This window comes from Neovison vison, chromosome 4, assembly GCF_020171115.1.
Source record: "Neovison vison isolate M4711 chromosome 4, ASM_NN_V1, whole genome shotgun sequence".
Lineage (NCBI taxonomy): Eukaryota > Metazoa > Chordata > Mammalia > Carnivora > Mustelidae > Neogale > Neogale vison.
Window position 1 is genome coordinate 117796555 of NC_058094.1, and position 72089 is coordinate 117868643.

General features: G+C 46.1%; 1 pseudogene; it reads left to right on the forward strand.

Moving 5' to 3' along the window:
- Positions 1-23185: 23185 nt before the first annotated feature.
- On the forward strand, positions 23186-52339 carry LOC122905370 (annotated as a pseudogene).
- The last annotated feature ends 19750 nt before the right edge of the window (positions 52340-72089 follow it).

Below are 72089 nucleotides of genomic sequence, written 5' to 3' on the forward strand. Positions count from 1 at the left end.
GAGACAAAAGCCTGAGCGACCGCCTCCAACTCTTCTTCCTTTCATATCCAGAGGAGCTCCCTCACGGACTGTAGATCACTCCTGCCATAAGCTCGGTCGCAAACCTGAGCCGAGTTTGTGTTTTCGGACATCTGTCCCCACAGCCCTGGCAAACACAACCTCCAGGCTGGAGCCTCTGGAGCCATACCACAGGACTTTGCCTGCTCTCTCCTAGGAAACAGTGCCCATTCCATTGGCCATAACCCTACAGAATAGGAGAAACCTCAAGGTCAGCCAGGACTTCCCACTATTGTAAGCCGCCCTGGACACACAGGGGCATTCTGACAAAAGCTGAGCAACTATCTCCATGCAGGCATGCAGACAGATGTCCACAGAGACATAAGATTCAGCCAGACAGGCCCCTAGGCCCTAATCTGAACTCTTGCTTTGGTTTCCAAGTGTAACTCCTCAGAGGCCTGGGTTCAAAGACCAGCATATGGGGTTTTCGAGAGGCACCGAACAGAATACCTCTCATCTCCACATGGGAAGATTCCTTATTGGAGCTGTGTCAAACCCTTCGGGTTGGAGATTCCTGCAGAGTCTCTGAGCCACCGCCACATTCCAAGGTCTCCATGGCCATCATCCCACATTATGACCCATCCTCTAGAGAGTCCATTTCAACTCAGCCCATTAGGTAGCTCGCCCAAGAGCCTGCAGATTGAGCCTGCCTTGTCCAGACCAAACAGTGGGGATGTGAGGTGGCATTTCCAGGCATCCATGCTTAGACCCCTGCTCTCGAGTCTTTCCATATGGGGCATCCTGGAACCATCCAATAGGACTCGACTGTCCTGCAGAAGGAAGCCTTGAGGTTTGGAGAAGCTCACAACTCCCATCGTAGGAAAACTTCTCTGGCCTCATGAAGCCCCCAACCCCTTCAGGAAGGGGCCATCATGGACACAAACAATAGTCTGAGGTAATGTCTCATACTCACCATGACCTCAGATGCAGGAGATCTCGATTCAGCCTCTGCAGAGTGGGCCTGCCGTGCCCTCGGCCCCAAACCTAATGCTAGCTTCTGTTTTTGACTTCCTTCCACACACTCCTGGCAAACAAACCCTCCAGACTGGGAATTCTGGAACCACAATGCAGCCCTCTGCCTGCCCACCAGAATAAAAATGTTGCCCTATGGGGCTCTCCAGAAACCCTAAATGAGGATCAGCCTGCTCGGGCCTTGAACGCACCCCAGTTGGATAGGCTGCCCTGGGCGCTAATGCTCTGTCGGACACAGCCTGAGACCAGATGTCCCGACAGACAAGGAGACAGATGGATGCACATCCAGCACATCGGACACGCCATGGCCTTAGGCCGACATCTACTCCCAACCTGAGTTCTCAGACATCTGAACCTAGAAATTATATCAAATCCCTGCACAGGTGGGTACCTGAAGCACCAATCAGAACTCCTCCTGTTCCATGGCTGTAAATCTTGCTGTTGGCATGGAGTCACACCTTCAGGGTGAGTCAAACCTTCATAGCTCCTGAACCCACACCCAAACTTGAGTGCCCACTTGGGCACGAAATCACATTGTGACCCTCAGCATGAGCCCCATGTCGAAGCAAGGCCTCTCAGGGCCTGGACCAAGAGTCCGCATATGGGACTTGCCAAGCCCCTATGTTCCCAATCCTCACCAGAGTTAGAGTTTACCAGTTGCCCGTACCTGGGACTCTGCAATGGAATTTCTCTCTTGGAGAGACACCTGAGCCAGACAGAAGGACTCCACCCTTCCCACAAAATGACCCCAAACACTTGGTACTGGGCCAAATCCCCAGAGAGGGAAACTCGTTCATAGTCCCTGAGGCCACCCCTACAATCCATGGCTATTCTGGACACAACATACAGAGACAAAAGCATGAGGGACTGCCTTTCACTCGCCCTTCTTTCATAAGTCGAGGAGCTCTCCTCTCGGTCTGTAGATCCAGCCTGCCATACCCTTGGCACCACACCTAAGCTGAGTTTGTGTTTTCAGACTTCTGTGCCCAAAGCCTGGACCCACACAACCTCCAGGCTAGGGCCTCTGGAGCCACACCTAAAAACTGTGCCTGTTCACTCCTAGGAAACTGTGCCCAATCCATTGACCACAACCCTACAGAACAGAAAAACCTCCAAGGTCCCTGAGGCCATTCTGATAGTGTAGGTTGCCCTGGACTAAGAGGGGCACTCTGACACCAGCTTAGCAACTAACTCCACTTAGATACTCAGTGTCCCCAGAGACAGAAGATTGAAACGGACAGGTCCCTAGGCCCTAATCTGAACACTAGATTTGTTTCCAGGTGTCCCTCCTCAGAGGACTGGTTTCGAAGACCAGCATATGGGGCTTTTCTGAGGCACCAAACTGAAACTCTCTCATCTCCGCATGGGGATCTTTCTTATTGGAGCTATATCAAACCCTTCAGGTAGGTGAATTCCGCAGGGTCCCTGAACCACACATCCTCAGGAGAGTCCATTTCAACTCAGCCCCCGGGTAGCTTGCCCCAGAGCCAGCAGATCAAACATGTCTTGTCGCTAATGGCCAATGGGAATGTGAGGCATGCTGTACAGGGATTCATCCTTCAAACACTGCTCTCCAGTCTTTCCATATGGGACGTCCTGGAACCATCCAGTAGGACTCGACTGTCCTGCAGAAGGAAACATTGTGGTTTGAAGAAACCTCCAAACTCAGCATGGGAAAAATTCCTTGGACTCATGAGGCCCCCACTTCATGAAGGTGTCATCATGGACACAAACTCCAGCCTCAGACAATGTCTGATCTTCATCCTGACTTCATATGTAGGAGATTTCAATTCAGCCTCTGCAGAGTGGGCCTGCCGTGTCCTTGGCTCCAAACCTCACCCTAGCTTGTGTTTTCAGACTTCCGTCCTCACACTCCTGGCCCTCAAGCCCTACATATTGGGGATTCTGGGACCACAACAAAGTGCTCTGACGGCCTCCCCCCAGAAGAAAAATATTGTCTATGGCATTGCCCAGAAACCCCAAATGAAAATCAACCTGCTCTGCCCTCAGCAACACCCAAATTGCATAGGCTACCCTAAGCACTAATGCTCTGTCTTACATAGCGTGAGTCCAAACATTCCGACAGCCACCGAGACAGCTGGCCACACACCCAGCACCTTGGACCCACCATGGTCTTAGGGCATTCATCCATTCCCATTGACCTGCATGTATTCCTGGAGGTATTTCTGAGGCTATATCAGACTGTGCATTTTTTCCAGAGCGGCCTATGAAATTGGGGTGTGCTTTGGGGCCTTGCAGCTCTCTCCTAATCTGGTGGGTTTGGGAGACTGAGATGGGCTGAGATTCCTCGGGAGAGCAGGCCCAGTGATGTGGTGTGGTCCTGGAGGCCCCATCCTGGAGAGAATATGGGTCAGGACTTTGGGTCCAAGGTCTTCAGACACAAACTCGGGTTAAAGTTACGGGCAAGGTAATGGCAGACCCGATCTGCAGACCCTGAGGGCAGATCCTCAGGTTTTGAAATTCGGACAGCTGGGAGGCAGGAGCACAGGTTTTTCTGTCTGATTTTTTTGTCTAAGATGGCCACGAAATGGAGGGGTGGCCTCATGGGTCCATGTGAGACTCTACCTCTCTGGGAATTCTGCCCGACACCCAAGAGTTTGGTTTCTTTCTGGGGGATTGGGGGAGCGCGGTTTTCTTTGTCAGGGGTCCTGTCCAAACAGGCATTCCAGATATGGGTTCTGGGTCCAGGAGCCTGAATCACCCCAACAAGGCTTAGGATTTGGGCCTAGGGGCATGAGAGGCCCCCTCTGTGTTCTCCTGGTATAGCTCCCGAGGTGGCTTGTTGGAAATGGGTCCCAGACTGAGGGTTACATTGCCTGTTTGTATCCAGATGCCCATGTTGAATGGGCATGGTCTTACGGGCCATGCACTTGGATCCCACTCTGAGGGTTGGACAGCCATCTCAAAATTCACTTTTCTTGCCATGGAGAAGGAGGGGTACTTTTTTGTGCTTCAGTGTCCCCCATGGGGAGGAATTTGAGCTAAGTTCTAGGACAGGTACCTGAATACCCAGGTTGCTTCGAGATGAGGTCCTCGGGCCTAGGCAGGACCCACTTGCAGAAAATTGGGCCCGCTGTCTGGGTGACTGACAGGAGGTCGGGCTCGAGCTGTGTCAGACAGAGAATTCGTGCAGAGTGCAGCCTATGATATTGGGGTGCTGTTGAGAGCTGTGCAACTGAATCCTCATGTGGGTTTCTGTGCAGACCCTTAGGGCACTTCTTCTTTCTGGTGAGCAGGCAGATGGCTTTACTGTGGCTCCAGAATACCCAATATGGAGGGCTTGCAGGCAAGGAGTGTGAGGACAGAAGTCTGAAAACACAAGCTATGGTTAAGCTCACTGACGAGCACATGTCCGTTCCAATGTACAGCAGTTGTTTTGAGATCTCCAGCACCTGGGTGAATGTCAGATGTCTGCTAATGCTGGAGTTTGTATCCTTGATGGTCAACGAATTGTGGGGTAGCCTCAAGATTTCTTGGATGTTTTCCCAAGCAGGACCTTGTGAGCTGCTCCAAACAGCAAGGTGTCCTACTGCGGGACAGGGTAAGTCCGCTTAGAGGGTTCCAGGATTCCCCATATGGAAAGATTCGATAGCAGAGCTCTCTGAAAGGAGGCCTCGGAAGCCTTCCTTGCATTACCATTGCAGCCGAGGAACATGGAAGGCTTGATCTGCTGGCTCTGTTTCCAAGTTCCAAGTGATCTAAGTTGACGGATGTTGTCAGTCTAACGAGTCACAATGCTGCTTGGTGTCCAGGGAGACCTTAGAATGTGGTGGTGGGTCTGCAGCCATGCAGGATTCTCCTACCTGAGGGTTAGACCCAGTTCCCAGGAGCCAGGTTTCCTTCTCGGGACAGGAGGGGTTCTCTTGTATGGCTCAAGGACAACATGTCGGATCACATGTTGAATTTCCAGAATAGGCCTCTGGGCACAGAGGCCTGAATACCTAGGCTAGGGTTCTGATGAGGTTGTAGGGGCATGTCAAGTTCAACCTTCGGACTCAGGGACTTTGACCTGCGTGTCTTCCTGGAGGTATATGCTGAGGCTCTGTCAGACTGCATTTTTTCCAGAGCAGCCTATGAAATTGGGGTGGGCTCAGGGGACTTGCAGGTTTCTCCTAATCTGGAGGGTTTTTACAACTCAGAGGGCAGAGTTTCCTCCAGAGAGCAGGCCCAGTGATGTGCTGTGGTTCTCGAGGCCCCATCCTGGAAGGCATGTGTTTAAAGGCTCTGGGACCAAAGTGTTCAGACACAAAACTGGGTAAGAGTTAGGTGCGAGGTGATGGCAGGCCCGATCTGCAGACCCTGAGGGCAGCTCCACGGGATTTGAAATTTGTGCTGCTGGGAGGCAGGAGGAAAGGCTTTTCTGTCTGGATTGTGTCTAGTATAGCCTCGGAATGGTGGGGTGTCCTCATGTGTCCATGGGATATTCTATTTCTCTGGGGATTTTGCCCAGCACCCAAGAGTTTGGTGTCTTACTGGGAGAAGGAGAGAGCGCAGTTTACCGTGTCAGGTTTCCTGTCAAAACAGGGATTCCAGAGATGGGTTCTGGGTTTCTTGTGCCTGGATAACCCCAAAAAGACTTAGGATTTGGGCCTATGGGCATGACAGGCCCGCTCTGTGGGACCCTAGTCCAGCTCCCACGGGTACTTGTTGGAAATGGGTCTCAGGGTGAGGGTCACAATGCCTGTTTGTGCCCAGCTGCCCATCCTGAGTGGGCATTGTCTCTTGTTAACATGCACCTGGATCCCAATCTGAGGGTTGGACCACCATTTCAACATTTTGTTTTCCTGCCATGGGGAAGTAGGAGTGCTCTTTTGTGCTTCAGGTTTCCCCATGTGCAGGAATTTGAGCTATGTTCTGGGACAGGTACGTGAATACCCAGGTTGGTTCGAGATGAAGGACTCAGGTCAAAGCAGGTCACACCTGCCGAATATGGGGCCCGCTATCTGGGTGGCTGCCAGGAGATTGGGGCTCGGGCTTTGTCAGACAAAGCATTAGTGCACAGGGTGGCCTATGATATTTGGGTGCCATAGAGGGCCGTGCAGGTGGATCCTCATGTGGGGTTTCATGCAGATCCATAGAGCGCTTCTAATTTCTGGTAGGCAGAAGGCTGCATTATGGCTCCCAAATTCCATATATGGAGGGCTTGAAGGCGAGGAGTGTGAGAACAGAGGGCTGAAAACACAAGCTACGGTTAATCTCAGTGCCAAGCACATGGTCGTTCCAATGTGCAGCAGTTGTTTCGAGATCTCCAGCGCCTAAGTACGGGGGAGGGTCAGATGTCTGCTCACGATGGAGTTTGTATCTAAGATGGCCATCAAACGAAATGTCCACCACCTGAGTAAGGTGGATGTCAGATGTTTGCTCACACTGGAGTTTGTGTCTATGATGACTGAGAAATGGAAGAGTGGCATCAAGAGGCCATGGAGGGTTCCTCATGCTGATGCATGTGAGATGCTCCAAACAGCAAGGTTGCTTTTTCTACTGGACAGGTGGAGTCTGATTTGTTTGCTCCAGGGTCCCCCATGTGAAAAGTATGGGTAGCAGAGCTCTTCTGCTTGGATGCCTGGAAAGCACACCTCCATTTACCAATGCAGCTGAGGAACATGGCAAGTTCTTTAGGGTGGCTCTGGGGTGAAGTACCAAAGGTCTTGAGTTTACATGGAATCTCTTGCAGATGGGCCACAATGCTGGTTTGTTACCTGGTAGATCTTAGAATGCATTGGTGGCTAAGGTGCCATGCAGGATTCTCCTACCCTAAAGGTTTAACACAGGTCGAAGAGCACGGTTTCCTTCTAGGGACAGGAGATGTAGTGTTGTGTGGCTCAGGGACCACATGTTGTATCACAAGTTCGTAATCCAGAACAGGTTTCTGAAGACTGATGCCTGACAACCTAATCTAGAGTTTCAATGAGGTCCCAGGGACATGAGAGATTTAATCTTCTGACTCAGGACAGTTGACTTCGGTGTCTGCCTGGATGTAGGTGATCAGGGTGTTTCAGACTGTGCACATGTGTCCAGAGTAGCCTCCAATATTGGGGTAGCCTCAGGGGCATTGCATGTTTCAACCTACTCTGGAGGGTTAGGGTAACTGTGACAGGCACAATTTTGATGAGGATGGCAGGCACAGTCCTGTGGTGTGGCTCCAGAGACCCCATCCTGCGGGGCATGTGAGCCATGGTCTTGGGAGAGAAGTCTGTAAGCACAAACTTGGGTCAGGGTTAGTGGCGAGGTTATCGCAGGGCAATGTGCAGACCTAGAGGGCTACTCGTCAGGAACAGTAATTTGAGTGACTTGATGGCGGAAGCACATGCTTTTATATCTGGACTGTGTGTCCAGGATGGCCTCAGAATGCAGCTGTGGTCTCATGGGTCCATGGGAGATTTTTTCTCTCTAAGGATACTGGCGGCTCCCAATAGTTTGATGGCTTATCGGGATGGGAAGAGTGCTATTATCTATCTAAGGGATGCCCAAAAACAGGGATTCCAGAGATGGGCTCTGGGTCTGGGCACCTGGAAAATCCCACCAAGGGTTAGGATTTAGGCCTATGGGTATACCAGGCCTACAATGCAGGACCCTGGTGGTGCAACTGAGAGGACTTGTTTGAAAGCATGCTCAGGCTGAGCGTCACAATGACCGTTTGTGCCCAGGGTGGCCCTCAGAATTGGACGTGGTCTCATTATCCATGTGCTGGCTCCCAACCTGAGGGATGGACACCCATTCCAATAGCCAGGTTTCCAGCCATGGGGAAGTAGGAATTCTCTATTGTGATTCAGGTTCCCCCATTGGCGGGGATTCCAGCAAAGGTCTGGAGACAGATGCCTGAATACCAAGGATTCATAGAGATGACAGATTTGTGCCATGGCCGTCCTCACATGCTGGATACAGTTGGAGTCTGGTTTGTTTGCTCCAGGGTCTCCCATGTGGAAAGTATGGGTAGCAAAGCTCTCCCACTTGGACGCCTGGAAAGCACAAATCCATTGACATTTGAAGTTAAGGAACATGACAGGTTCGTCCTGCTGGCTCTGGGACGAAGTACCCAGGCCTTGAGTTGACAGGAATCTCTTGCAGTTTGGTAACAATGCTGGTTTGTTATGAGGGAGATCATAGAATGTGCTGGTGGCTAATGTGCCATGCAGGAATCTTGTACACGGAGGGTTTGGCACAGGTCAAAGAGCACGGTTTCCTTCCTGGGACAGGAGATGTTCTGTTGTGTGGCCCGGGGACAACGTGATGTATTCTAACTTGGTATTCCAGAACAGGCTCCTGAGAACAGATGCCTAAAATCCTAATCCAGGGTTCCAATTCAGTCCTAGGGGCATGTTAGGTTCAATCTTCTGACTCAGGATCATTGACTTAGCTGTCTGCCTGGATGTAGGTGATCAGGTCGTTTCAGACTGTGCATTTGCATCCAGAGTGGGCACCAATATTGGGGTTGGCTCAAGGGCATTGCAGGTTTCTCCTAATCTGGAAGGTTTAGGCAACTGTGACGGGCACAGTTTCCTTGGTGATAGCAGCACAGTCCTATAGTGTGGCTCCAGAGACCCAATCCTGTTGGGAATGTGATCCATTATTTTTGGAGAGAAATCTGCAAACACAAATTCAGGTTAGGGTTAGTGGCGTAGTGGTCGCAGGCCTAATGCATAGACCAGGAAGGCAGCTCGTCAGGAGCTGTAATTGAGGTGACGGGAAGGCGGTAGCACAGACTTTTCTATCAGGATTGTGTGTCCAGGATGGCCTCAGAATGCAGGTGTGTTCTCATGGGACCATGGACACTTTTCCTCTCTAAGTATCCTGGCGGCTCCCCATAGTTTGATGGCATTTTCGGGGAAGGGAAGAATGCACTTTTCCATATTAGGGGTGCCCCAAGACAGGGATTCCAGAGATGGTCTCTGGGTCTGTGAGCCTGGAAAATCCACCAAGTGTTAGGATTTGAGCCTAGGGGTGTAACAGAACGGCAATGCAGGATGCTGGTGGTGTAACTGAGAGGGCTTGTTTCAAAGCATGAAGGAGGGCCTGGTGAGTCTGCCCAGAAACTTCCCATGAAGATCAATCTACTCGGCCCTCGAGGAAACCCGGATTTATACTTTGCCCTGGCTACTAGTGCTGTGTCTGACAGTGCCTGAGCCCTGACTTCGTGTCTTCGACCCAGAGTGCGGGATCCATATCCAGCATGTGAGACCAGCCATGGCCCAAGGCCATCATCTCTACCCATCCTTGGTATTCATGCAACTGCCCCAGACCTTTGCTGAAATCCCTACCAATGCGGGAACCTGAAGCACAACAGAGAACTCCTCGTTCCATATGACAGGAATCCTGACTGTTGGGATAGGTGTCAAACCATCAGAAAGGGACCAGCTGCATGGTCAAGGAGATCACACCTAATCCTGAGGGCCGCCCTGAACACAAACAGGTATTGTGACCCTACTCTGAGCACGTTTTCAAACAGACACTCTCAGTTGCGACTCCAGGATCCGGCACTGCATGACTGGTATTCACCTTGGCCCAAATACTAATTCTTGCTGGGATTTTTCATGCGCCCATCCCAGAGTCCGTCACTGGAATCCCTGTTTTGGGGCACCCCTAAGATGGAAAACAGCACTCTTTGCTTCCCTTAGAAAGCAACCAAACTATTGAGAGCCACCAGGATCCTTCAGAGAAAAAATCTCCCATGGATGCATGAAACAACATCTGAATTCTGAGGCCATCATGGATACAAAATCCAGGTACGATACCCTGTGCTACTGCCTTCGAGTCACCTGATTTACCGTTCCTGACGTGCTGCACTCCAGGTCTATGCATTGGGCCTGCGATCACCTCACCTCTAACCCTAACCCGAGTTTATATTTGCACACTTCTCTCCCAAAACCATGGCTCCCATGCCTTTCAGGATGGGGTCTCTGGAGTCACACCACATGACTGTGCCTGTCATCCCCAAGAAAACTGTGCCCGTCACAGTTGCCCAAATCCTCCAGATTAGGATAAACCTACAAGGCCCCTGAGGCTACCCCAATATTGGAGGCCACTCTGAATACAATTGGGCAGTCTAAAACATTTTGATCATCTCCATCCAGGCAGACACCCAAGTCAATGGTCCTTAGTCAGATGATTGTACCTGACATGCAGTTAGGACCTCATTGGAAGCCTAGATTAGCTTTTCAGGCATCTGTCTACAGAGGCCTCTTCTGGAATACCAACTTATGATACAACATATGGTCCCTGAGCCTCACAACAGAATATCTCCTTTCCCCAAATGAAAGCCACGCTCAGGACCTTTGTCAAACCCTCAGGGTATATGAATCCTGCACAGCCCCTTAGCCACCAGAACATTCTAAGATCTCCCTGGTAACAAACCAGCATTGTGACACATCTTCATGAGACTCCATGTCAACTCATGGCCTTGGTACTTCTCCCCAGAGCCACAAGAATGAACCTGCCATGTTCCTCAGAGCAATGATCAATGGATGTGTTTTTTCCACGCATCCATGCTGAAGAGTTCTGCTATCCAGACTTTCCACATGAGGGAACCTGCAGCAAACAAATCAGACTCCACCTGTCCAGTAGAAGGACACCTTACTGTTTGGAGCATCTCACAAGCCTCATCGGAGGAAATCCTTCATGGCCTCTTGACGCCACCCCTCCATTTGTCGGTCATCATAGAAACAAAGCCCAGCATGAGCAAACATCTGATATCCACCCTTACTCAGGTTCTGGATATCTCGAATAAGGCGCTGCACACTGGTACTCCCTTCCGCTTGGTACTGAATTGAACCATAGCTTGTGTTTAAAATGCCATCCTGACCCGACTGGTCTGCAAGCCCTCTTGATCGGGAATTCTGGAGCCAAATGCAGAGTCTGAAACACCCTGATCACCTTCTTCCAGGAAGATGCCGAGTCGATGGTCCTGAGACAGAAGATTCCACCTGACATGCCCCTACAACCTCATTGGAACCCTGTATTATGTTTTCAGGTATCTGGCCTGAGAGGCCTGTTCTGGAATACCAATATGATACAACATATGGTCCCTGAGCCCCACAATGAAACATCTCCTGACACAAATGGAATACGTGCTCTTGGACCTGTGTCAAACCCTCAGGGTAGATGAATCCTGCAGGGCCACTTAGCCACCAGAGTTTCTAAGATCTCCCTGGTAACAAACCAGCATTGTTACCCATGTTCATGAGATTCCATGTCAAAATAAGTCCTTTGTCCTTCGCCCCAGAGCCACCAGAATGAACCTGCCATGTTCCTAAGCTGCAATGGTCAGTGGAGGTGTGGTTTCCAGGCATCCATATGGGAGTGCTCTGCCACACAAACTTTCCACATGGGGGACCCTGGAGACAACAACCAGAATTCCCCTGTCCGGTAGAAGGAAACCTTGCTGTTTGGAGCATCTCACATCCCCAGCATGGGAAATCCTCCATGGCCTCTTGACACCCCTCCATTTGTCAGTCATCATAGACACAAACTCCAGCATGAGCAAAAATCTGACATCTGCCCTTACTTAGGTGCTGAATTTTCGATTCAGTCACTATAGACAGGAACTGCCTTTCAGTTGACTGAGTTTAACCATAGCTTGGGTTTAAAATTCCATCCTCAGCCTCCTGGTCAGCAAGCCCTCTTGAGAGGGAATTCTGGAGCTACAACGCAACATTCTGCCTTCCCCATAGAAAGAAGAAGGGCCTGGTGAGACTTCCCAGACTCCACATGAGGATGGATGTGCTCAGCGCTCGAGGGAACCCCGATTTATAGGCTGCCCTGTACACTAGTGCTGTTTTTGACAGAGCCTGAGCCAAGACCTAGTGGCAGCCACCCAGAGATCGTGGCCCATATCCAGAATGAGAGACCGGCTATGGCCCAAGTCTGTCATCTCTTCCTATCCTTGGTATTCAGGCATCTGTCCCCAGACTTTGCTGGAATCCCTGCCAATGGGGAAACCTGAAGTACAAAGGAGAACTCCTCCTTCCCCATGGCATGAATCCTGGCTGTTGGGATGGGTTTTCAACCCTCAGCATTGGAGCCAGCTGCATGGCCATGGAGATCACGCCCACTCATAAGAGCTGCCCTGGGCACAAGCAGGCATTGTGACCTTCAGCCTGAGCATGCTTTCAAACAAACATTCTCAGTTGCACCACCAGGATCCTGCATTGCAGTCCTGGTACACACCTAGGCCCAAATCCTAACCCTTGGTGGGATTTTCCAGGGGCCCAGACACAGAGCCTGTCTCTGGAATCCCTAATTTGGGGCACCCTTAAGATGGAAAACAGCACTCTTCCCTTCTCCGAGAAAGCCACCAAACTATTGGGAGCCACCAGGATCCTTGAAAGGAAAAATCTGCCATGGACCCATGAGACCACACCTGCAATCCGAGGCCATCCTGGACATACAATCCAGATACAAATCATGTGCTTCCACCTTCAAGTCATCTGATTTACAGTTCCTGATGAGCTGCCTTCCAGGTATATGCATTTGCCTGCAATCACCTCGCCATTAACCTAATCTGAGTATGTGTTTGCAGACCTCCCTCCTAAAACCATGGCTCACATGACCTCCAGGATCTGGTATCTGAAGGCACAACACAGGACTGTGCCTGCAATCCTCAAGGAAACTGTGCCCATTACTTTTGCCCATTACCTCTAGATTAGGAGAAACCTGCAAGGCCCCTGAGCCCAGCACAATAATGGAGGCTGCTCTGGATGCAGTTGCACAGTCTGAAACACCCTGATCAGCTCCATCCAGGTAGACACCCAGGTCAATGGTCCTGAGTCAGTAGATTGAACCTGACATGCCCCGAGGACTTCATTGGCACACTAGATTAGTTTTTCAGTTATCTGTCCTCAGAGGCCTGTTCTGGAAAACCAACTTATGATACAATATACGGTCCCTGAGCCACAGAACAGAACATCTCCTTCCCGAGAAGGAAACCGTGCTCTTGGACCTGTGCCAAACCCTCAGGGTAGTTGAACCCTGCATGGTCCCTTAGCAACCAGCACATTCTATGATCTCCCTGGTAACAAACCAGCATTGTGACCCATCTTCATGAGACTCCATGTCAACTCAAGGCCTCGATACAATACCTCAGAGCCACCAGAACGAACCTTTCACGTTCCTCAGCTGCAATGGTCAATGGAGGGGTGTTTTGAGGCATCCATGCGGGGTGCTCTGCTACACAAACTTTCCACATGGAGAAACCAGAGAAAACAAACCAGACTCCCCCGGTCCGGTAGAAAGAAACTTGGCTATTTGGAGCATCTCACAAGCCCCAGCGTGGGAAATCTTCCATGGTTTCTTGACACCACATCTCCATTTGTGGGTGATCATAGACACAAACTCCAGCTTGAGCAAACATCTGACATCCGCCCTTACTCAGGTGCTGGATATTCGAAACAGCAGCTGCACACTGGAACTGCCTTTCGTTCGCACTGAATTTAATCATAGCTTTGTATTACTATTCCATCCTTACCTACTGGTCTGCAATATCTATTGAAAGGGAATTCTGGAGGCACAAGGCAGTATTCTGCCTTCCACATAGAAGGAAGAAGGACCTGTTAAGTCTTCCCAGAAACTGCACATGAGGATCAATCTACTCGGCCTATGAGGCAACACCGATTAATAGTTTTCCATGGCCACTAGTGCTGTGTCTCATGCTATATATGGTCCCCAGAGGACGGGGCCCATATACAGCATGAGAGATCAGCCATGGCCCTGGGCCACCATGTCTACCCATCCTTGGTATTCAGGCATCTTTCCCCAGAACTTTGCTGGAATCCCTGTTAATGCGGGAACCTGAAGCACAATAGAGAACTCCTGTTTCGCCATGGCAGGATTCTGCCTGTTGAAATGGGTGTACAACCCTCAAGGTGGGAGCCAGCTGCATAGACAAGAAGACCACGCCCACTCATGAGGGTCATCCTGGGCACAAGCAGGCTTTGTGGCCCTCAGCCTGAGCATGATTTCAAACAAGCCCTCTCAGTTGCACCTCCAGGATCCTGCATGCAAGCCTGGTAAGCCACTAGGCCCAAATCCTAACCCTTGGTGGGATTTTCCAGGGGACCAGACCCAGAGCCCTTGTCTGGAATCTCTATTTTGCGGCACCCCTATCATGGAAAACAACACTCTTGCCTTCCCCGAGAAAGCCACCAACTATTGAAAGCCGCCAGGACCCTTAGAGAGGAAAAATATCCCATGGACCCATGAGACCACACCTGCATTCCGAGGGCATCCTGGACACATAAACCAGAGAGAAAAGCCTGTGCTACCGCCTTTGAGTCACCTGATTAACAGTTCCTGACGAACTGCACTCCATGTCTATACATTGGATCTGCGATCACCTTGCCACTAACCCTAACCTGAGTTTGTGTTTGCAGACGTCCCTCCCAAAACCATGGCTCACATCCCCTCCAGGTTGTGCTATCTAGAGCCACACCACGGGAGTGTACCTGTCTTCCCCAAGGATACTGTGCCTGTCACTATTGCACAAACCCTCTAGATTTGGAGAAACCTGCAAGGCCCCAGAGCCCACCCCAATACTGTAGTCTGCTCTGGACGCAAATGCACAGTCTGACACACCCTATCACGTACATCCAGGCTGATAGCCAAGTCAATGGTCCTGAGACAGAAGATTGAACCTGACATGCCCCTAGGATTCATTGGAAAACTAGATTATATTTTCAGGTATCTGTACTCAGAGGGCTGTTGTAAATATAAATTTATGATACAACATGATCCCTGAGCCACAAAACAAAACATCTCCTGACCCCAGAAGGAAGCCTTCCTCTTGGACCTGTGTCAAACACTCTGGGTAGATGAATCCTGCAAGGCCCCCTGGAAACCAGCACATTCTATGATCTCCCTGACAACAAACCAGCATTGTGACCCATCTTCATGAGACTCCATGACAACTCAAGGCCTTGGTACTTTGCCCCAGAGCCCCCAGAAGGAAACTTCCATGTTCCTCAGCTGCCATGACCAATGTAGGTGTACTTTCCAGGTATCCAGCAGGAGTGCTCTGATACCAACTGTCCACATGGGGAACCCTGGAGAAAACAAACCAGACTCCCCTGAATGTTAAAAGGAAGCCTTGCTGTATGGAGTATCTCACAAGCCCGAGAGTGGGTAATCCTCCATGGCCCCTTGAGGCCACCCATCCATTTGTTGGTTATCGTAGACACAAACTCCAGCATGAGCAATCAACTGACATTCACGCTTACTCAAGTGCTGGATATTTGAATAAGCTGCTACACACTGGAATTGCCTTTTCCTTGGGACTGAATTTAAAAGTAGCTTGGGTTCACAATTCCATCCTCACCCTACTGTTCAGCAAGCCCTCTTGATAGGGAATTCTGAAGCCACAACAGAGCATTCTGCCTTCCCCATAGTAATAAATAGGGCCTGGTGAGTCTGCCCATAAACCCTACATGAGGATAAATCTTTTTTTTTTCCAATTTATTTATTTTCAGAAAAACAGTATTCATTTTTTTCACCACACCCAGTACTCCATGCAAGCTGTGCCCTCCATGAGGATAAATCTACTAGACCCTCGAGGGAACCCCAATTTTTAGGTTGCCCTGGCCACTATTGCTGTGTCTGACAGAACCTCATCTCCGACCTCATGTCAGGACCCGGAGGTAGGGTCCCATGTCCACAATGTGAGACTGGCCATGGCCCAGGGCTGTCATCTCTACCCATTCTTGGGTCAGGCATCTGACCCCAGACTTTTGCCGGAATCCCTGCCAATGGGGGAACCTGAAGCACAATAGAGAAATCCTCCTTCCCCATGGCAGGAATCCTGGCTGGTGGGATCGGTGTCCAAACCTCAGTGTGGTAGAGAGATGAATGGCCAAGGAGACCCCGCCCACTCATGAAGCCCGCCCTGGACACAAGCAGGCATTGTGACCCCCATCCTGAGCATGCTTTCAAACAAACGCTCTCAGTTGCATCTCCAGGATTCAGCATTGCAGGCCTGGTATGCTCCTAAGCCCAAATCCTAACACCTGGTGGGACTTTTCAGGTGCACAGAACCACAGGGCATCTCTGGAAACCCTGTTTTGGGCACTCCTAAGATGGAAAATAGCACTCTTCCCTTCACCGAGAAAGCCACAATAGTATAGGGAGCCACCAGGATTCTTGAGAGGAAAAATCTCCCATGCATCCATGAGACCACACCTGCATTCCGTGGCCATCCTGGACACATAAGCCAGATAAAAAAGCCTGTGCTACTGCCTTCGAGGCAACTGATTTACAGGTCCTGACGAGCTGCCCTCCAGGTCTATACATTGTTCCTGCGATCACCATACCGTTAACCTTAACCCAAGTTTGTGTTTGCAGACTTCTCTCCCAAAACCATGGATCATATGTCCTCTAGGATGGGGTCTCTGGAACCACACCACAGGACTGTGCCTGCCATCCCCAAGGAAAATTTGTCCATCACAGCTGCCCAAATTCTTGAGGTAAGGAGAAACCTGCAAGTCCCCTGAGTCGACCCCAATATTGGAGGCCGCTCTGGCCACAAATGTGAAGTCTGAATCATCCTGATCACCTGAACCCAGGCAGACACCCAAGTCAATGGTCCTGAGTCAGAAGAAGAACCTGACATGCCCCTATGACCTCATTGGAACCCTAGATTAGGTTTTCAGGCATCTGTCCTCAGAGTCCTGTTCTGGAGTAACAACTTATGATACAACATATGGTCCCTTAGCCCCACAAAAGAACATCTCCTGGCCCCAGATGGAAGCCATGCTCTTTGACCTGTGTCAAACCCTCAGGGTAGATGAATCCTACTCGGCCCATAGCCACCAGCAGATTCTAAGATCTCACCGGTAACAAGCCAGCATTGTGATCCATCTTCATGAGATTCCATGTCACCTCAAGGCCTTGGTAGTTCGCCCCAGAGCCTCCAGAACGAACCTGCCATGTTCCTCAGCTGCAATGGTCAATGGAGGTGTGCTTTCCAGACATCCATGTGGGAGTGTTCTGCTACCCAATCTTTCCACATGGGGGACTCTCGAGCAAACAAACCAGACTGCCCCTGTCCGGTTGAAGGAAACCTTGCTGTTTGAAGCATCTCACAAGCCCAAGTGTGGGAAATCCTCCATGGAAGCTTGTCATCTCCCCTACATTTGTCAGTCATCATAGACACAAACCACCATGAGCAAACATCTGATGTCTTCCCTTACTCTGGAGCTGGATATTCAAATCAGCCGCTGCACACTGGAAATGCCATTCACTTGCCACTGAATTTATCCATAGCTTGGGTTTACAATTCCATCCTCACCCTACTGGTCTGCAAGCCCTCATGATAGGGAATTCTGCAGCCACAACGCAACATTCTGCCTTCCCCATAGAAAGAAGAAGAGCCTGGTGAGTTTGCCCAAAAACTCCACATGAGGATCAATCCACCCGGCCCTCAAGGGAACCCCGAATTATAGACAGCCCTGGCCCCTAGTGCTGTGTCTGACAGAGTCTGATCCCTGGCCTCGTGTCAGCCACGAGAGATCGGGGCCCATATCCAGCATGTGAGACAGGCCAAGGACCAGGCCCGTCATCTCTACCCATCCTTGGTACTCAGGGAACTGTCCCCAGACCTTTCTTGGAATCCCTACCAATGGGGGAACCTGAATCACGATAGAGAAATCCTCCTCCTTCTCCGTGGCAGGATTCCTGGAAGTTGGGAAGGGTGTCCAACATTCAGAGTGGTAGACTACTGCATGGCCATTGAGACCACGCCCACACCTGAGGGCCGCCCTGAGCAAAATCTGTCATAGTGACCCTCACCTGAGCATGCTTTCAAACAAAGCTCTCAGTTGTACCTCCAGGACTGGCATTGGATGCCTGGTAAGCCCCTAGGCCCAAATAATAACCCTTGGTTGGATTTTCAAGGTGCCAAGACCCAGAGCCTGTCTCTGGAATTGCTGTTTTGGGGCACCCCTAAGATGGAAAACAGCACTCTTCCCTTTCCCGAAAAAGCCACAAGACTATGGGGAGCCCCCAGGATCCATAGAGAGGAAAAGTCCTCCATGGACTGACGAGAACACACCTGCATTCCGCGGCCATCCTGGACACACAATCCAGAGAGAAAAGCCTGTTCTACTGCCTTCCAGTCACCCTAATTTCAGTTACAAACGAGTTGCCCTCCAGGTCTATGCATTGGGCCTGAGATCACCTCACCACTCACTCTAATCCGAATTTGTGTTTGCAGCCTTCTCTAACAAAAATATGGCACACAAGGCCTCCAGGATGGGGTCTCTGGATCCACACCACAGGACTGTCCCTGCCATCACCAAGGAAACTGCCAGTGACAGTTTCCCAAAAACTCTAGATTAGGAGAAACCTGCAAGGGCCCTGAGCCCACCCCTTATTGCTGGCCACTCTGGACGCAAATGCACAATCTGAAACATCCTGATCACCTACATCCAGGGAGATAGCCCAGTCAAAGATCGTGAGATAGAAGATTGAACCTGAAATGCCCCTAGGCTCTCAATGGAACCTCATTAGGTTTTCAGGTATCTGTCCTCAGGGACCTGTTCTGGAATACCAATTTATGACACATCATGTGGTCCCTGAGCCACATGACAGAACATCTCCTGTCCCCAGGAGGATACCGTGCTCTTCGACCTGTGCCAAACCCTCAGAGTAGGAGAATCCTGCATGGCACCTTAGCAACCAGCACATTCTAAGGTCTCCTTGGTAACAAACCAGCATTGTGGCCCATCTGCATGAGATTCCGTGTCAACTCAAGGCCTTGGTACTTCGCCCCAGAGCCACCAGAATGAACCTGCCATGTTCCTAAGCTGCAATGGTCAATGGAGGTGTGCTTTCCCGCATCCATGCCAGAGAGTTCTTCTTCACAATCTTTCCACATGGGGGAACCTAGAGCAAACAAACCAGACTTCACCTGCCCAGTACAAGGAAATGTTACTTTTTGTGGCAGTTCTCAGGTCTCAGCATGTGAACTCCTCCATGGCCTCTTGACTCCACCCCTCTATTGGTTGGTCATCATACACATAAACTCTAGTGTGAGCAAACATGTGACATCCACCCTTATTCCAGTGTTGGATGTATTGAATAAGTCGCTGCACATTGGAACTGCCTTCTGCTTGGCAATGAATTGAACCATAGCTTGTGTTTACAATTCCATCCTCAACCGACTGGTCCCCAAGCCCTCTTGATAGGGAAATCTGGAGCCACAACACAGCATTCTGCCTTCCCCATCGAATGAACAAATGCCTGGGAGTCTGGCCAGAAACCCCACATGAGGATCAATCTGCTTGGCCCTCAAGTCAATCCCTATTTATTCATCTGCAACTTGCCTTTTCCCAGTGTTACTTTGGGGGTTTGCCCTTGATGTGTGTGTAGAGCTAAATTAGCCCTAATGAGACGCTTCTCTCGTGTGCTCCCTGCATGACCCTCACATCTCACAGCATCCCCCACCCCATGTGACTGTCATGTCCCGCAGATTGCCCCCATGTGTGACTGTCACGTTCGTGGATCACACCTGCCCATGTGACTGTCACGTTCGGTGGATCGCCCCTGTGTGACTGTCACCATTGTGTGCAGGCCTGTGGCAGTCTTACTAGTGTACGGTTAGGGTTAGTGTGAGGTTTAGGGTTAGAGTTTTAACAGTTTTATCTTTTAAAAGAACTGGTTTTTTCTTTGACTTTATTTGTTTATCTGATTTCTGTTTTATTGATTTCTGCTTTTATCTTTATTTCTTTCACCCTTTGGGTTTAATTTTCTCTTCATTTTGTCAGGGTGTCCGGGACCCCACAAGGCAGGCCGGATGGGATGGCGGCTGGCGATGAGCCAGTGTGGTCGGGCTTTAGAATGAACAAGCTTCATCCGAATAAGGAAGCAATCCTCATTGGACCGGGCGCCTGCATGCTCTCTGCGTGATCTCTGCATGTCCTATATGCTTTAGTGCAGTGTCCATGCGCCTAACTCATGTAACCTGTTGTGATTGGCTGACCATGATCATATAACTGGGAGGGGCCGGGAGGACCGGTGTGAGTGAGCGGTGGCCGCAGCTGCAGCAGGACAGCTGGCCGGCGGCTGGGGGCCGCGTGCCGGGAACCTCACGGGGCGGGCAGGCGCAGCACCCCCTGCCTTGCCGCCTGCGCCTGGGGGGAAGGTGGCCCACATGCGACGGGACCAGCAGCATGAGCAGCGGCTACAGCAGCCTGGAGAAAGAAAAGCGCGAGGAGCCGCCACCGCCACCGCTGCCAGCGCCACCGTGCCAGAGCCGAGGGGACCCAGGCCGCCGCCCCGCTGCGCCTCCTGCTCGCCGCCGGCTCCCTGTCCTCGGAGAGCACCCCAGGGCAAGCCCCGCGCTGGCCAGCAGGGAAGAAGCATCCTCCGGAGTGTAAGAAGCTAGCATGCAAGAATAAAAGAGCTCTCCTTAACTACATGTCGTGTCTCTCTGCGGGCGGAGTGAACGCGATAAGTGGTGCCGAAACCCGGGAACCTGAAACTACATTAAGGTAAGCAAATCATAAGGTATGCAAATAAAACTAAAGAAAGGCAGCCTTGACGTTCACGGTATTGCGACTATCCGAACACGCAAAACGCGGTTCAGTAACTTTAAAACTAGGCACGTGAAAAGCGGCCATTAAAACTGAAACTAAACTAGGCACGCGAAAAGCGGCCACTAAAACAGAAGCGATACATAAGTGAAGAGAAATTATGGGCTCAGAGATATCCAGAGCCCATATGGAAGGGCCCCTAAAGATTATGTTAAAGGCTAATGGGACACCCCTAAAAGCCTCCTCAGCAAGGAGATTTTTACAAACAGTAGAGGATATCGCCCCTTGGTTTTTAGATGAGGGACTATTAAATATCCCACAATGGGAACATTTGGGGGAAGACTTACAAAAGGATAACAAAAAACTCCTCTGCTTTCTGGTACCATGGCTATATGGACTCTAGTAAAAGGTTGTTTAACTTCACCCAAAGTACCCTTTGATCCTACTACTGTCACTAACAACTATTCAAAAATCCTTTTACCTGGTCCCCTAGCTGGACAGGATGCCAAAGCAAACTCACTCCACACTGTGTCTTCACAAATTGTGATTTCACCTTCTCCCCCAAAATTCCTACTTCCACTAATTCTTCTTTCTCTGGATATAACTTCTCCTTTGAGAACCCCACACAGGGTGTTCTGCCAATCCTTTTGACTCCTGGTTGCTCTGCTCCAAGAGGGGTGCTTGCACTCAACTCAATGGTTTGGCTTTCCTAAACGGAGGCAGTTTTAAAAATTGCAGTTATGTATATAATATGTATATAATACTAGTAACCCTTTTGAAACTGATGTAAATGTCAACTGCTCTAAGGGCCCAACCATTCCGTTTGCTCCTACCCCAGTATGTGTTTGGGTTCCGTTTGTCTTCATTTTATCCAATTATTCTCATGTCAGTAATAATAGCTTGGATTGTACCCAGAATAATGATTCTTGTGTTATATCTAGTTGCTGGAACAGTTCCGTATATGATTTGGCTATACTTGCTCGTATTCCAACCTATATCCCTTTTCCAGTAAAAGTACAGAACAAGGACTTAACAGTAATGCTACGAGTAAAAAGGGACTTTGGAATTACTGCTGCTGTCATTATGGCAATAGCTGTAACGGCCACCTCAGCAGCAGCTGCCGGAACAGCTCTGGCACTGTCTGTGCCCACTGCTGTGTTCAAAGCTATGACTTTTCCTCTCGCCCTCAGTTTTCTTGCCTTACACACTTAACTATGTTGTATTTTTATTTTTGATCAGTTAAAATACTTGGTAATATGTCACAGTGGAAATCAGATAGTTTGTGGGACATTCAGAAGTGTGCTATTTCAGGAGATTTAGGGATTTTTATTTATCTCTTTGTTATTTAATTTTGGTTTGCTTATGTTTGGTCAGAAAATATGCTCTGTACAATTTCAGTCTTTGGAAATTTATTCAGGCCTGCTTTGTGGCCTAGTCAGGTGGCTGTTGTGAGCGCCCCACACGCACCCACAAAGAATCTGTTTTCTGCAGTTGGTGGTTTTCTACAAATGTCCTTAAGGTCAAATGTGTTACTAGTATTGTTCAAACATTTGTGTCCTTTCTGCTTTATTGCCCACTTGTTGTGTAGTTATCGAGCGGGATGAGCTTCAGAAATTCCCACTATGGCTGTGCCAGGTCACTCATGAGTTATGTGTCTGACTCACAGTTTTGGCTCTGGTCATGATCTCAGGGTCGTAGGGTCAATTGCCCCCCTCCCCTTCTGGGTTCTGTTTCTCTCCCTCTGCCGCTCCCTGCAATTGTTTAGACACCTGCTCTCTCTGTCTCTAAAATAAATAAATATAATTTTAAAGAAATTTCCACTATGATTGTGGGTTTGTCTTTTTTTTTAACTTCCTTTTGCATCTGTCACTTTTTGCTTCACTTATTTTGAATCTGTTATTTGACATATACATTCAGGATAGTTTTTACTTTCTAAACTAACTGACTTTTTTATTTTTATGAAATCTCTTTTTACCTAGTACTTTTTTGGTCTTATATCTAGTTTATCTTATATTAATATTGGTGTACCAGCTTGCATGGTGCACATACACCTATATTTTGAATAGAAAATATTTAAAATGTTTCTGTTGTAAAAAGCTGTAGAAATGTCCGTTTCTTTCCTGTCGGTAATCTCTGCTCGTTAATTAGAGTATTTAGTCTATTAACATTGAACATGGTGACTGATGTGGTTGAGTTGGCCATCTTGCTGTTTTCCCTTACTTTTTGGTACCTTTCTACAGTGTTAACTCTGTTTGGATTAAAGGATTATTGCTAATAATGCCACATTGTCTCCTCTGTCGGTTTTGCACCTGTATCTTTTACTAATATTTTAGTGGTTACCAAGAAACTGTGATTCGCATCTTTAACCCACCCCAGTGCTGTTTGTGTCCGACCGCTTCACAGCATAAGACACCTTCACATTAGCTCTACTTACTTGCCACTAGTTTTGTGCTGTTTGTGCTCTTGTAACATCTGTCATAAACCCCACAATAAATAATTAGTGTCTCCTTATACTATTAAAAGTCTTTCTTATGGAGTATAAGAAATAGTCTTGTTTCCCCACATATTTGCTTTTTCTGGTGTCTCTACACCTGTTGCTCCGGCAAAAATTAAAGACCACGATGGCGCTCATTGCCGTGAGTAGTCGCCGGAGGGTGCTGTCCGCTTTGCTGGAGAAGTGTGGGCGCTGCACCCTGTATGAAAGAGTCTTGCAAATGTGTGAGTAAAAAGCTTATGGTCCAACCTCGGTCATCTGTCTCCTAGAAATAAAATGTCACACGAGAGTAAATGTGTATGAATGTTGTGGCCACACCGTGGTAGAGAGCTGGACACCAGGAGAACGTCCATTAGTCAAGGATGACTGAAGAATCAGGAATAATTCCTATTGTGGAATATTGTACAGTTGTTGAAATTTGAAAGTTAGGATTCTAAGAATTGGGAAGTTTCTCACAAGGTATTATGTTGGTAAAAAAGGCAAAAAAGGTGTCACATCCTTCTCAAATAACTTTGTCAAAAGAACAACTGTGCGTGTGTGTGAGTGTGTGCATGCGTGTAAATACATGGCATCTTAATCTGCCATTTCCCACTCCGAAGTTTATCTTGAGAAAATTGTCATGACAGACAAAATGATATTTTTTAGAAAGTTCATCTTAGGGGCGCCTGGGTGTCTCAGTGGTTTAAGCCTCTGTCTTTGACTCAGGTCATGATCTCAGGGTCCTGGGATCGAGTGCCACATTGGGCTCTCTGCTCAGTGGGGATCCTGCTTCCCTCTCTCTCTCTGCCTGCCTCTCTGCCTACTTGTGATCTCCCTCTATCAAATAAGTAAATAAAAATCTTTAAAAATAGTTCATCCTAACATAATTTGTAAAAGTATAAACTGGAAATAGTTTAAGGGTACCAAACTAGGAAATCAGTTAAATTAGTTATGATAATTCACAGAATATTACCAAATGTTAGGAAGAGGTATTTAGAAATAATTTAACAAGGAGGAAAAATGTTAGGAATATAATAAGTGAGTGTTACATGCAACTAATGAATCATTGGATGCTACATAGAAAACTAACGATGTACAGCATGTTGGCAAATAGAACTTAATAAAAATAATTTAATAAGTGGGACACATATCACAAGGCAGAATTTCATAATCCCAGTAAACACTCTGTATGCACATGCTACGTGTACACTTAAAAGGGGGCCTGGGGGTGCCTTGGTGGCTCAGTCAGTTGAACATCCAACTCTTGGTTTTGGCTCAGGTGATGACCTCAGGGTCGTGAGGTCGAGCCCTCTGTCAGGCTTGTGCTCAGCAGGGAATTGGCTTGAAATTCTCTCGCTCCCTCTCAGGCCCCTCTCCCACCCAGGAGTGCTCTTTCTCACCCTCAAAATAAATAAATCTTAAAATTAAAGCCCGAGGGATGCCTGAGTGACTCCATTAAGTGTTTGCCTTTGGCTCAGGTCATGATTCCAGGTCCCTGGGACTGAGTCCTGTGTTGGGCTCCTTGCTCGATGGAGAGGCTGCTTCCTCTCTGCATGCTCTGCCTGCCCCTCCTCCTGCTCGTACTCTCTCTCTCTGACAGTAAATAAAGAAAATCTTGGGGAAAAAAAGCCTGAAAAAATATAAATGTTAACTTGTTAAGCATCATTATTTCTGACCAGTGGGTGAGAATACAGATGGTTTTAATTTTCTTCTGTGTACACTTGTGCTTCACATATTTTCCAAAGAACATGAATTATGTGTATGTTTAGGAAACTTCTTTAAAAATGCACATATTGGGACGGAGTTGCTGCATTGAACTCGACAACGGGCTTGGAGGTTCTGTCACCTCCAGTGGACTTCTTCCAGACAAGCCTCTTCTGACAGAAAGTAGAGACTGGGCAGTGTGTGGTCTCAGGCTCCCCTTTTGGGTCCTGAACAGTCTATATGAGCAGACTTGCTGTCCAAGTCAGACCATGAGGGTTGGGCCTGGCCCCTGGCACCTTCTGGAAGTCTGCCCAGTTCTATCCTCCAGTCTGTAGAGGTCCAGAGAGCATGAGGCCTAGAAGCAGGTCTTCTTTCTCTTGGGGCCAGTCACCACTTTCAGAAGGAGTTGCTGGTGATTAGCATCAGTCACCAAGTAGACACTAAAAGTGCCTTTTTCTTACTTATTTGATGTACTTCTTAGGATGCAAGTAATTTTGTACTAGAGACGAAAAGGAGAAGTGGAGTAAGGGTGAGATCCCTCGATCCTGCTGGTGAAGATGACCCAAATTTTGTGATTAACCATGGTCACGTGGCTCTTCATTTGAAACCTTCCTGATAACCAAAGGTTACAGGTTGTTAGGATGGACACAGAGAGAAGCCCCATATTCATCCTCTGTTCTTCCCTTGGTTTTGAGTGGGAGGGAGAAGATCACGTGGAGTGTGGTGACCGGGAGCAGCTCCAGGAGGGTGTGCAGCCAGAAGAGTTCATGGCCACTGCAGACTATTCTGCGCTGACCAGACGCAGGTAACCCTACACACTTGCTTACAGGCAGGGGCCTCAGACCCTGGGTTCATGTTTTATGGATTTGGCTAAATGGCATGCTATATGACAGAATCAGATAAGAATTTTGAATAAGTCATACCAAAGTTAAGTAAAGAAGTATTCAGATGTTTAGAGCCAAATGAGACCTGTGAGTGATCCTTCTTTTCCCAGCCTAACAGATTCTGATGCCAAGCCTTAGGTGAAAGATATCTGGGTGAGAAATGGGGGAAGGAAGTACCTGTTTCAGTTTCTTTTTAGAAACCTTGATTTAGAACCTATTCTAGTTAATAAACATTAAGGCTATAAAATAAAAATACCGACTTGAAGATGGTGGCTCAGATGGTTAAGCATCTGCCTCTTGATTTAAGCACAGGTCATGATCTCAGGGTTGTGAGGTCAAGTTCAGCACTGGGCTCCATGCTCAGTGCTCAGTGGGGAGTCTGCTGTAGGTCCTCTCTCCCACTCCCTCTGGCCTTCCTCCCACTCCCACTCTCTCTCTATCAAATAAATAAAACTTTAAAAAAGATACTGACTTGAATGTAGTTTTTTCTACTCCAGTAAGTGAATTAGCTGCCACATATCCGAGTTATAGCAAAGAGGCGATAGAGAAATTCTGTCTTAAGTTGATCAAAAATTTTTAATCTTTCCTTTAAAAAATATCAGTTATGCTGTGCTTTCTTTCATGTAGATCTTCCATAAAAGTCTCTCAATGTTGGTATCATTTTCAGAAATTGTGAGTTTGTGTAATTACCCATTGAGTCTTTTTTAAAATAGCTGATTTGGGCCCCAATGATGGGGGGCTTATCACTGAGCCACTATTGAAATACCAACTACAGGTTTTTCTTGAATTTTGACTTCTTTATATGTTTTTATCCAGCTCAGCTTTTTGAGAGGAGAAAAAATTCTCATCCTGAGGCAGACAACTGCTGATTGGTGGTGGGGCGAGCACACGGGCTGCTGTGGGTATGTACCTGCAAACCACCTCAGGAAGCACCTGGAGGATTGTGACCCTGAGGACACGTGGCAGGACGAGGAGTACTTTGGCAGCTATGGAACACTGGTACGGCTGGGGCTATGGATGTGGCGGTTTCCTGCCTCAGCTTTCGAGTTAGCTTCAACTGGGCTGCTCCTCTTCATGGCTTAGCACAGGGTGCACAGACGTTTTCTTTGGCTCAGCCGGGCATGTGGCTCCTCGGCTCTGCCATCGTGGTGCGTGAGTGGCTGTAAGACCATGAGGAAATGAGCAAACCCTTACCTTAACCAATTAAAAAATGTGAAAGCCATTCTTAGCTAGAAGACCCTACAAAAGCATGTGGTGGGCTGGAGTGTCCCATGGTGGTTTAGAGATGTTATCTGAACAATGAGATGATGAAATTTTCTCAATATTTAAAATAAAGTAACACATTTTATTTTAAAAATAAAATACAAAAATGTTATATAAACCGACAATAACTCTAAATAAATAAATAGCTTATTAGTTTTTTTAAAGTGTTTCCCCAGTTAGGACAAAGACCCATAACTGTATGGTCTAGGTAGCCCCTGTTTACATCTTAAAGCTAGACAAAAACTGATGCGTGCTGAATAAACATCACAGACAGGATGTTGGGTGAAAGAAGCAAGACATGAAAGAATAACTTTTGATTCAGTTATGTAAAGTTAAAAAGCAGTGTTGGAAGATGTTTATGAAGGGAAGCGACCAGGGAGCTGGTTCTATGGGAGTCAGGATGGTGGTTCCTGTTGCCAGCGCATCTGGTGGCAGCAGCCTTAAAAATAACGGCCATACCAACAAAGTGGGCTTCTTCGGGAGAAGCGGAGGAACCACAGGGCAGGACAAGTGCCCCGTGGGGAACTGCATGCGGGTCTGGAGAACCAAGGCCAGGAGGCTTTTTGTTAGGAAGGGGGAGTGGGTGGGGCTGTGTGGAAGGAACACCCTCTGGAGGGCGGCGGTGGCTTTTCATTGGCCAAGTGCAGCATTTTCTCATTGGCTGGACTGTTGCTAGGCCAAGAGAAGATTTTCCTCCCGTGGGGGTAGTAAACCTGCTTCCTCTCAGAGTCCGCCGTGGTGGACTGGTAGTGGGTAGCACTGAGCCGGCCCAGCCCTTGTGGTGTCCCTCTCCACGCTCGGTGAGGTTGGCTTTCCTGGCTGCAGGGCCAGGCTGGGAAGGTGTAGGGTGCCGGCAGGCATCTGCTGTCATTGCACGAGTGTTCACTGTGTAACCCACAAGCTGCAGGGCCCTTTCTCATGTACATTTTTGGTAGGTGTGTCCCATTTCATGGTTCAACGTGTTACAGTAAAGGAAAACCCCTTGACGTATGTATACGATTAGCGCTTTCAGACTTATTTTTCTGAAAGATTTTATTACTGATTTGTCAGGAAGAGAGAGCATGCACAAGCAGGGGGAGCAGCGGGCAGAGGAAGAAGCAGACTCCCGCAGGGCAGGGAGCCTGATGTGGGACTCGATCCCAGGACCCTGGGATCATGATCCGAGCTGAAGGCAAATGCCTAACTGAGGCACTCAGGCATCTGTAGAGCTTTCAGACTATCAAGAGTATCTTATTGATTTTAAAAAGGCCCTATTGGTGGTTTGCTTGATTAACAGCTTTTCCCCATGACAAGCAGTGCTCTAATGGGTTTTCTCTTATAGAAATCTTGCTAAACTTCTGCTAGAATTTCTCTTGGGTAAATTTGTAGGGTGTATGTGTTTTTTCACTTTGGCGGGTTTTGCCAGTTTCCCCTCCAGAAAGATTGGCAATTGTATACCACCAGTGTACATGAATCCTCGTTTCCCAACCACACATCGCTAAAGTAAATACAGATCTCTCATCTTAAAGTTGAAACATGGTATTTCTTGATTTTGATTTCCATTTTTAAAGTCAGATTGGTCATCTTCTATATTTTGTTGGCCTTTTCTATTTCTTCTTTTTTTTGGTAAACTTTCATATAATTTGCTCATTTTTCTTTTTATTTTTGTCAACTTATATGTACACCTTAGCAACCTTGTTCTGACTTTCTGTCGAGGTGGACTATTCAGGTGGGATGGCTGAATATTTATTGTGTCTCCTCTGACCCTCAGTCTTTTGTTTCTCAGTGCTGAGTGTCTTTGTGACACTCATGGGATCATGAAGGCCCTGTGCAGACTTCCTATTTGTGCTGACGAGGTCCGGGTAGCTTCAGTGTCTGCCTTGCAGCCAAACTATATCTACACTGGGTGTTCTGCATCTCGAGACCTGAAAAGTTGGGCATGGGGGCCAGTGTTGTGGGTGCAGCCCTTCTGGGCTCTGACTTCCACCCATGGTTTCATGAACCATTTGGAGGACCCTTTCTTTTTTTCTCTGGGGATTGGCATGATTCCCATGGGGTGCTATGTTATCTTGGGTTTCATGTGTTTTCCTCCCTCTGGACATGGCTGGAGACCTTGAGCTCACCCTTGTGGGTTCGTCAGCTTCCTCCAGACCTGTAGTTTCATGAGAGGTCAGTGTGCCTCCTCTGGCATCTCTCTTGGTGGATACTTGCCCAAGTGGTAACTGGTGGGGAATTTGGTGGTTCCTCCTGTGTCCAGTGGGAACAGTGGTCAGGAGAGCAGTGTCTGCTCTACTTTCTGAGTGGTCTACCCGCCTGTGTGCTCATCCGGCTCTTGGGGAGGTATAGGGTGAAGCCGTAGGTAGCATCACACTGAACTGAAAGGATTCCAGAAAATTCCATTTCATTTCTTCACTGTTGTGTTTTTATATGCCAGCATATTTAGGTCTTCGGGATTTGTGTTTTTTTTTTTCTTTGTTGCTTGTATTTTTTAGGCATGTGTAGTGGGCTCAAGGGGATTATTAGCTCAGACTCTGATCTTCCTTCTTAAACCAGAGCTCAGCACTGTTCATATTACAGGCAGTGATTCCTAATGTGTATTTCCTCTAGAAACTTCACTTGGAAATGTTGGCAGACCAGCCACGGACAACTAAATACCACAATTTATCATGCAAAATAAAGAATCCCTGAACAATAAAGTGATTCTGGATGTCGGCTGCAGAATGGGGATCATCAGCCTCTTTTGTGCCCACTATGTGGAGCCTAAAGCCGTGAGTAAGAAACAGCTCTCCTTCAGTAGCTTCAAGCTGAGTCTGGGGACGTGTCGTTCGCATGCAAAGGCATCATGTTGGTGAAATGGGCAATGTGTTCTTGTGAGCTGAGCCTGTCAGCAGTCATGATCTCGGCCTGCTGAGTCACCAGCAGCACAGAATAGAGTAGAATAGAGCAGAGAATATCAGAGTTGCGTGCGGTCGGATGTTTTTTGTAACATGCTTATCAGCTAGAGGAACTCATTTCTGTGTGCTGGGGCTGGGCCGCTTGTGTAGGTCACTGTCCATGTGTTATCCCTGCACCAAGCAAGGACCACCTGGCAGGGACAAGACAGACCTCTCTCCATGATGCATGCTGGGTTCCTTTCTCCTCTTCCCTGCAGAGCATGTGTGAGGCTCCAGAGTTGAAGCCTCTGAAATGTCCCTGACACAGGTGGGTGAAATTCTAGTTTATACGGGAAACTGCAGGACAGTGATCACTGGAATTAAGATGCTATCGGAACAAAGACATAACACTCAGGACCTTCCAGTGACAACCTGGGCTTGAAGCTGTCTCAGCCGCTGGTACCCTTAAAGTCCGACCATTCTCAGGGTGGTGTGGGAAACTCTGGAGTTTGTGGCTGTGTGTATGGGAGCTGGGTCAGTGTCTGGCCCACAGGGCCTCTGCGACGGGTACCCGGTGTGCATGCAGACTCTTCTGTCCTCCGGCAGTCCCCATCTGTTTTAGGCAGAAGGTGGAGTTAAGATGGGAGGTAGCTCCCTTGTCAGCGCTCGTCTGTTGGAGATCTGTCCCTGCTATCCAGCACACCTCTTTCCTTCTGTCGCTGTTTTCTTTGAGGCTGCCTCTGGCTTGGCTGGAGCCTTGGGCCCAGGGAGAGTGGATGCCAGCCTGCTCTGTGGGTGGGACTCTTGCTGATGGTCCTTCTGTGACATGCAGATGTATGCAGTGGAGGCCTGTGAGATGGCCCAGCACACAGGGCAGCTGGTCATGCAGAATGGCTTTGCCGACATCATCACTGTGTTCAAGCAGAAGGTGGAGGATGTGGTGCTGCCAGAGACGGTGGACGTGCTGCTGTCCGAGTGGATGGGGACCTGCATGCTAGTAAGGGGCACCGGGCCATGGGGGATGGCCATGGATGGCCGCTGGGTCATGCAGAATGGCCATGGGTGGGCGCTGGGACATGTGGGATGGCCTGGATTGTGCCAGGGAAGTGCATATTCCATGGAGGGGTGTGGACTGGATCTGGAGGTGCTGTTGTGAGCAGAACATTTTGGGGAGAGCCATGGCTGTCGTGCTGAATGAAGACACCTGGTGGTTGTCAGGGTACTGTCTTCTGTTTTGTGCCAGATGGCCATGAGCCACGACACCCTGCCATCCGTGATTGGACCGACCTTGAAGGAATTATTCTAAGTGAAGTAAGTCAGACAGAGACATATTTTATTTTCTCATTTATACGTGGAATCTAAAACCAGCAACACAAAACTCGCCCACCAGACTCCTAGAAAAAGAGATCAAATTTGTGGTTAGTGGAGGGAGGGAGGGTGAGGGGAGAAAGAATTGGAGGGCTGTGGTTGAAAGGTACAGACTTTCAGGTACCACACAGGTGAGCACTGAGGCCATCACATACAGCGTGGCAACCCTAGTGACACTGCTGTGAGATGCATGAGACAGTCTTACCAGAGGACCGTCGAACCTCGAACAACATGGGTTTGAACTGTGTGGGCTCTGTTATACATGGGATTTTTTTTGGATAAATATAGGAGAGTGCTTTATGATTTTAACATTTTCTTTTCTCTAGCTTACTTTGTCAGAACGCAGTACACAATACAAATAACGTAAAATGCCTGTTGACTGTTTATGCTCCTGTTAAGGCTTCAGGTCAGTGTAGCCTATTAGGAATCTAGTTTTCCGTGAGTCAAAGGTTCTGTGTGGATTTTTGACTGTGTGGGATGTCAGTGCCTTAATCCCTGCTTGTCCCAAGGTCAGCTATAGATCTAAGCGTTGTTTTTTATAACTATTTTTTAAGATTTTATTTATTTATTTGACAGAGATCACAAGTAGGCAGAGAGGGAGGCAGAGAGAGAGGGGGAAGCAGGCTCCCCGCTGAGCAGAGAGCCTGATGCAGGGCTCGATCCCAGGAGATCTAAGAGTTTTTATCACAAGGTGAAGTTTTTCTACATTTTCAATGTGTCAGTAGGAGGTGATAGATAACCCTGTTGTAATCGTTTAACAATGTATGTAAACCAAATCACTAGTCTGTACACCTTCAACTTGTAATAATCTTAGAGAAAAGCCATAGGTTGGTGGAATAAAAAAAAAGCACAAAAAAGCAGCTACAACATGAATCCAGTTTTGTTTTTAAAAAATCATACATACTGGTGCCCTCGGTTAAGTGTCTGACTCGGTTTGGGCTAGTGTTGTGATCTCAGGGTTCCAAGAACGAGCCCTGCACTGGCCTCCCTGCTGAGCATGGAGTCTGCCCGAGACTCTCTCCTCCTCTGCCCCTGTTCCTTGTGCACTCAGGCTCTCTGTCTCTCCAATGCACAAATTAAAAAGAAAATCATATGTGGCCATGACCTTGCTTTAGTTCCTGGTAAGACGGAGTAAAGCACACCCCACCCTGTCTGTCCCATGTAATGCAGCTTTTGGTCCAAGACAGGGCTCAGGGAGACGCTGTTGCAGGACTTGGAATGACATATAGGAGCAGGAAGGCTGTGAAGGAAGACCAGGGTTTGAAGTACACTGAGCTGGTTTTGAGTTCATTGTTATTCTTCCTTTGGCTCTCTCCCCCCAGACACAGCTTCAGAAAATTAGATGAAAATATCCATTCTTCTGAAAACTGCAACCTTCCATACTAACCCACAATGAAGTAGTTAACCTGAATAATGAAATAACTAGTAAAGATATTGAACTTACAGTTGAAGACCTTCTGAAGAGAAATCTGTAGCCCTAAATTATTTCACTGGTGAAATGTATGAACACATTCTAGGAAAGAATAACACCAGATCTGAAGAGTGTCTTTCAGAAAATGGAAGAGGACAGACTTCCCAGCTCTCTTGGTTAGACCTGCATGACCTGAATACCAAACCCTAACCAAAAACCCAACCCAGTAACTCTTGTTCATAAATGCATAGGTCCTCAGGAGTACTAGCAAGTGTAACCCCGCAGTACACAAAAGGAATAACATTCTAACAGAGAAGAGGTTATCTTTTGAATTGAAGGCTGGTTCAGTATTTAAAGATGGATCTGTGGGGGATGCCTGGGTAGTGGCTCAGGTGTTGGGCATCTGGCTTCAGCTCGGGTCATGATCCTAGGGTCCTGGGATGGGGCTCCCTGCCCAGTGGGAGGCCTGCTTCTCTCTCCCACTCCCCTGCTTGTGTCCTCCCTCTCTCTGTCTCTCTATCTCTGTCATATTAAAAAATAATCTGTGTAATCTACATTAACATATGAACAGTTTATAAGATAAAACAGGACTCTATCAGTTAATGCACAAAGAAAGGGTTTGGTGACATTCAAAATATTTTTAAAATTTCTACTGAGATTTCTTCTTTGATCCTGTATTTGTTTTTTTTTTTAGAAATACTTTTTCATTTATCCACTGTTGTTTGATTATCCAGCTATCTTTCTGTTCTTGATTTCAAGTTTAACTCTGTTAAAATTGTGGTCTGAGAGCAGACATTTTATGATTTCTCTTCTTTTACATTTGTGAAGATGTGTTTTATGGCCCAGAAGGTGTGTCTTTTGGAGAGCACTCCGTGGGGACCCAAGAAGGAGAGAACGTGTCTCTTGGAGATGTTCCATGGGTGCCCGGGAAGGAGAGAGCATGTCTCTTGGAGAGCGCTCTGTGGGCGCCTGAGAAGGAGAGAACATGTCTCTCTTGCTTGAGTGCTCTGTGGGAGCCTGAGAAGGACAGAACGTGTCTCTCTTGCTGAGTGCTCTGTGGGAGCCTGAGAAGGACAGAATGTGTCTTACACAGAGTGCTCCTGGAGGCTGGGAAGGTGGTGTATTCTGCCCTTGGATGAAATGGTTTGTAGATGTGCAGCACATCCCGGGGTAGATGGTGGTGGTGAGGTCACCATGTCCTTGCAGAATTTCTGCCTGTTGGATCTGTTCTCTGGGACAGGGCCGCCGGCTTCTTCTCTCTCCTTGCAGCTCTCTTTGTTTTCCCCTCACACATGGTGCTCTGTTGATAGGGTGTATAAAGTCTTGTTGGAGAATTGACCCCTTCGTCATTAGGTTATGCCCCTTTTTATCTCTGATAACTTCCTTCCTCTGAAGTCTGCTCTGTCTGAAATTAACAAGTTACTCCTGCTTTTTTTGGATCAGTGTTAGCATTGTATGTCTGTCCCCTTCATTTACTTTTAAATTCTAAATATCAGTATATCTATTTGTTCATTTTATTATTAACTTAAAAAATATTTCAGTAATCTGTATACCCCATGTGGGACTCGAAATCATGACCCTGAGATCTAGAGTTGCACACTCTTCTGACTGAGCCAGGCGGGTGCCCCGTCAGTGTATTTGGAGTTTCTTAGAGACAGCACCTAGTTCAGTCTTAGATTTTTTTCTTAATTTTTAATTTTTTATTATTTTATAAACATATGAATATTTATCCCCAGGGGTACAGGTCTGTGAATCGCAAGGTTTACACACTTCACAGCACTCACCAGAGCACATACACTCCCAATGTCTTCGGTCTTTGTTTTTGAACCACTCTGATAATCTCTGTCTTTTAATTGGTATATTTAAACCATGGGCATTCAAAGTGTTTGTTAATATAGTCGATTAATTTATACACCATATTGTTATGGTGTTTTATTTGTTGTTCTTTGTTCCTGTTTTTTCTTACACTCTTTTTCTTTTTATGTTTTTTAAGCAAATACATAAAGGGGATAATGAGCATAAATTAAGGGTGAGTAAATTTAATTCCCAGAAGCGTGTTTGTTTAGAACCTGACATGAACATGCCTTGATAATGTAAGCAAGATTCGTATTTTCATAAATTGATGTTATATTCACTTTGTAGACCATTTACAGATTTTAAAAAATATTTCTCAGTTGTAATCTCCCTTGAAGCTCACTTTTTTAAATTTTTAATTTTTAAAATTATTTTCAGTGTACCAGAATTCACTGTTTATGCACCACACCCAGTGCTCCATGCACGATATGCCCTCCTTAATCCCCACCACCAGGCTCACTCAAGCCCACACCCACCTCCCCTCCAAAACCCTCAGATTGATACTCAGAGTCCACAGTCTCTCATGGTTCGTCTCCCCCTCCAATTTTCCTCAACTCCCTTCTCTCCATCTCCCCATGTCCTCTGTGTTATTCCTTATGCTCCACAGTAAGTGAAACCATATGATAATTGACTCTCTCTGTCTGATTGATTTCACTCAGCATAATCTCTTCCAGTCCTGTCCATGTCACTACAAAAGTTGGGTATTCATCCTTTCTGATGGAGGCGTAATACTCCATAGTGTATATGGACCACATCTTCCTTATCCATTCGTCCATTGAAGGGCATCTTGGTTCTTTCCACAGTGTGTTGACCATGTCCATTGCTACTATGGACATTGGGGTACAGATGGCCCTTCTTTTTGCTACTTGTGTATCTTTGGGGTAAATACCCAGGAGTGCAATTGCAGGGTCATAGGGAAACTCTATTTTTAATTTCTTAAGGAATCTCCACACTGTTTTCCAAAGAGGCTGCACCAACTTGCTTTCCCACCAGTAGTGTAAGAGGTTTCTACTTTCTCCATATCCTCTCCAACACACAGTTTCCTGTCTTGCTAATTTTGGCTATTCTAACTGGTGCAAGGTGGTATCTCAGTGTGGTTTTGATTTGAATCTCCCTGATGGCTAATGATGATGAACATTTTTTCATGTGTCTGTTAATCATTTGTAGGTCTTCATTGGAGAAGTGTCTGTTCATGTCTTCTGCCCCTTTTCTGACATGATTATCTGTTTTGTGTGTGTTGAGTTTGAGGAGTTCTTTATAGATCCTGGATATCAACCTTTTTCTGTACTGTCATTTGCAAATATCTTCTCCCATTCCGTGGGTGGCTTCTTTGTTTTCATGACTGTTTCGTTTGTTGTGCAGAAGCTTTTGATATTGATGAAGTACCAAAGGTTTATTTTCGCTTTTGTTTCCTTTGCCTTTGGAGACATAACTTGAAAGAACTTGCTGTGGCTGATATTGAAGAGATTACTATCTATGTTCTCCTCTAGGAGTCTGACGGATTCCTGTCTCACGTTGAGGTCTTTTATCCATTTTGAGTTTATCTTTGTGAACGGTGTAAGAGAATGGTCGAGTTTCATTCTTCCACATATAGCTGTCCAGTTTTCCCAGCACCATTTTTTGAAGAGACTATCTTTTTCACCCTGTATATTTTTTCCTGTTTTGTTGAAGATTATTTGACCATAGAGTTGAGGGTCCATATCTGGGCTCTTTACTCTGTTCCACTGGTCTATGTGTCTGTTTTTATGCCAGTCCCATGCTGTCTTGGTGATCACAGCTTTGTAGTAAAGCTTGAAATCAGGTAACGTGATGGCCCCAGTTTTATTTTTGCTTTTCAACATTTTTTTTAGCAATTCAGGGTCTCTTCTGATTCCATACAAATTTTAGGATTATTTGCTCCAGCTCTTTGAAAAATACCGGTGGAATTTTGATCAGAATGGCATTAAAAGTATAGATTGCTCTGGGCAGTATAGACATTTTAACAATGTTTATTCTTCCGACTCAAGATCATGGAATGGTCTTCCATCTTTTTGTGTCTTCTTCGATTCCTTTCATGAGTGTTCTGTAGCACCTCGAGTACTTTACCTCTTTGCCTCTTTGGTTAGTTTTACCTATTTGGTTAGGTTTATTCCCAGGTATCTTATGGTTCTTGGTGCTATAGTAAATGGAATTGATTCTCTAATTTCCCTTTGAAGCTCACTTCTTTTTCTGTAATCTGTTTATCTGTTGTCTATCTTCTCTGGCATTGATGTATAATTAGGAAATCATAAGATAGCAAAGTGTGCAGTTTGATGACTTGGTGTTTGTGTACATTACCAACAGCTTCCCCATTGCCCCACTATCCCATTGAGTTAACACATCTGTCACCTCCCCGTGATGGTGTTGTCATCTGTAGTCACCAGTGTATATAATAGATACTTAGACCTCACTCATTTTATAATTGATAGTTTTTTGCCACTCTCTCCCTATTTTCCTCACCCCTGAGCTCCTGGTAACCACTTTTTACTTTCTGTTTCTATGGGTTCAGTTAAAAAAAATTATTTTTAGAATATCACTTGTAAGTGATAGGATACAGTGTCAGTCTGTCTCTGTGTGTCTTACTTCAGTAGCTGAAGGCCCTCTAGCATCATCCGTGTTCCTGCAGACGGCAGGCTTTCCTCCGTCCCAGGGCTGAGGGGTTCCCCGTCGTGTTTGTCTGTGTCTAGAGTGTGTGTCATGTGGTCTCAGGTATGTATCTCCCACTTTTTCTTTGATCCGTTCGTCTGTCAGTGCATCCCCAGACTGTTGTCCTGTCTTGCTTATTGTGAACACAGGAGCACAGACACCTCTCTGAGAGAGTGGTTTTGTTTCCTCTGGATATAATACGGAAGTGGGATTGCTGGGTCTCATGGTGTTTCTAGTTTTGATTTCCTGAGGGTCCTCCACACGGGTTCCCACAGTGGCTGTGCCAGTTTACGTTTCCACCAGTGGTTCGAGAGCCTGCCCTTTTCTGCATATTCTTGCCAGCATCTGCTATAGGTTGTATTATTTTAAAGATTTATTTATTTATTTTAGAACAAGGGAGACAGAGCACAGTGGGGAGAGGCAGGGGGAGAGAGAGAGAGGCAGACTCCCCGCTGAGCATGGAGCCTGACATGAGACTCAGGCCCACGACCCTGACATCATGACCTGAACCGAAACTAGGAGTCAGATGCTCAACTGACTTTACCACCCGGTTGTTCCTCCTGTTGTCTTTTTGATAATTGATGTAAGGGGTATGATGTCACACCTCAGTGTGGTTTTGATTTACATTTCCTGATGCTCAGTGACACTGAGCACCTTTTCATGTGTCTGTTGCCCTTTATATGACTTTGGAAAACAAGTCCCATTGTCCAATTAAAATAGTTTTTTTTTTTTTTTCTCTTGGGTTGTATGAGTTCCTTGTATGTTCTGGGTTTTCACCCCTTGTTGTGTGAAACTTTATCTTTTTGTTGTTGATGATTTCCTTTGCTGTGCAGAAGCTTTTCAGTTTGATGTAGCCCCACTTGTTTAGTTTTGCTTTTGTTGTCTTTGCTTTTAGTGTCTCATCCAAAAAACGGCTGGCACGGTCAGTGTCAGGGAGCTTATTCCCTGTGTTTGCTTCTAAGAATTTTTTGGTTTTAAATTTTATAATCAAGTCTCTAATCCATTTGGAGTTGATTTTTGTGTGTGTTGTAAGACAATGCTCCTGTTCACTCTCGGGCGAGCAGCAACCCGGTTTTCGCAGCACCATCTCGAAGACTTTCTACTCTCCACATTGTCTGTTCTCGGCTTCTTTGTTGAAAATTAATTGATCACATATGCATGGGGTAATTTCCGGACTCTCTGTTCTGTTCCGTTGACTTACGTGTCTGTTTTTATGGCAGTACCATATTGTTTTGATTACAACAGCTTTATAATACAGTTTGAACCCAGGAAATGTGATGTCTCCGGCTTCAGTCTTCTTTCTCAAGATTGCTGTGTTCAGTTGGAGTCTTTGGACCGCTTTTCCTATTTCTGTGAGAAATGCCATTAGGATTTCGATAGAGATTGAATTGAATCTGTAGATTGAGGAGTGTAGAAAGGTAAACAATTCTGATTCTTCCTGTCCATGAGCAGGGGATGTCTTTCTGTTTGTTTGTGTCTTCTTTAATTTCTTTCTTCATTGTCTTTTTTACTCCCCTTGGTTAAATTTATTTTGAGGTATTTTGAAATTATTATTATTATTATTTTAAAAGATATTATTTATTCATTTGAGAGAGATCACAAGTAGGCAGAGAGGTAGGCAGAGAGAGAGAGGGGGAAGCAGGCCCCCTGCTGAGCAGAGAGCCCGATGTTCGAGACTCAAAGCCTGATCCCAGGACCCTGGGATCATGACTTGAGAGGAAGGCAGAGGCTAACCCACTGAGCCACCCGGGCACCCCAAGGTATTTTATTATTTTTGATGGAACTGTACATGAGATTATTTTCTTAATTTCTCTTTCTCATAGTTTATTGTTAGTGTATAGAAGCCCAACTTATTTTTGCATATTAATGTCATATTCTGCAGCTTTATTGAATTTGTTATTCTAACGGTTTTTCTGGTAGAGTCTTCAGAATTTTCTATATATAATACATCATCTGCAAATAGAGACAGTTTTACTTCTTCCCTTCTGCTTTGGATGCTTATTAAATTTCTTTTCTTTGCCTGATTGCTGTGGCTAGGACTTTCAGGACTATGTTGAATGAAAATGGTGAGAGAGGACATGCCTGACTTTCATGTGATCTTACAGGAAAGCTTTCTGCTTTTCACTGTCAAGTATGGTGCTAGATCTATGCTTGACATATGTGGCTTTTATTATGTTGTGGGATATTCTCCTAATTTGTAGATTTTTGGATTTTGATCATGGAATATAGTTGGATTTTATTAAATGCTTTTTCTGCACGTATTGAAATGACTATATGATTTTTATCCTTCATTTTGGTAATGTGGTATATCACATCTACTGATTTGCTGTATGTTGAACTGTGTTTGCATCCCAGAAGAAAATCCCACCTGATCAAGGATTAGGATCCTTCTAATGTACTGATGGATTCAGGCAGCTAATTTTTGTTTGAGGGTTTTTATACACTAACAGTGTACAGTATCTTTTGCAGTAGCCCCCAGATTTGAAATACTTAGAAAGGCAAGACATGTACAAGTTTTATAGGCCAAAAACTATAAGGTGCTGATGAAAGAGGTCACAGAAAACCCAAATAAATGGAGAGATACAGTGTTAATGGACTGGAAGACAAATTGGTAATGATGTTCATACACTGGTCTGTAGACAGAATGCAATTCCAGTCAGGGTCGGATCAGCATTGTTTGGTGTGTGTAGACGAGCTCATTGTAAACTTTATTTGGAAAGTACAGAAACTAGAATAGTTGGTGCATTTTTTTAATTTAAATTTTTAAATTTTTTAATAAACATATAATGTATTTTTATCCCCAGGGGTACAGGTCTGTGACTCACCAGGTTTACACATTTCACAGAACTCACCATAGTACATACCCTCCCCACTGTCCATATCCCCACCACACTCTCCTGTCCCCACTCTCCCCAGAAACCCTCAGTCTGTTTTTTAAGATTGAGTCTTTTATTGTTTGTCTCCCTCCCAGTCCCATCTTCTTTCATTTTTTCTTTTCCTACTCCCTAAACCCCCATGTTGCATCTCCACTTCCTCATCACGGAGATCATATGATACTTGTCTTTCTCTGATTGACTTATTCCGCTAAGCATAATACCCTCTAGTTCCATTCACGTCATCACAAATGGCAAGATTTCATTTCTTTTGATGGCTGCATAGTATTATATTGTGTATACCACATCTTCTTTATCCATTCATCTGTTGATGGACATCTAGGTTCTTTCCATAGTTTGGCTATCGTGGACATTGCTGCTATAAACATTCAGGTGCATGTGCCCCTTTGGAGCACCACATTTGTATCTTAAGGGTAAATACCCAATAGTGCAATCTTTGGGTCATAGGGTAGCTCTGTTTTCAACTCCATGCTGTTTTCCAGAGTGGCTGCACCAGCTTGCATTCCCACCAACAGTGCAGGAAGCTCCCCTTTCTCTGAATCCTTGCCAATATCTGTCATTTCCTGACTTGCTAATTTTAGCCATTCTGACTGGTGTGAGGTGGGATCTCATTGTGGTTTTGATTTGTATTTCCCTGATGCCAAGTGATGTGGAGCACTTTTTCATGTGTCTTTTGGCTATGTGCATCTCTTCTTTGCAAAAATGTCTGTTCATGTCCTCTGCCCATTTCTTGATTGGATTATTTGTTCGTTGAGTTTGATAAGCTCTTTATGGATTTTGGATACTAGCCCTTTATTTGACATGTCGTTTGCAAATATCTTCTCCCATTCTGTCAGTTGTCTTTTGGTTTTGTTAAAATTGTATTTATTGGAGAGAGAGCGAATGAGCCCAAGCAGGGGAAGGGGCAGGTTGAGCGAGTTGCAGGAGGAGGGAGAGAGGGAAAAGCAGGCAATGGGGGACTCGATCCCAAGACCCCGAGATCATGACCTGAGCCAAAGGCAGATGCTCAACCCACTGAGCCCCCCAGGGACCCCAGTGGATACAATTTTTAAAAGAAGAATAAAATTTGAAGAATTACTGACTTTAAAACTGACTTTCAAACTTAGTGTAAAGTTGTGTGGTAAAAATAGTGTGGTACTGGTGACAGGACACATAGGTCGATGGCTAAAGTAGAGACATTGATCCCTTAAAACATGGTTAACTGATCTTTTAACGGGGAGCAAGATCATTTTAATGGAGAAAAGATAGTCTTTTCATTGGAAGATATTGGCACAGTTAGTTGGCCATCCACATGTGAAAAAGAAAAGAAAAGAGAAAAAGAACTTCATTTTTAAGCCTCATATGTTCTTCCAAAAAATTCAAAATTGATTCTAGATCTAATAGCATAGACTGTAAAACTATAAAACTCTACAAGAAATCTTGGGAGAAAATTGTCATGGGTTAGGCAAAGAGTTTTTGGTTGATTCTTAAATATGATCCATTAAAGGAAAAGAGCATAGGCCAGACTTTATCAGAATTAAAAATGTCTGCTCTGTAAAAGAAAATGAAAAAAAAAAACATGGTAATAATGAGAAAAAGTATTTGCAAATCACATATTTAATATGTGTCCTGAATATACAAACAGCTCTCAAAATTCATCAGGAAGAAAGTAAACAACCTAAGTGAAAAATGTGCAAAAGACTTGAACAGAGAGTTTGCCAGAGTATACAGATGGCTGAGAAGGGAGCGTTTGAAAAGACAGGAAGCACAGCAGTCACCAGGGGAACACAGACTGAAGCTGTAAGTGGTGCCACCACACGCCTGCCGGGATGGCTGGAGTTTCTGTGATTCTGAGTGCTGTGGACTGCCGAAGCTCCCCGCACTGACGCAGCTGCTCTGGGGCCACTGGGCAGTGTCCTCTGGAGGTACCAGTGCACTTGCTGTGTGACCCGGTGATTCCAGTTCTGGGTACTGACACGGAAACGCTGGCTGTGCACACACAGAAACCTGTACATGCTTACACTGCTCCAGTTAAAATTGCCAAAAAGCTGGAAACAACCCAAATGTCTGCCAGCAGGTGACTGGATGCGTGTCTGGGGTACATCCGCACCAGGGCTACTGCTGGGTGATAAAGGATGAGCGGCTGGTACTTGGATGCCAGGGACAGACCCCAGAGAGCTGGGTGGCATCAGTAAGGGTAACGGAATCAGTGTGATACTGTAACAAGGAAAGACATAGAACAGGATGGAAAGCACAAGACAGAACCTATTAGTATAGAAAAAAAGTTGTTATTATGATGGAAAGAAGCCAGTCTCAAAAGTACGTACTGTGTGATTCCATTTGTGTGACATTCTCCAAAAGAGCTGCGGGGAGGCCGCTGAGTGGTTTCCAAAGGTTGGGGGTGTTGGGAGGAGGGTTTTGGGGTCATGCAGCTGTTCTGTGTCCCGATTGTGGATACACAGATCCATACAAGGGTTAAAATCAGTAGACTGACTGATTTACCATAGATAGTTTAATAAAATAGAATTAAAAATTATCTGTATATGGTTTTCACCTGCGTGCATGTCTGTGTATGTGAAGAAAAGTCCTTGGGATAAAGTGCCAAGTGAGCAGTGGTTCCTTTGGTGCTGGCTTTACTCATGACTTTTGTTTAGGTTTGTGCTTTTCTGACTTTTCTGAATGTTTCCATACTGAACATCCACTACTTCTGAAATGAAAACTGCCTGAAATTATTTGAGAAAAAACCGTTGGTGGCTTCCCTTCGGCTACAGAATGAAGTGCCTCTAGCCTTCCCTGCATGCTACCCACATGCTCCCCACATACTGGCAGCACACTCCTGGCACAGTCCCCACTCGCTCCCCGCATGCTTTCCGCACACTCTTCACACTCCTTGGTTCTGACACAAAGGCTGGCTTCCTGCCGCTACTGTCTCAGGCTGAGGCATCGTGCTTGCCTGTCGGGGGAGCTCTGAGGGTGACGGGAACTGTTAGGCTGCTCTTAACGAATTAAGTACCATGTGAACCTCCATGGTGTGCCTGCTTTTAATGTCTCGTGTTTTTACGAGGTGATTTCAGTGAACTTACAGGATTGTGAAAATTCTGAGACTACTCCAGGCAGAGTTTACACAGTCTGACAGTGAAAACTCTGTGGCCCTTTGGGGCTGTTAGAAACAGGGTAGCAGCTGACGTGGGGTGGCGGGGGACAGGGTGAAGCTGTCTCCTGAATGGCGGCTGCCTGGCTGTAGACTCAGTCTCACGGGAGCTGGTGGGACTCTGGCCGAGGCCGTGGTAAGCGTCAGCACCACCTCTGCTGTGGGTACAGGTCAGCCCCCCAGACAACTGTTCACAGACGCGGCCTCTGCCACCGTGTCCCCTCTGTATCTCCCTCCTGTGCAGTTTGAGTTCATGATCCAGTCGATTCTGTATGCCTGGGATGCGTGGCTGAAGGAAGGCAGGGTCATCTGACCGACCACAGCCGCACTGCACCTGGTGCCCTGCAGCGCCGACCGGGACTACCACAGCAAGGTGCTCTTCTCGAACAATGCCTTCGAGTTCAACCTCAGTGCCCTCAAGTGAGTGCAGTGGGCTCTGTGCCAGCGTGTTCTGCTGCACGGGCTGGGGAGACCCCGAGTGCGGAGCCCACCATGGCACTGAAGGGGATTCACGCCAGGCCTGAGAACTTGGCAGGTCAACCCTCAAGCCTTTATGCTGGTAGTACGTGTGACGGGAGTTAGCAAGGCTCAAATATAGTGGGAAAATGTGGTCACAGTTACAGATGAGGCCTTTATCGGTACATGGTCTGTTAACACACAAATATGTGCTCCTACTAAGAGCTATTCAGTTTTAAAGGATCAGAAAATGTTATTTGTGAAGTCATCCCTGGCAGTTTGCAGAGGAAGCAACATCCCACAGTGCTCGCTTTCCTCGTTGTAGACACGGATGCACTTGCACCGCTGAACTAGGTTGTAATCTAAAATGATTGGCTGATGAGGCCTTCATGTTCTCACTGTTGTTGCTCGTAAGAAGATGATGATGGAAGCTGGTGTGCCTTGGTTGTCTGGGGATGCCAGCGTCAGCCCTGGGAAGTAGGGGGTCCCACAGCTCAGTACTGCAGGACGTCTCACGTATGCCATGAGGGCCCGGTGAGCATGGATGTCTGCTGGGTACAGAAGAAGGGAGTCTCTGGGCCCTTTTGGCCTTTATTAAGCAACTCAGAAAAAGAGACGATAAAGCCATGGGAAGACGCCTTCCCCAGTTAACATGTTGGACCACTGCACTCTCAACCCAAACCATAAAGAGAATGGGGAGGAGAGGTCCCCGACAGAGCTGGCCCATCATTCATCTAGGGCCAGGTGTGAGTTCTAAGCTGGGGGCCCAGTGATGAAGGCAGAGTGGTCCTGAGAAAGGAAAGGACAGAGCAGTGGCACAGGACGGGCCCACGCAGTGTGTGTGGGAGACGTGGGGCGTGAGGGGCACAGGCGGCAGAGTGTTCTGGGCCACGGATGAGCCCCTTGAAACTACTTTCCTTCTCTCATACTGTGCACTGAAATTTAATTTCACATGGATTTAAGAGATTTGTGTTAAAGCATCTGCATTAACTCTCAGAATCAGTGGGGGACCATGTGTCAGGTTTTGGATGGAAAGAAAGTGAACAGAAAGAAGAAAAGCACTGCTGGACTTGAGTCTGTACAAACGGACAGCCTCTGTGTGTCGGCAGCTGAACATGGTTTAAAAGGCAGCCGCGGCTTGGAGGGAGGTGCCAGCTGGCAGACCCTAGAGTTATTTAGGAAAAGCTGAGTGTCCAGTGAAATTATAGCCTTATTCCTTGCTTATAGGAATAATCAAGTCACAAAAACTAAAGTCACCAATAAATATTTGAAAGAAATCCCAGCATTATTAGTGATTGAAATGCAAACTAAATGCTATTTTTGCAAATTGGATGGACGAAGATCACATTAAAATGGCATTTGGTGCTCTCTGAGCTATAGGTGAGGTGGAGGAGACGTGCCTGTGTGCCCAGAGCTGTGGGTGCGGGGGACATCCACCCCCTTCCCCATTGGTACCACCACGGCCTGCTCCCAAACATACAGCACGGGGAACAGACGGTCCCGTAGAGCGTGGCTGATGGCTGTTCACCCGTCCAATGGATTACGGATTACGAGATGGTGACACTGGGGGGACACGGATCACATACGCAGAATGGCTTCTGCTTGCATAAAAACACACAAATAGAGCTCCAGGGGAGAAAATGACTGTAGCAGAGTGCTGAGGCAAGGGCATGGGAGACTCAAGGTTTTTCTTTGGACTTTTCTATATTTTCCAAATTCTTTATATGTGCATAATTATTTTTATCAGAAAAAATATTTTTAAAAACGTGGCCATATCATGGCATCATTAAAATGTTGACTTTCAATTGTTATTTTAGAAGTTATTGCTGTGCTCAGTTTTTGAACAATTTCCCGTGGTACGTTGCGACTGGGCAAACACCACGTTCCTCAGTGGGGTCAGGCGCAGTGACGAGGAGGGATGGTGCGGGGGCTCAGCCCCTGTGTGTGGGGACCCCTCCAGAGAGTCGGGCTGATACGGGTCAGAGAGAGTCACCTAGAACAGGAGTGTCTTATTTACTGTGAATATCTTACTGTCCTGTACTCGCCCTTCTTATGCTGTAAGAGGATGTGTCCATGGGATGAGTTTGGGTCAGGTGAGGGAGCCCCACTGGGCTCCCATGGTCTCTGTCCACGTGATAGGAGGAGGGCGGTGGGATGGGTCTGGGCGTTGCCTGTGAGGGAACGGTTGGTTTCCAGGAGCTTAGGCCCTGCGCAGAGGGTGGAAGTGGGAGGCGCTTGCACTGTGGTCTCCCCAGGCCACCTGTGGGGACCTCCAGCCCGTCTCGGTGTCCTTGTGCTGCAGGCCATGGCTTGGAACTCCTTCAAATGCTGGAGAGATGCCGCAAGTGCTGTGGTCATGCGTGCGTGCATGTGTCAGAGCCCGGGATGTGGGTCTGACACCTCTGAGCAATGTCTTTGACTTTTTTCCCTAGATCTTTAGCAATTAAGGAGTTTTTTTCAAAGCCCAAGTGTAACCACATTTTGAAATCAGAAGACTGTCTCTCAGAGCCGTGCACCATATTACAGCTGGACATGAGGACTGTGCAGATCACCGACCGGGAGGTGAGACCAGATGCGCACTTCCCTCTCATGTTGTCAGCGGCACTCGCACACCAAGACTTCTCTGTGGATATCATGAACCTTGCTTTGATTTTCCCAGAGTCTTTGCTTCTTTATGTTTGGTTTTGCATTTTATATTTTTAAGTTATTTTCTTTACCACTGGCTTCTTCAACATCATCCGTTCTTTTCAGATTTATGTTTAATATTTTCAGCATCTTTGGATTCTAATACATCATATCCAGTTTCTTCAAGGACTGAATTAAAATTGTTTTCACTACCGTTGATGACAGAATTCTTAATTCTTACTTTTACTTCCCCCTGTTGCCACGAGGTGGTGCTTGTGGCCACGGGGCCTCATTTGGTGGTGTGTGGGGAGGTGCAGGAGCAGCGAGCGAGTGTGGGGGTCCCGGGCAGCCCCTATGGGGTTCCGACAGGCAGAACAACGTGGAGACTGAACTCTTGACTCTGCATGTAGTTTTGCAGAATAGAGACCGGGCCTGGAACTTCATTTATGTAAAGAATTGAGAGGAAATTAGGTTCCACTCATGTCTGGGTGGATGAGGCCCAGATTGCTTGAAACCTTTTGCCATTATCTGCAGCATTTGGATTTATGATGCCAGTTTTAGTAGTTTCAGGAGGAGGAAATTTTACGTGGTGTTGGAGGTGTTCAGCTAAACCAGCAAGTCCTGTTCACCATTGCTAAACTAGATGGTTCTGAGGGCAGTGCAGGGTGGTGGGATTTGTGGGGCAGGCCCGGGCTGACAGTTGCTAGTTCTTGCTCGGGGGGACCCTCGTGGCCCAGTCCTGAGCTTACAAAACCTGTGTCCCCTTCTTACCATCCGCTTGATCAGACGCTGAAAGGCAAGCTGCACTTCAAGATCAGGAAAGCCTGTGTGCTGCATGGGTTCACGGCCTTGTTCAGCATGTGGTTCCAGAGTCTGGAGGAGGACAAGCCCCAGCTGGTGTTGCACACAGGCCACTTCCACCCGTGAGTGTGTGTCTCCCACGGGGGCCCCACTAGCAGCCCCAGGAGGAGCTGACGTGGCTGGCCTGCCTTCGGGTGGTCAACCCTCTGGCCGAGACCCAGCGGTCCTGGGCTGTGGAGCATGGTGTGCGGGCCCTGGGTGGGCAAGTCAGGGCTGGGCCCAACCCGTCCCCGCGCTGGGCTCCCCTGAGCTGCCCTCTGACACCTGCATGACTAGGAGGAGCAGACTTGGTCTTGGCCTTGGAAGCTGCTTTAGCATCCCATGGTCTCATAGAGCTCTAGAGGCTTTCCACTCCGACTGTCCAGGGGAAAGTCAGTGCTTCTTGAGACAAATTTCTTAAAAAGAGTTTTTATTTATTTATTTGTCAGAGAAAGCACAAGCAGGGGGAGCGACAGCCAGAGGGAGGAAGCAGGCTCCCCACTGGGCCAGGGAGCCCAATGTGGGACTCGATCCCAGGTCCGTGGGACCATGATCTGAGCTGAAGGCAGAGGCTTCACATACTGAGCCCCCCAGGTGCCCCTTGAGACAACTTTTCACACAGTAACGTGATGCCACTCACTTGCTCGACACACTGGGAAGCTTCAGTGGTCGACAGCAGCCCCCGTGGGGATGCTGCCTCCCTCTGTCTCCTTTCTTGTCCTGTTCGGTAACTTGTCTGGACCAGGGAGGGTTGTGGCAACACCTGGTTAGATCCCAGCTATGGCAGTGAGCCCAGGAGGATCCCAGATGCCCTTCTGGAAAGTGGGGCCAGAGGCGAGGGGCTGTGCGCCCTGAGTGTCCTATGGAGGAAGCAGGGCTGGGGCTCTGGCCAGCTTTCCACCCAGGTCCCACGAGCACAGATGCACGGTGAGGGTAGGACCATGGCAGACAAGGAGGGGACAGTCGTGTGCCCAGGTGGTCTTCCCCCAGTGCGTCCACACACAGGTGGTGTAGGCTTGCAGTGTGCAGACACAGGACGGGCGCTCTGTGAGGGTGGAGAGAGACCCTTCCAGTGGTTGAGGCAGGAGGGAGGGTGGGCCGGTAAGTGGGACCATGGGCTGCATGCCAGGTGTGGGGCTGAGGCGGCAGTGGGTGGTCGGGCCAAGCTGTCTGAGCCGGTAAGACCTGAGGATCTTGGGAGTGTGACTGTGTCTCTCTGATGTTACGGCTGTCCTGCTCACCTTCCACTGAGCTTGCACGGGAATGACGACTTGTTGAGCTGCAGAAACGGGGACTCCAGCACTGGCAGCTCAGCGACCGAGCAGGGGACTTTGGGGATGTGTGGGGCTGTCACAAGGAATGAGGGGCCTGGGCCTGGCTGTGTGTGCTCTGAGCCACCAGTGCCAGCTGCCCTCCCCTTCCCAGAATCTGTGCCATGTTCAGGAGCTGCTGCCGCCCTGGGTCGTAACTCAGTCCCTGTCCCCACAGAGGCCGTCCGGGATGTCAGGCTGGGGTGTGTCTGTCCTGCGGGGAAGCCTAGAGGGTCCGGCTCCAGAGCAGTGACCCCTGCCCCATGCCTTGCAGGGAGGGGCACAGCTCTGTTTTCAGCTGGTTTGCCAGAGAGCTGGCATGGCAACATGGAATCAGGAGTCCCTCTCTCACCACCTGACCCTCCCCACGTCTGGCTCCTAAATGGAGAGCAATGGGTCCGAAGTGCTGGGGAAACTTGGAAACAGTGTCTCTCTGGCTGGTCCCATGACTCAAGGTTCTCCATCTCACTGAAGATGCTAGAGCAGGGGCAGTGCTCACCAGAAGCCCTTGCTCCCAGGGGCACAGAGTATGCAGGCTCTGTGCCAGGCAGAAGCCCAGGCTGGATGCAAGGGGGCTCTGTATGCCTGGATCTCCCTTCTCATCCTGGGGCTCACCCTCTGTGGTACATCTGGAGTCCAGCCAGGGGCTCACTCTCTCTCCAGCACATCTGGAGTCCAGCCTGGGGCTCTCTTTCTGTAGCACATCTTCAGTCCAGAAGGGACTCTTTCTCTGAAGCCCATCTGGAGTCCAGCCAGGGGTTTTCTCTGTAGCACATCTGGAGTCCAGCCAGGACTCACTCATTCTGCAGCACATCTGGAATCCAGCCAGGGCTCTCTCTCTCTGCAGCACATCTAGAGTCCACCTTGGGGCTTACTTTCTCTGCAGCACATCTGAAGTCCAGCTGGGGCTCACTCTTTATAGCACATCTGCTGTCCAGAAAGGGAACCCTCTCTCTGCAGCACATCTGGAGTACAGCCAGGATTCACTCACTCTGCAGCACATCTGGAGTCCAGCTGGGGCTCTCTCTCTCTATCTGCAGCACATTGGGAATCCAGCTGGGGTCTCTCTGCAGTGCATCTGGAAGTGATGAGGAAAACTTGTGGAGCTCTCCTCACAGGCCTTGGAAAAGTAGCCAAATGAAACACCCCTCCTTCTTTGGTTAAAAATGTTACTGCTTATCTAGATTTAAAATGACCTTTTTGTCTTCAATGAGAACGTGTGTAAATATTTATGAGCCTAAAAATGAGGATGGAACACATGTTTGGGTACAATAAGTTTTAATTAGACAATAATGGATGAAATATTTGATTTCTAAATATTTGATTTCTAAAAATGAAATTAAAAAAAAGACTTAGAAGAGATACTCATTTTATACAAAGTTGGATTTTCAAATGTGTCTAGAATCATGGTAGCCCACACCAAACACGTTTCTGTGTCCTTCTGTCACAGTTAGGCTGGGACCCCTCAGTGGTGTCCAAAGCCTCAGAGCATGGTGGTCACCTTGTACACCTTTCATCCCCGAAGCCCCTACTCTCATCAGATGACTGTGCTTTCCGTATCTACTGAGAAAATAAAGCAACTGAAAGAGGACTTCTGCACTCTGGGAGAAGAAAATCAACAAACCGGAAGGTTGGGTGATGGTAGAGCTGTGAAGAGAATGTTCTGGATGCTTATATCAAGAGCAACATCTCCTGTTCCGTGGATTGCCTCTTCGTTTTGTGGACTGTTTCCTTTGCTGTGCAGAAGCTTTTATCTTTACGAAGTCCCAAAAGTTCATTTCCACTTTTGTTTCCATTCCCTTTGGAGACATGTCTTGAAAAAAGTTGCTGTGGCTGATGTGAAGAGGTTACTGCCTCTGTTCTCCTCTAGGACTCTGATGGATTCCTGCCTCACATTGAGGTCTTTCATCCATTTTGAGCTTATCTTTGCATATGGTGTAAGCAAATGGTCGAATTTATTCTTCTACATATAGCTGACCAATTTTCCCAGCACCATTTATTGAAGAGACTGTTTTTTTTTCCCCACTGTATATTTTTTCCTATTTTGTCGAAGATTAATTGACCATAGAGTTAAGGGTCCATATCTGGTCTCTCTACTCTATTCCACTGGTCTATGTGTCTGTTTTTATGCCAGGAGATGGTGTCTTGGTGATCACAGCTTTGTAGTAAAGCTTGACATCAGGTAGCGTGATGCCCCCAGATTTGTTGTTATTGTTTTTTTTCCCAACATTTTCTAGTAATTCAGGGTCTTTTCTAGTTCCAAAGAAATCTTAGGATTGTTTGTTCCAGAAATTTGAAAAATGCTGGTGGAATTTTAATCGGGATGGCATTGAAAGTGGAGATTGCTCTGGGCAGTATAGACATTTTAACCATGTTTATTCTTATGATCCATGAGCTTGGAAAACTTTCTCATCTTTTTGTGTCTTCTTCAATTTCTGTCATGAGTGTTCCATGAGTACAGATCCTTTACCTCTTTGATTAGGCAAATGACACTACAGACCAAGGGCTGATATCCATAATCTATAAAGAACTCCTCAAACTCAACACCCAAAAAACAGGTAATCATAATCATGTCAAAAAATGGGCAGAAGACATTTACAGACACTTCTCTAATGAAGGCCTACAAATGGGTAACAGACACATGAAAAAGTGTTCATCATCACTGGTCATCAGGGAGATTCAAATCAAAACCACATGGAGATACCATCTTATACTAGTTAGAATGGCCAAAATTAACATGGCAGGAGACAACATGTGTTGGAGAGGATGGGGAGAAAGGGGAATCTTCTTACATGGTTGGTGGGAATGCACATTGGTGCAGCCACTTTGAAGAAACTAAACATAGAGCTTCCCTATGACCCTTCAGTTCCACTACTGGGTATTTGCCCCAAAGATACATATGCAGTGAAAAGAAGGGCCATCTGTACCCCAGTGTTCATAGCAGCAATGGCCACAGTTCCCAAACTGTGGAAAGAACCAAGATGCCCTTCAATGGATGAATAGATAAGGAAGATGTGGTCCATATACACTATGGAGTAGTATGCCTCCATCAGAAAGGATGAATACCCAACTTTTGTAGCAACGTGGATGGGACTGGAAGAGTTTATGCTGAGTGAATTAAATCAAGCAGAGAAAGTCAGTTATATGGTTGCATGTATTTGTGGAGCATAAGGAATAACATGGAGAACATTAGGAGAAGGAAAGGAAAAGTGAGTTGTGGGAAATTGGAGGGGGAGACAAACCATAAAAAACTGGGGACTCTGAGAAGCAAACAGGGTTTTGGAGGGGACGGGTGAGCCTGGTGGTGAGTATTAGGGAGGACGTGGATTGCATGGAACACTGGGTGTAGTGAATCAACAATGATTGCTGGAATACTGAAAAAAATAAAATTAAGATGTTAAAAAAAGGAAAAAAAAGGCAAATACACACACACAAGAGCAACAGAAGCTGTCAGTCTGGGTGTAGTTCACAGAGGGTGTTAGAAGAGGTGTTTTGAGGAGGTGGCCTGAGGAAAGAGAGCTCTGCAGGCACGGGGTAGCAGCAAAGGCCCTGGGGTGGAGGCATCTGGCAGCCTCTGGGCACCCATCCTCCTGGTGCCTTTCCCACCTCAGCCCCTTGGAGTCTCCAGCTACAGACGAAAAGTTAAAAGCTCCATCCTTTGTTGGTCAGAGTGTGAATAGCTTTCCAATGCTCTGAATCCCAGCCCTCCTCCGGAATCCCTTCTGGCTCTGAAGCTAAGCAGACAAGCAGCTGGCCTTTGCTTGGGGCAGGGTTGTGTGTAGGAATACTTGTCTGCCCACTGGTCCTGGTTCCTTGCCTCCCCGAGTCCTCTGCATCCTCGAGCTGACTGCTGTGAGCATCTGACCCTTGAGGATGCAGAGCTGTCTCAGTGCTGTGACAGGAGGAGCTCGTGCGAGATGCGTTTGGCCGGTTCTTTACAAACCTGTTCTGTCCACCTGCAGATGGCACCCCAGGGGGTTAGACCGTGCGTGTGGGCTTCTTGCTCTGGAACTCAGCTGCCAACAGCGCCAGCAGCCTGTCATCTAGCGGGGAGCTGGCTAATGCATGTGCAGCCGCGTGAGTGCAGACGAGACCCCAGGCTGCAGGACCAACAGCCAGCAGGTGCTCTCTGCATGGCCGTGAAGGTTCTCGGCTCTGCCTTGCCTTGGGCCGACCCTGGCTGGGGGGGTCACAAGTCCTGTCTTGGGCCTGGGATGCAGCCCTCTGAGGGTTTGCCTCATTCTGGCCAATCCGTGCACCACAGGTTCTCTGGGTGTGGGCAGTCCTGCTCAGCATGGGGCATGAGAGGCCCCATGTCTCACTGGGGTTTTCAGCTCTGTGGGACTGAGTTGTCCACACGAGTCGCCCCTCACCCCCAGCCAGCACCAGGGGCAGGAACTCCCTCCCCACTAAGCAGCTGAGGTGGGTCCAGGGGCAGCACAGGAGTCACCTGAGTGTGGAAGATGGTTGGTCCCAAAGCAGGGGGACCTGAGGACCAACCTCTGGGGGACCCAGAGCCTCTGTTTATCAGCAGAGGACAGGGACCATAGACAACCTCACTCCGGTACATTGTGTGGCTCTCTTGCCACCTGTTAGAGCCAGTGGGTTGTCCCCCCGTGGAAGTACCTGGTGCAGTTTTCCTTTAAGTAGGAGGCTCCTTCAATGTGTAGAGCCTGGAAGGAAACTTAGAGGTCACTCGCGTCAAGTCCAACTTTGTGTCACTCTCCCACTCTCAACTGTGCCTCAAATGCTGTTGGCCTTATTGCCTGGAATTCCATGGCCCTCGGATGCTCTTTGTGTGTCAGGGCAACTGCTGTGCTCCCTGGCCTACAGGTCTCTGTGTCCATCAGCTGTGCCCAGTCTCTTTGGAGCAGTTTAAGTAGGAAGAGAAGATAAAATGGTGACCGACCCTCCCATGCAAACTCGGGCCCTTCTTTTACTCACACTGACCATGCGTGGACCTCCTCTTTCATGGGCTTTTTGGGGGGAGTGGAATTTGTGGCCTTCAGCCCAGTATCCCCACCTGAGCGGGGTCACCCTGGGCTGTGGATGGCAGGGACTGGAACAGGGAGCCATGGCTGAGGGGCTCTAGCCCTGCGTGCCACCAGGATGGGCATGCACCCCTATCTGGTGGGCCCAGAGGTGCTTCCTCAGTTCCCCCATTTGGGACCCTGCTTCGAGTGCTCCTCAGTCAGGCTTCATCAGGCTGGGCCCCTGAGGGTTTATATTCCTCCCCCAAAGTGAGGAGAGCCAGTGAACTCTGGCCTTCCTCCCTGCCAAGGCTGGCACTCGCGCCAGCAGCTGGTGAGAGGAGAGGAGGGCGTCTGGGACCTGGGTTCCCTGGACTGTGACCCAAGCAAACACTGTGGTCTCTACAAAGAGGGTGCTGTGGAGAGTCCATGAGGAAACCTACAAGCAGCTGTGGGGCCACGCAGGAGAGAGGAACAGAGCTGGTGTCCAGACACTCGAAGCTGAGGACCAAGGACTACTGGTGCCGTCCCCACATGTCAGCCTGCAGTGGGAGAGGACAAGTGCAAAGCGCCTTGCTGGTTGAAGCTGGCCCAGCCAGAGGAACTAAGCAGCCCTTTCTGGTGAGGCTCAGCTCTTCCCCCACACCTGCATCCCAACAGGCACAGGCAGGTCCTCGGTGGGAGCCCCCAGTGGGCATGGCATAGCTGATGCCGTGAGGAGGGCCTGTGAGCACCCTTTGCCTGGCTGCGTGGAAGGAGGATACTTATAGAAGCACCCCCCCCAGGAGTGAGAAGGGGCAGGTGGGAGGACAGTTGTAGGGGAGGAAAGTCAGAGGGTAGCCGCAGGGCTCTGCCCTCATGAGGGCTGGGCTGGGCCAGGGTGGCTCTTGGGTTAGACACTACCTGCACCTGTCCGTAGCTCTCTCCTGGGAAGTTGAGATCACAACATCGTCTTTGTGATGACTCAGCGCGTTGAGAGAAGCCCGTCTGGGACAGACGCCATGTCCTGGCATCCAGCCTGTGACTGTGGCCACTCCACTTTCACAGGAAGTGAGAACACACAGAGTGGAGCCCCTACAAAGGCCTGGTAGTCCTGGCCTGGTCCTGAGCAAGGAGGGAAGGACCTCGGAGCTGAACAGCTCATCTCCGGAACCCTCCCCTGCAGCTCGAGGCAGCCCGGAGGCCCGGGGACTGCATGTCACTGGTATTCAACAGGCTTGTGTTCCGAGTTAGTATCGGCAAACCTTTAAGTTACATGATAAAGATAATTTAGGTTGACATAGTGAGATAGAAGTTTTTTTTTTCTTTAGAAATTGTCCATACATTATCCATGCAAGAAATACTGACCTGACACAAGACACATGCCCTGAGCTTGGCGACATGGTGAGAGGTAAGCAGGATACAGTCCACTTTACTGTGAAAACCCTCAGCCCCTTCCACTCCTGCCAGAGGCTTGGGACGGTTGTCTTATTTTCAAGGGGACTTCATGTTCCCTGCCCATGTCACGAGGGTGTGCCGAGGGTCAGGTATATGGAAATGCATGGGAATCTGCAAGGCAAGGAATACACTCCATCCAGCCATTCATCAGTCCACTTGTCCACCCATCCCTCTGTCTTGCCCATGCATCCATCTGTCTATTCATCTGCCTTTGTCAAGCTTTCTTTGTTGGAGTCAGCTGCATTCACACTCGGGAACTTGGGTGCTCATAGAGCCGTGAGAGCCTCACTAACCCTCTTCTACAGAATAATAAATGGGACTTGAGGAGGTTAAGAGGTTTTTCCAAGGTCACCGAGCTGCCAGGCAGGCACTGGACGGACCATTGTTGTGACAGGCACTGGCGTGACAGATGGTGATTTCAGGTGTGTGAAGGGAAGGCCCCTTGTGGGCTGGGAAGGGCTGAGGATGGGCTGCCTTCTTCATTGCTCTGCAGCCCTTGCTTTCTCCCTAATGCATGGATCTTGTTGGAGCTGTTCTGCTCTACTGTACGCAGCCAGAGGGCCGTGAGTAATGCAGAAGGAGCTGCGACCTCTGGGGAAAGCAAAGGGTTGGCTCTTGGGAAGACTGGCCACATCATCTGAGGGTACTGTTAAGTGTGGCCTGGGCAATGAGTCCCGTTTTAAAAACTCATTATGAAATGGTAGTTAATAAACTCACTTGGGAAGTGAAAGTGTTTTCTGCCAAGCAAGGAGCTCCGCACATACTCAGAGTGAATCGGTTGTGGTGATGCTGGTGATAACGATGACCATGGACATTTATGGGGGTTATGACTTATGCAGCATCTTGAAGGTGGTAAGACAGCCAAGTTTACAAAACGGAAATGGGCTACATGTTCAAAAACACATAAAAGTAGAGTTTGAGTGAAGCCTTAACTGGAATAAGAGTGTTTGATTTTTTAATGTGCTAGAAAATAATTAATATTAAATGATTTCCAAAATAAATAACTCCCTGTGAAAACACACTGGAACTTCAGCAGTCTACTCTCTTTTCCATCGAAGGACAATCACTCACCTCCAAAATTCATCAAAGTTCAGTCTGAACACAGAAGAAACAAAATAGAGGCAAGCATAACCTCAATATTTTCTGCCTTATTTCTTATTAATTTGATGTTTCATGTTGCCCTTTTCATATTTTGGGGAGCTATATTTGTTGAAATATTCTCCCTTAAAAAGTACTGTATTTTTCAGGATTCTCCCAAGAAGCAAAACCAAAAGGATTTCTGTGCCTGTACCTCTATCATCTCTCTATTTCTACACCGACCTACATCTCCTGTACCTTTATTCTGGCCATCAAGATCTGCATACGTGGATCGGTGTCCTCTTTCCCGCAGGCTGGAGACCCAGGAGACTCATGCCAGAGTTTGAGACTGAAGGCCATCTTCTCTCAGAAATCTTTCTTTCCCAGGAAGGTCAGGCTCATCTCCACAAAGACCTTCATAACCCTAGAGAGTGTCACCTGCTTTACTCAAAGTCTAACGATTTAAATGTTAATCACATCTCACATGTGCCTTCACAGAAAGGCCTAGTGAAGTTGGTGCAAAATTCACCATCAGAAGTACCATTCTTTTTATTTTTAAAAATATTTAGTTATTTAAATATTTTTAAAAAAATGGATCCTGCCTCTAGTCAAACACTTAGAGCTAACTTCTACTGTGCAGGAAACAAATGGCGGAAGGATGAATGGAACAGCAGTCCACGGGGCTGGAGAACCAAGGTGAGGAGGCTTTGTTCTAGAGAAGAGGGGGGTGGGCAGGGCTGTGTGGAGCCCTAACCCTCTGCCCCAGGCTTTGCTTCTCCTTGCAGCGGGGATGGCAGCTGCTGTGCGGGGCTCAGAGGAAACCTTCCCTCTTCCTGGGAGCTATGAGGGAAGTGGTAAGGCTTGTGCTTCCCCTTCAGGGCCTCCCGACTTTACTTTATTTTTAAAACAATTAATTAATTAACTTATTTCTTTGAGAGAGACAGCAAGAATGCACACAACCAGGGGGGAGGGCAGAGGGAGAGGCAGGCTCCCCTCTGAGCAGGGAGCCCGCTGGGACTGGACCTGAGCAGAAGACAGACCCTTAAGAACTGAGCCCCCAGGCGCCCCATCCTCCTGACTTTATATGAAGTGAGGTCCCCTTTACTCACTTCTGGAAAAGAGTAGGGGGAGGGGAGGGGAGGTCTCTCTGGGTGGTGTCAGGGGCCCACCGACTAGCTAATGGGACCGACCTCGGGCTGACCCCGGAACGGCTCCGTGTATTCACTCCACGAACGCTGAGCTTCTGGGCCTGGCATTGGGGCACAGGGGACGCGATGGGAAGGTCCGTCCTCTTGCAGCCTAGGGTCAGCGGCGCAGAGGCGCGGGGCAGCGCGGCGTGGCCGAGGCGGCCCAGACCGTGCGAGGTGCAGGGCCTGGGGCGCGCCAGGGGAGCTTCTCCAGGGGCCTCGCGTGCAGTGATGCGGAGAGACCGAGACAGAACCCGGGGAGGCCCCGCGGTTTCGGAGAGCGGCGGTCCCGCGCCCCGGAGCTCCCGAGCAGGCGCGCGGACTGCAGGGCCGGGATCCGACGCGGCGGCGAGCGGGGGCGCTCCAGCTGTGCGCGCACCACCCGGTTTATGTGGTTTTGTTCCAGCCGTGCAAGGACGAGACAAAAACTGGAGCACAGAAGTGGGTGTCGCCGTGACGGACACCTGGAAAATGTGGCCCTGGTGGTGGACCCAGTGCTGGGCAGAGGCTAGAGGCGCTGGGACGAGCCAAGAAAGGGTTAGCGTTAGGGTCTGCTGCGCTGATGGGCTGATTCCGTGTGGGGCGGGAAGGGGCGAAGGGGGCTGGAGAGCTCTAACCCAGGGGAATTGGGGGTAAATCGGTTGGTGGAAATGCGGGGGGTGAGGCCATCCTGACGGCCTCCGCCGGACATGGGGAAGGGCCATCCTTGCGTCAAAGCGGTAAAGAACAAGGCTCAGGTGGGCTCCTATCCTAGTGGTTTACGGACGGCTGGGGTTAGGTTAGTTTAGGGTTAGGGTTAGGCTTCCAAGGGACGAAATCCAATGCTTGGCTCAAGCACTTCCCAAGCCAGCTGTGGAAGGTGCGCCTTGGCTGCTCCGGACTGCTTATAGCAAAATGTGAGAAGAGATGATGAACATTTTTTCATGTGTCTGTTAGTCATTTGTATGTCTTCATTGGAGAAGTGTCTGTTCATATCTTCTGCCCATTTTTTGATATGATTGTCTTGTTTGTGTGTATGGAGTTTGAGGAGATCTTTGTAGATCCTGGATATCAACCTTTTGTCTGTACTGTCATTTGCCAATATCTTCGCCCATTCCGTGGGTTGCCTCTTTGTTTTCTTGACTGTTTCCTTTGCTGTGCAGAAGCTTTTGCTTCTGATACCATTTTTTAAGAGCAGACATGGTTTTTGACAATATTTCTCTTTATTTCATGCATCTTTTTAGACCTGGGTTTTGCTTCTGCTTTTTTAAAATTATTATTATTTCTTTTCAGTATAACAGTATTCATTGTTTTTTGCACCACACCCATTGATCCATGCAATCCGTGCCCTTTCTAATACCCACCACCTGGTTGCCCAACCTCCCCTGCCCCCGCCCCTCAAAACCCTCAGATTGTTTTTCAGAGTCCATAGTCTCAATGGTTCATCTCCCCTTCCAATTTCCCTCAACTCCCTTCACCTCTTGTTTCATTAATTTGTGGAGCTTATGCTATTATTAAGGAGATGTTATTGGTGCCAGGAATTCTAAGCAGCAGTCAGTAAAGCACTAGCAGCCATTTTTCCTAGCACCTTCAGAACCTCACCCTATATATCCAGGGCTCCGTTTCTAGATTGGGGAAATTATACTGTACCCTTCACTGTAACCAAGTTGTTATGAGACTGATAATTGACTCTTTCAAATATTTTACTGTTTGTATAAAAAATTCATTGTAATTATTAAAGTCAGTCTTAGATAAAGCTGTAAAGTAAGCAGGTGTGTCATAAAGCTATTTGGTCTCTATATGCACTTATATTAAGTTAGGAAGGGGAGAATACTTTAGAAGTAAGTATGTTGGTTGTGTTATTAAGGGAATAATTTTGGACAATGAGCCATTAATGACCTCCTTAAAAATACCATTAGCAATACTTCTTGACTCTTAGATAGCATAGAAAACTGTCTCCCCACACAATCCTTTGAAATAGATGTTTAATAATTTTCTTTTTTTAGAGGTGAGGGGCACAGGGAGGTGGAAAGAGAGAATCTTAAGCATGGAGATGAATGCAATATTTCATCTCAGGATTATGAGTCTCAATCAGGAATCTCGTGTTTAACCAACTGAGTCACCCAAGTGCCCCAAGAATTGTTCATAGTATAACCAGTATAGTATACAATAGAATTTAGAGCAAACTGCACTGCAAGGTAGATGGACTGTGAATCTGAATTTTCTATTCTAATTGGAGTCTTCATAAAGTTCATATTTCTCACAACTCTGTTACCTCTTAATCACATTCCTTAGTTTTATTCTTTCCTCTACTATATAAAGAATACCCTCTCTCCCTCTCTCTCTCTCTTCTATAGTCTGTGTATTACCACATTTTAAGATGGTGTGGAGACCTTCCAGTTTATGTGGGCAAGGTGTATAAGAAATGAGAAAGTTATTAAGCTGGTCTACAACTGAAAAGTTTTGATATGTGCATATTATGCACTGGCAAAACACAAATGGACTTTAGATATTATGAGATGCCAATCAGTCTGGGAAGATTGGAAACTTTAAATCAATCGCTAGCACTTCATATCCTGAAGTGTTAACAAAAAATGAACACTTTCTGAGAGTTCAACATTAAAAGTCAGCCTTTTGTATCAGACACATGAAAAAATGCTCATCATCATTAGCCCTCAGGGAGATTCAAATTAAAACCACATTGAGATATCACCTTACACCAGTTAGAATGGCCAAAATTAACAAAACAGGAAACAACATGTGTTGGAGAGGATGTGGAGAAAGGGGAACCCTCTTCCACTGTTGGTGGGAATGCAAGTTGGTGCAGCCTCTTTGGAGAACATTGTGGAGATTCCTCAAGAAATTAAAAATAGAGCTTCCCTATGACCCTGCAATTGCACTCCTGGGTATTTACCCCAAAGATACAGATGTCGTGAAAAGAAGGGCCATCTGTACCCCAATGTTTATAGCAGCAATGGCCACAGTCGCCAAACTATGGAAAGAACCAAGATGCCCTTCAACGGATGAATGGATAAGGAAGATGTGGTCCATATACACTATGGAGTATTATGCCTCCATCAGAAAGGACGAATATCCAACTTTTGTAGCAACATGGACGGGACTGGAAGAGATTATTCTGAGTGAAATCAGTCAAGCAGAGAGAGTCAATTATCATATGGTTTCACTCATTTGTGGAGCATAACCAATAGCATGGAGGACAAGGGGCTTTAGAGAGGAGTAGGGAATTTGGGTAAATTGGAAGGGGAGGTGAACCATGAGAGACTATGGACTCTGAAAAACAGTCTGAGGGGTTTGAAGTGGCGGGGGGGTGGGCGGTTGGGGTACCAGGTGGTGGGTATTATAGAGGGCACAGTTTGCATGGAGCACTGGGTGTGGTGAAAAAATAATGAATACTGTTTTTCTGAAAATAAATAAATTGGGGAAAAAAAGTCAGCCTTTTGGTAAAGGATGCTATCTGTTTCTTATAAGGTGATATTAATAAGAGCTCATATTTGTTGAAGGTTTCCTATACATCAGACACAATTCTCAGCACATTGAATTTTTGACTAACTTAATTTTGTAATAGCACTGAGATATGTATTATTATTATTCCCATTTTGAGATGAGAAACTGAAGCAAAGAAAAATTACATAATCTCCCTAGAGTTATTCACCCAGCATCCAATCCAGGAAGTTTGGTTTTATAGAGTGTGCATTGATCACTATGCAAAGGAGTTTTTCTGGTGATAGCAGTTATTCTGAAAATAACAGAGTAACTGCTGCAAGTCTGAGTATGGTGGTGTCATGGTCATTTGAAGTTTATTGCTATCATCTTTATGAAAGTCTTATATTCCATGTCATAACCTGAATCAATGGCCAGCCTATTCACAGGGCCCACAGGATTTATGGTATATATAAAATTCCCTGGAGTCTGTGAGGGGGACTGCCTTCTCTGTGTATCATTGGAGAGCAGAGTATGATAAGGAGGCCTGAATGGATACATATATATATATATATATATGAATGGATACATATATATGTATAAAATGTAAAATATATATTTATATAAATATATGACATATATTTATATAAATATATAATATAAATAATATATAATGTATATATGTATAAAATTGATATATATGTATAAAAGAAAATCTATATGTGTATAAAATAATACATGTATACATATAAAATCTATATATGTATAAAAGAAAATTTATATATGTATAAAGGAAGTCTATCATATATATGTACATATACGTATATATAATATGTATATCATATACATATTATACATACATAATATACATATTATACACACATAATATATAAATATATTATACTTATTTTATTGTATTATTATATATTCATATATTTATATAAACATATTTATATACTATATATTATATTTATATATATCAAGCCCTAAACAAGGTAGCGGGTATGAGGAATTGCATGATTTTTTTAAAGATTTATTTGTTTATTTGACAGACAGAAATCACAAGGAGGCAGAAATGGCAGGCAGAGAGAGAGGAGAAAGCAGGCTTCCCACCGAGTGAGAAACCGATGCAGGGCTTGATCCCAGGACCCTGGGATCATGACCCGAGCCGAAGGGAGAGGCTTTAACATACTGAGCCACCCAGGCGCCCCAAGGAGGAATTGCATCATTAACTTGAGGTCAATACTTTTGCCTAGTTCATTTCTGATCTCAATTATGTAACTCACAAATCTTGAGTCTTAGTGTATGTCTGACTGAGTTCTTCAAACGAGTACAGTGTTTTCCCATGGCTGTTGATGAACATGTGGCTGTTATCTCTGCTGCTTTAAACAGGTATTTGTAATCTGGAATCTGACAGAAGAACAATGCTTGAGAATGCATTCTTAGCTCATCTTGTCTGCCATCACCATGGCTTGAGCAACTTCAAAACTGAAAGAACAGACTCAATAAAGTCAGATGCAACACTGAAAGATGTAACAAATTTTGGGGCTGGTATTGAAACTTAAAATTATAGATTTACATAAAATATCAGTTGTTTTTGTCATTGTTTCTTCTAGTTATCATTTCCTTTTGCATATACATTCTCATATTCCTAACCTAGAGTAATTGTGTTATAAATAAAGAATACCTATTCCTTAGTGAAAAAAATTTGTATAATGTCATGTTTTAATATTTTTGAGGAAAACTGAAGGATAATATAGCATAATAGATAGTAATATTGGAAAGGATAGCTCTTTTTTTTTTAAAGATTTTATTTATTTATTTGACAGAGAGAAATCACAAGTAGATGGAGAGGCAGGCAGAGAGAGAGAGAAGGAAGCAGGCTCCCTAATGAGCAGAGAGCCCGATGCGGGACTCGATCCCAGGACCCTGAGATCATGACCTGAGCCGAAGGCAGCGGCTTAACCCACTGAGCCACCCCGGCGCCCCTGGAAAGGATAGCTCTTATTTTAGATTGGATATGGCAGGGATAACCTTCTGTAAAGGTGAAAATTAAAAAAAAAATGCTTAGATCGAGTAAAGGACATGAATCAAAAATCATTCAACAAATGATAAGATATAATATGGAAAGTAATTGAGGGTGATGATATGAGTATTATGCACATGGAGTCTGGCATATAATTTAGAAAATATTTGCTGTTTCATGATAAAAAAAAAAATTCTATTGGTTGGAGGTTAGAGGTGAAAATGTCCAAATCCATAAAGTGGGAGGAAAGCAAACAAGAGAATTCAATGTGTGATAGTCTATTTATTTGACATTTATGTATGTTTATATTAAAATAAAAAAGGTATAGAGTGATACAGGCTTTCCCTTTACTCTCCACATGTCTTTTGTAATCATGGAACAAACATTTTTTCAAATTTATTTTTTATTTATTTTCAGCATAAGAGTACTCATTATTTTTTCACCACACCCAGTGCTCCATGCAATCCGTGCCCTCTATAATACCCACCACCTGGTACCCCAACCTTCCACCCCCCACCACTTCAAACCCCTCAGATTGTTTGTTAGAGTATATAGTCTCTCATGGTTCACCTCCCCTTCCAATTTCCCACAACTCCCTCCTCCTCCCTAACTCCCTATATCCTCCATGCTATTTGTGATGCTCCACAAATAAGTGAAACCATATGATAATTGACTCTCTCTGCTTGACTTATTTCACTTAGCATAATCTCTTCCAGTCCCATCCATGTTGCTACAAAAGTTGGGTATTCATCCTTTCTGATGGAGGCATAATACTCCAGAGTGTATATGGACCACATCTTCCTTATCCATTCGTCCGTTGAAGGGCATCTTGGTTCTTTCCACAGCTTGGCGAACAGGGCCATTGCTTCTATGAACATTAGGGTACAGATGGCCCTTCTTTTTATGACATCTGTATCTTTGGCATAAATACCCAGTAGTGCAATTGCAGGGTCATAGGGAAGTTCTATTTTTAATTGCTTGAGGAATCTCCACATTATACTCCAAATAGGCTGCACCAACTTGCATTCCCACCAACAGTGGAAGAGTGTCCCCCCTTCTTCACATCCCCTCCAACACATGTTGTTTCCTGTCTTGTTAATTTTGGCCATTCTAACTGGAGTAAGGTGATATCTCAATGTAGTTTTAATTTGATGATGAACTTTTTTTCATGTGTCTGCTAGCCATTTGTATGTCTTGATTGGATAAATTTCTGTTCATATCTTCTGATATTTTTTGATATGACTGTCTGTTTTGTGTGTTTTGAGTTTGAGGAGTTCTTTATAGATCCTGGATATCAAACGTTTGTCTGTACCGTCATTGGCAAATATCAACTCCCATGCCATGGGTTGCCTCTTTGTTTTCTTGATGTTTCCTTTGCTGTGAGATTTTGATAAAGTTCCAAAAGTGTATTTTCATTTTTGTTTCATTTGCCTTTGGAGACATATCTTGAAAGAACTTGCTGTGGCTGATATAGAAGAGATTAATTACTACATATGTTGTCCTCTAGGATTCTGATGGATTCCTGTCTCACGTTGATGTTTTATCCATTTTTTTCCAATTTATATATTTTCAGAAAAACAGTATTCATTATTTTTTCACCACACTCAGTGCTCAATGCAAGCCGTGCCCTCTATAATACCCACCACCTGGTACCCCAACCTCCCACCCCCCCGCCACTTCAAACCCTAAGATTGTTTTTCAGAGTCCATAGTCTCTCATGGTTTACCTCCCCTTCCAATTTAGCCAAAATCACATACCCTTTCCAATGTCAATAACCCTACCCCCTTCTCCCAACCCCCTCCCCCCAGCAACCCACAGTTTGTTTTGTGAGATTGAGTCACTTATGGTTTGTCTCCCTCCCTATCCCATTTTGTTTCATGGATTCTTCTCCTACCCACTTAAGCCCCCATGTTGCATCACCACTTCCTCATATCAGGGAGATCATATGATAGTTGTCTTTACCAGTTGACTTATTTCGCTAAGCATGATACGCTCTAGTTCCATCCATGTTGTTACAAAAGGCAAGATTGTGTTTCTTTTGAAGACTGCATAGTATTCCATTGTGTATATATACTACATCTTCTTTATCCATTCATCTGTTGATGGACATCTAGGTTCTTTCCATAGTTTGGCTATTGTGGACATTGCTGCTATAAACATTCGGGTGCACGTGCCCCTTTGGATCACTACGTTTGTATCTTTAGGGTAAATTCCCAGTAGTGCAATTGCTGGGTCATAGGGCAGTTCTATTTTCAACATTTTGAGGAACCTCCATGCTGTTTTCCAGAGTGGTTGCACCAGCTTGCATTCTCACCAACAGTGTAGGAGGTTTCCCCTTTCTCCGCATCCTCGCCACCATCTGTCATTTCCTGACTTGTTGATTTTAGCCATTCTGACTGGTGTGAGGTGATATCTCATTGTGGTTTTGATTTGTATTTCCCTGATGCCGAGTGATATGGAGCACTTTTTCATGTGTCTGTTGGCCATCTGGATGTCTTCTTTGTAGAAATGTCTGTTCATGTCCTCTGCCCATTTCTTGATTGGATTATTTGTTCTTTGGGTGTTGAGTTTGTTAATTTCTTTGTAGATTTTGGACACTAGTCCTTTATCTGATATGTCGTTTGCAAATATCTTCTCCCATTCTGTCAGTTGTCTTTTGATTTTGTTAACTGTTTCCTTTGCTGTGCAAAAGCTTTTGATCTTGATGAAATCCCAATATTTCATTTTTGCCTTTGCTTCCCTTGCCTATGGCGATATTCCTAGGAAGATGTTGCTGCGGCTGAGGTCGAAGAGGTTGCTGCCTGTGTTCTCCTCAAGGATTTTGATGGATTCCTTTCTCACATTGAGGTCCTTAATCCATTTTGAGTCTATTTTTGTGTGTGGTGTAAGGAAATGGTCCAATTTCATTTTTCTGCACGTGGCTGTCCAATTTTCCCAACACCATTTATTAAAGAAGCTGTCTTTTTTCCATTGGACATTCTTTCCTGCTTTGTCGAAGATTAGTTGACCATAGAGTTGAGGGTCTATTTCTGGGCTCTCTATTCTGTTCCATTGATCCATGTGTCTGTTTTTGTGCCAGTGCCATGCGGTCTTGATGATGACAGCTTTGTAATAGAGCTTGAAGTCCGGAATTGTGATGCCACAAACTTTGGCTTTCTTTTTCAATATCCCTTTGGCTAATCGAGGTCTTTTCTGATTCCATATAAATTTTAGAATTATCTGTTCCATTTCTTTGAGAAAGATGGATGGTACTTTGATAGGAATTGTGTTAAATGTGTAGATTGCTTTAGGTAGCATAGACATTTTCACAATATTTATTCTTCCAATCCAGGAGCATGGAGCATTTTTCTATTTCTTTGTGTCTTCCTCAATTTCTTTCATGAGTACTTTATAGTTTTCTGAGTATAGATTCTTAGCCTCTTTGGTTAGGTTTATTCCTAGGTATCTTATGGTTTGGGGCGCAATTGTAAATGGGATTGACTCCTTAATTTCTCTTTCTTCTGTCTTGTTGTTGGTGTAGAGAAATGCAACTGATTTCTGTGCATTGATCTTATATCCTGACACTTTACTGAATTCCTGGACAAATTCTAGCAGTTTTGGAGTGGAGTCTTTTGGGTTTTCCACATAGATTATCATATCATCTGCGAAGAGTGATAATTTGATTTCTTCTTTGCCGATTTGGATGCCTTTAATTTCCTTTTGTTGTCTGATTGCTGAGGCTAGGACTTCTAGTACTATGTTGAATAGCAGTGGTGATAATGGACATCCCTGCCGTGTTCCTGACCTTAGTGGAAAAGCTTTCAGTTTTTCTCCATTGAGAATGATATTTGCAGTGGGTTTTTCATAGATGACTTTGATGATATTGAGGTATGTGCCCTCTATCCCTACACTTTGAAGAGTTTTGATCAGGAAGGGATGCTGTACTTTGTCAAATGCTTTTTCAGCATCTATTGAGAGTATCATATGGTTCTTGTTCTTTCTTTTATTGATGTGTTGTATCACATTGACTGATTTGCGGATGTTGAACCAACCTTGCAGCCCTGGGATAAATCCCACTTGGTCGTGGTGAATAATCCTTTTAATGTACTGTTGAATCCTATTGGCTAGTATTTTGGTGAGAATTTTCGCATCTGTGTTCATCAAGGATATTGGTCTATAGCCCTCTCTTTTGATGGGATCCTTGTCTGGTTTTGGGATCAAGGTGATGCTGGCCTCATAAAATGAGTTTGGAAGTTTTCCTTCCATTTCTATTTTTTGGAACAGTTTAAGGAGAATAGGAATTAGTTCTTCTTTAAATATTTGGTAGAATTCCCCCGGGAAGCCCTCTGGCCCTGGGCTTTTGTTTGTTTGGAGATTTTTAATGACTGTTTCAATCTCCTTACAGGTTATGGGTCTGTTCAGGCTTTCTATTTCTTCCTGGTTCAATTTGGGGAGTTTATATGTTTCTAGGAATGCATCCATTTCTTCCAGATTGTCAAATTTGTTGGCGTAGAGTTGCTCATAGTATGTTCTTATAATAGTTTGTATTTCTTTGGTGTTAGTTGTGATCTCTCCTCTTTCATTCATGATGTTATTTATTTGGGACCTTACTCTTTTCTTTTTGATAAGTCTGGCCAGGGGTTTATCAATTTTATTAATTCTTTCAAAGAACCAGCTCCTAGTTTCGTTGATTTGTTCTATTGTTTTTTTTTTTTTTTTTTCGTCTCTATTTCATTGATTGATGCTCTGATCGTTATGATTTCTCTTCTCCTGCTGGGCTTAGGGTTTCTTTCTTGTTCTTTCTCCAGCTCCTTTAGGTGTAGGGTTAGGTTGTGTACCTGAGACCTTTCTTGTTTCTTGAGAAAAGCTTGTACCGATATATACTTTCCTCTCAGGACTGCCTTTGTTGTGTCCCATAGATTTTGAACCCTTGTATTTTCATTATCCTTTTTTCCATTATTTTTTTCAATTCCTCTTTAATTTCCCGGTTGACCCATTCATTCTTTAGAAGCATGCTGTTTAGTCTCCATGTATTTGGGTTCTTTCCAAACTTCCTCTTGTTGTTGAGTTTTAGCTTCAGAGCATTGTGGTCTGAAAATATGCAGGGAATGATCCCAATCTTTTGATACCGGTTGAGTCCTGATTTAGGACTGAGGATGTGATTTATTCTGGAGAATGTTCCATGTGCACTAGAGAAAATGTGTATTCTGTTGCTTTGGGATGAAATGTTCTGAATATATCTGTGATGTCCATCTCATCCAGTGTATCATTTAAGGCCTTTATTTCCCTGTTGATCTTTTGCTTGGATGATCTGTCCATTTCAGTGAGGGGAGTGTTAAAGTCCCCTACTATTATTGTATTATTGTTGATGTGTTTCTTTGATTTTGTTATTAATTGGTTTATATAGTTGGCTGCTCCCACATTGGGGCATAGATATTTAAAATTGTTAGATCTTCTTGTTGGACAGACCCTTTGAGTATGATATAGTGTCCTTCTTCATCTCTTATTATAGTCTTTGGCTTAAAATCTAATTGATCTGATATAAGGATTTCCACTCCTGCTTTTTTCTGATGTCCATTAGCATGGTAAATTCTTTTCCACCCCCTCACTTTAAATCTGGAGGTGTCCTCGGGCTTAAAATGAGTTTCTTGGAGGCAACATATTGATGGGTTTTGTTTTTTTATCCATTCTGATACCCTGTGTCTTTTGATTGGGGCATTTAGCCCATTAACATTCAGGGTAACTATTGAGAGATATGATTTTAGTGCCATTTTATTGCCTGTAAGGTTACAGTTACTGTATATTGTCTCTGTTCCTTTCTGATCTACCACTTGTAGGCTCTCTCTTTGCTTAGAGGACCCCTTTCAGTATTTCCTGTAGAGCTGGTTTGGTGTTTGCAAATTATTTCAGTTTTTGTTTGTCTTGGAAGCTTTTAATCTCTCCTTCTATTTTCAATGATAGCATAGCTGGATATAGTATTCTTGGCTGTATGTTTTTCTCGTTTAGTGCTCTGAAAATGTCATGCCAGCTCTTTCTGGCCTGCCAGGTCTCTGTGGATAAGTCAGCTGCCAATCTAATACTTTTACCATTGTATGTTACAGACTTCTTTTCCCGGGCTGCTTTCAGGATTTGCACTTTGTCACTAAGGCTTGTAAATTTTACTATTAGGTGACGGGGTGTGGGCCTATTATTGATTTTGAGGGGCCTTCTCTGAACCTCCTGAATTTTGATGCTCGTTCCCTTTGCCATATTGGGGAAATTCTCCCCAATAATTCTCTGCAGTATACCTTCTGCTCCCCTCTCTCTTCTTCTTCTGGAATCCTAATTTTTATAATGTTGTTTCATCTTATGGTTCACTTATCTCTTGAATTCTCCCCTCATGATCCAGTAGATGTTTGTCCCTCTTTTGTTCAGCCTTTTTATTCTCTGTCATTTGGTCTCCTATATCACTAATTCTTTCTTCTCTCTCATTTATCCTAGCAGTGAGAGCCTCCATTTTTGATTGAACCTCATTAATAGCTTTTTTGATTTCAATTTGGTTAGATTTTAGTTCTTTTATTTCTTCAGAAAGGGCTTTTATATCTCTGGAGAGGGTTTCTCTAATATCTTCCATGCCTTTTTTAAGCCCGGCTAGAACCTTGAGAATTGTCATTTTGAACTCTAGATCTGACATATTACCAATGTCTGTATTGATTAGGTCCCTAGCCTTCGACACTGCTTCTTGTTCTTTTTTTTTGTTGTGAATTTTTCCGCCTTGTCATTTTGTCCAGCTAAGAGTATATGAAGGAGCAAGTAAAATACTAAAAGGGTGGCAACAATCCCAGGAAAATATGCTTTAACCAAATCGGAAGGGATCCCAAATCGTGAGGGGGGATTTCTCCCCCCTCACGATTGGGTGAGGGATCTCCTCTGATTGGGATCTCCCAATCTCTTATGATTGGGATCTCTTCTGGTTTAGGGATAAAAAGAGGTTCAAAAAGAAAGAAAGAAAAAAAAAAAGAAAGAAAAAGAATTTAAAAAAGAGATTGAATTAAAAATTCAATCAAGAATTTAAAAAAAGAATTAAGAAAAAGAAGATTGAAGAGATTGGGATCTCTTCTGATTTGGGGATAAAAAGAGGTTCAAAAATAAAGAAAGGAAAAAAAAAGAATTAAAAAAAGAAAATGAATGAAGAAAGTATAAAAAATAAAAATATATATATTAGATAAACTAGTTAAAAAACGTTAAAAAAGAAAAGGGTAAAAGTTAAAAAAATTTTAGCAGAAGAAGAGAAAAAAATGAAAAAGAAAAAATTAAATTAACTGCAAGAGTAAAAAATCACAGGGAGAAAGCCATGAGTTCCGTGGTTTGTTTTCTCCTCCTCTGGAATTCTGCTGCTCTCTCCTTGGTATTGAAACTGCACTCCTTGGTAGGTGAACTTGGTCTGGCCTGGATTTCTTGTGGGTCTTCTGGGGGAGGGGCCTGTTGTAGTGATTCTCAAGTGTCTTTGCCCCAGGCGGAATTACACCGCCCTTACCAGGGGCAGGGCTGAGTGATCCACTCGGCTTTGCTTTCAGGAGCTTTTGTTCCCTGAGCACTTTCCGTAGAGTTCCAGAGGACGGAAATACAAATGGCGGCCTCCTGGTCTCCGGCCCAGAGGAGCCAAGAGCCCGGGGCCCTGCTCCCCAGTGCGTCCTCAGCGAACAGCTCCTAGTAACTCCCGTCTGCCTACCCCCGGCTGCGTTCCGAGCTCTCTGAGCCTGCGACCGGTTCAAGGCAACACTGAGCTGTGAGCTTACTGTCTGCTCTGTCTCTGCAGCCGGCTTTCCCGTTCCAATATCCGCAAGCTCTGCAAAACTCAGACACCCCCGATCCTTCTGTGACCCTGCTGGACCTGAGGTCACGCCGACCCCGCGTGGGCTTTGCCCCAGTTTAGCCTCTGGAGCGATGTTCCTCAGCGGAACAGACATTTAAAAGTCCTGATTTTGTGCTCCATTGCTCCGCCGCTTGCTGGGAGCCGGCCCCTTCCCCCGGGGTCTATCTTCCCGTCGCTTTGGATTCACTTCTCCGCCAGTCCTACCTTTCAGAAAGTGGTTGTTTTTCTGTTTCTAGAATTGCTGTTCTTCTCTTCGATCTGCCAATGGATTTGCAGGTGTTTGCAATCTTTAGATAAGCTCTCTAGCTGATCTCCTGCTAGCTGAAGCAGTCTCAGCCTGCTACTTCTCCGCCATCTTGACTCCTCCTCTGTTTTATCCATTTTGAGTTTATCTTTGTGTACTGTGTAAGAGAATGGTCGAGTCTCATTCTTCTACATATAGCTGCCCAGTTTTCCCAGAACCATTTATTGAAGAGACTGTCTTTTTTCTACTCTATATTTGTTCCTGTTGTTGAAGATTAATTGACCATAAAGTTGAGTGTCCATATTTGGGCTCTCTACTCTGTTCCACTGGTCTATGTGTCTGCTTTTATACCTGTACCATGCTGTCTTGGTGATCACAGCTTGAAATCAGGTAGTGTGATGCCCCCGGTTTTATTTTTGTTTTTTAATATTTTTTTAGCGATTTGGGGTCTCCTCTTATTCCATACTAATTTTTGAATTATTTGCTCCGGCTCTTGGAAGAATATTGGTGGAATTTTGATCGGAATAGCATACAAGTATATATTGCTCCAGGCAGTATAGACATTTTAACAATGTTTATTCTTCTGATCCAAGAACATGGAATGGTCTTCCATATTTTTTGTATCTTCGTCAATTTCTTTCATGTGTGTTCTGTAGTTCCTCGAGTACAGTTCCTTTACCTCTTTGTTTAGGTTTATTCCCAGGTATCTTATGGTTTTTGGTGCTATAGTAAATGGAATCGATTCTCTAATTTCCCTTTCTGTATTTTCATTGTTAGTGTAGAAGAAAGCCACTGATTTCTGTAAGTTGACTTTGTATCCTGCCACGTTACTGAATTGCTGTATGAGTTCTAGTAGTTTGGGGGTGGAGTCTTTGAGTTTTCCATATAAAGAATCATATCATCTGCGAAGTGAGAGAGTTTGGTTTCTTCATTGCCAATTAGTATACCTTTTATTTCTCTTTGTTGTCTGATTGCTGTTGCTAGGACTTCTAATACTATGTTGAACAAGAGTGGTGAGAGTGGGCATCCTTGTCATGCTCCTGATCTCAACGGGAAGGCTACAAGCTTTTCCCATTGAGGATGATATTTGCTGTGGTCTTTCAGAGATAGATTTTATGAAACTAAACTCTGAAGAGTTTTAATCAGGAATTGATGCTGAATTTGTCAAATGCTTTTTCTGCATCAATTGAGAGGACCATTTGGTTCTTCTCTCTTCTCTTATTGATTTTTTCTATCACATTGATTGACTTGTGAATGTTGAACCATCCTTGTAGCCTGGGGATGAATCCCTCCTGGTCATGGTGAATAATATTTCAAATGTGTTGTTGGATCCTGTTTGCTAGGATCTTTTTGAGAATCCTAGCATCCATATCCATCAGTTATATTGGTCTGAAATTCTCCTTTTGGGTAGGGTCTTTGCCTGGTTTGGGGATCAGGGTAATGCTGGCTCATAGAAAGAGTCTAGGAGTTTTCTTTCTCCTTGAATTTTTTGAAACAGCTTCAGGAGAATAGGTGTTATTTCTTCTTCGAAAGTTTTGTAGAATTCCCCAGGGAATCCGTCAGGTCCTGGGCTCTTGTTCTTTGGGAGGTTTTTGATCACTG